This window comes from Rana temporaria, chromosome 8 (assembly GCF_905171775.1).
Source record: "Rana temporaria chromosome 8, aRanTem1.1, whole genome shotgun sequence".
NCBI lineage: Eukaryota > Metazoa > Chordata > Amphibia > Anura > Ranidae > Rana > Rana temporaria.
In genome coordinates, this window is record NC_053496.1 from 48,996,797 (window position 1) to 49,068,885 (window position 72,089).

At 43.6% G+C, this 72,089-nt stretch overlaps 2 protein-coding genes across 2 annotated transcripts; both read left to right on the plus strand.

The window, feature by feature from the left end:
• Positions 1–6,280: 6,280 nt before the first annotated feature.
• Positions 6,281–11,865, plus strand: AICDA (activation induced cytidine deaminase; the record flags this gene model as incomplete). Its single annotated transcript, XM_040322119.1, has 3 exons — positions 6,281–6,710; positions 8,212–8,327; positions 11,265–11,865. Coding segments are annotated over 3 exons (600 nt in total), but the record flags the coding sequence as incomplete, so codon positions are not given.
• A 13,340-nt stretch (positions 11,866–25,205) lies between these two features.
• Positions 25,206–37,822, plus strand: NPM3 (nucleophosmin/nucleoplasmin 3). The gene is made up of 5 exons (XM_040361737.1): positions 25,206–25,370; positions 26,235–26,320; positions 27,844–27,963; positions 32,674–32,767; positions 34,985–37,822. Exons 1-5 carry the CDS (start codon positions 25,292–25,294, stop codon positions 35,101–35,103), a joined length of 498 nt encoding a protein of 165 aa, XP_040217671.1. The 5' UTR covers positions 25,206–25,291; the 3' UTR covers positions 35,104–37,822.
• Positions 37,823–72,089: the final 34,267 nt, after the last annotated feature.

The window sequence follows — 72,089 nt, forward strand, 5'->3', positions numbered from 1 at the left end:
CACAAAAAAGCTTCTGGTGCTTTGCTTTTAATTTGGGCTTCCGTTTTAGATCGGCAGGATCTATGATTTCCTCCATTGGCATCACTGTCGTCAGGTCTGGGAGGCTCTGTGAAGAAAATATTTTTTTTTACTGAATATTATGTACAATGATGGCCTTTCTATTATAAATGGTTATACACACTCAGGTGCTGGGAGAATATGGAAAGCAGAACATTGGACAATGCACTGACTTGGACTCATGTGTGGTTCATATACTTACCGTACTCATGGTAAATGGCGGGCTTACTTCTCCAGCCTCCAGTTCCACCCAGTCTACGCTGTTAAAAAATGGGTGGCTCCGTAGATCTTTAACAAACATCTTTCTCATCTCTGGACATTTGCATAGGAGCTGTAAAAATATACAAACAAATTGGTTATCCATGGTACAAAGGCAAAAACTGTGCAATTCTACTTTTATAACTCTTAATAAAATATGCATATATCATGTGCAAGCAAAAAGGGATTTTAAAGTAATTTATTAGTCAGCTCCGGGGGGCGTTCTGCTAGGGCACACGCTTTCTTCGTTTAAGCTCTTTTACAAGCGAGTGCCCCCGGGCTTCTTCAGCGTCTTCTGCGGGGGGGGGGGAGGGTCCCGGGCTGTTCTTCACCGCCGTCTGGTTCTCTTATGCCGGGGGCGCTTTTTTCTTTAGCACCCCCCCCCACCCCAGCTTCTTCGACGTCTGTTCTCTTCCACCGGGGGCCCCCGGGCTTCTGTTGCCTTCTGTCGACTTCTGCCTTCTTCTGTTCTCTTCTTCGATGTTGAAACGTCACTTCCTCCAGCTGTAATGCCTCCTATGAAGTCCCATCATGCTCCGGGTGGCGACGACATAAGGGGGCTGATATCACCCAGTGAAGACAAGCAGACTAAAGACATGGATTACTGGAACCATGTTCTGTGGTTTGATGAGACCAAGATAAACTTATTTGGTTCAGATAGTGTCAAGCGTGTGTGGCGGCAACCAGGTGAGGAATACAAAGACAAGTGTGTATTGCCTACAGTCAAGCATGGTGGTGGGAGTGTCATGGTCTGGGGCTGCATGAGTGCTGTCGGTACTAGGGAGCTACAGTTCATTGAGGGAACCATGAATGCCAACATATACTGTGACATAATGAAGCAGAGCATAATCATCTCCCTTCGGAGACTGGGATGCAGGACAGTATTCCAACATGATGAAGACCCCAAACACACCTCCAAGACATCTACTGCCTTGCTAAAGAAGCTGAGGGTAAAGATGACTGTCCAAGCATGTCTCCAGACCTAAACCTTATTGAGCATCTGTGAGACATCCTCAAATGAAAGGTGGAGGAGCGCAAGGTCTCTAACATCCACCAGCTCTGTGATGTCGCCATGGAGGAGTGGAAGAGGACTCCAGTAGCAGCCTGTGAAGCTCTGGTGAATTCCATGCCCAAGAGGGTTAAGGCAGTTCTGGAAAATAATGGCGGCCACACAAAATATTGACACTTTGGGGCCAATTTGGACAATTTCACTTAGAGGTGTACTTACTGTACTCACATGGCTGTGTGTTGAGTTATTTTGAGGGGACAGCACATTTACACTGTTATACAAGCTGTACACTCAATACTTTACATTGTAGAGAAGTGTCATTTCTTCAGTGTTGTCACATGAAAAGATAGAATAAAATATTTACAAAAATGTGAGGGGTGCACTCACTTTTGTGAGATACTGTATATCCTTTGTGGCTATTGAGGAATATATTTAAATAAGAGTACTTGTAGATAAACTTTTTTTAGATTATCTTTGTATGTGTGTTGTTTTTCTCAGAATTACAATGATACTGTTTGAGGAACTGAGGGTTAGTAAATAGTCATCAGTATACTGTGTATAGATTTGAATTTGGACAACCGTTGACCGTGACGCCACGCTAAGGAGGGGGGGGGAGGTGACGTCATATGGGGTATTTTAATGATGCTGCAGGCAACGTTTTGACTCAGAATCACAACGAGAAGCCCGCAAAATGGACAGGTAAGGACTTACCTTGTGGGTGTCTTTGGTTCTTAATCAGCCCTCCATCAAAACAGAGCGAATTGTGTAGATTCTATATGAACGCTCCTCCGCAGTCATTTCATGACTGACTCAAACCCAAGATTTACAGATCATTGCACAATGTGGGGGCTGCTGATTTCTGGAGGGAATTTTCTTCATATGTTACATGTTGTAGAATTTTCTTTTCATAGTTGCAGAATGATTTCATCCTCTGATTATAAAAATATAAATAATGATTTATTCCTGTAAGACGTCTGAGGGCGCATTCATATGCCAGGGAATAGACTGAGATCTGCCACCAAAGATTGTTTTTTTATATTTTTTTTATTTTTTAATTAGCTTTTTTCCATTGTGGTTTAAATTTTAAAAGCTTGAAATCTGCTATGCAAATGTTGGTGCTAATTAGAGTCATAGTAATATATAACCGCATCAGAGAGAGGGAAAGTGAGTGACATGTCATGTTATGGAAAGAATCAATGAAAGAAAGAAAGTAGCCTAGATAGATAGATGGATTATTGTATGGTTGTACACCATAATGTATCATTTGGAGTTTATTCAATATGGCATAATGGAGATATGATGATTTATTATGAGAAAAAGAAAGAAAGAAATAGAGGGAGAAAAAAAGAGAGAGAGAGAAATAGAAAGAGAAAAAAAAGGAGAGGGAGAAAGAAGGAAGGATGAGAAAGAAGATAAAGAAATGTATATAGATATATACATTGGGGTTGATTTATCAATGGAAAATCCACTTTGCACTACAAGTGCACTTGTAAGTGCAGTTGCTGTAGATCGCTGTCGATCTGAGGGGAAGCTCTGCAAATTTTATCATCCAATCATGTGCAAGCTAAAATGCTGTTTTTTATTTTCCTTGCATGTCCCCTTCAGATCTACAGCGACTGCACTTAAAAGTGCAATTTCAGTTTAAAGTGGATTTTCCTTTCATAAATAACCCCCATTATGTAGGGGCAAAAATACAATAATCTATAATTTGGAGTTTATTCAATAAGGCATAATGGAGATGAAAAGAAACGAAGAAAGAGAGAATGGTAGAAAGAAAGACGGAAAGAAAAAAAGATAGAAAAAAGAGAGAAAGAAAGATAGAAAAGGGAGAGAAATAAAGATAGAAAGAAAGGAAGAAATAAAGATGGAAAGGGAGAAAGAAAGAACGAAAAAAAGAAAGAAAGAAAGAAAGTAAAAAGAGAGAAAGAAAAAAAAGAAAGAAAGAAAGTAAAAAGAGAGAAAGAAAGGAAGAAATAAAGACAAAAAGGGAGAAAAAAAGAAGGAAAGGGAGGAAGAAAGAAAGAATGGAATAAATAAATAAAAGAGAGAAAGAAAGAAAGATAGAAAAATAGAGAGAAAAGAAGAAAGAAAGACGGAAAGGGAGAAAGAAAGAAAGAAAGAAAGAAAGGGAGAAAGAAAGACGGAAAAGGAAAAAGAAAGACAGAACGGGAGAAAGAAATACAAGCAAGAAAGAAAGATAAAAAGGTAAAAAGAGAAAAAGAAAGAAAAATAGTAAAAAGAGAGAAAGAAAGAAAGAAAGAAAGAAAGAAAGAAAGAAAGAAAGAAAGAAAGAAAAATGAAAGAAAGAAAGAAAGAAAGAAAGAAAGAAAAAGAAAGAAAGGGAGAAAGAAAGGTAGAAAGAAAGGAAGAAATAAAGACGGAAAGGGAGAAAGAAAAAAAAGGAAAGGGAGAATGAAAGAAAGAAGAATAAAGAAATAAAAGGGAGAAAGAAAGATAGATAGAAAAAAAGAGTGAAAGAAAGGCGAAAAGGGAAAAAGAAAGACAGAAAGAAAGGTAGAAAGAAACACAGAAAGGGAAAAAGAAAGAAATAATGGAATAAAGAAATAAAAGGGAGAAAGAAAGAAAGATAAAAAGGTAGAAAGAACGGCAGAAAGAAAGAGAGAAAGAAAGATAGAAAAAAGGCAAGATAGAAAAAAGAGTGAAAGAAAGAAAAAGAAAGAAAGGGAGAAATAAAGACAGAAAGGGAAAAAGAAAGAAAGAAAGACGGAAAGGGAGAAAGAAAGGGAGAAAGAAAGATGGAAAGAAATAAAAGAGAGAAGGAAAGATAAAAAGGTAGAAAGAAAGGGGGAAAAAAAGGAAGATAAAAACAAGAAAAATAGAAAGAAAGAGAGAAATAAAGTGATTTTGTTTCTAAAAATCAATATCAATAAGTTAATATGAAATATTCATATGCAATGCTACATATACCTGCCTGAAATAATTTTTTTAAATGTTTTTTTTACTCCTGAGCATAATGATTACAGAACGTAAATATAACTATTAAAAAATATACATTTAATATAAATATTATTTTATATTAACATATAAAATATGATAACAGTATATTAAATTATTGTATATTATATTAATATATCAACGTAATATAATTAATACATTACACTACTAATATATTTCTTTATAACAATAGACATATAATTATTATAAAACAATATCCATTTAATATAAAATGTAATTTAAATTAATATATATAACTTATTATATTATATATTATTACATAAATATATTATATGATTAGTACAGTACATTACTAATATACAGTGTTTATAATAAATAATAGACATATAATTAATATAAAGTACTGAAGTGTTTGTGGATGTACAGTATAGTATTCTACTACTATTCATGACATTTCGGTTCCCCCCGAGGGAACCCGGTCATGTTCCTGTGGTGTATCAGATGTTATACAGGAAATGCTGTATCATTATTTTTAATTCCTCTCTGTAAAAGGTTTGCTAATAAAGAATCTCCATTTGCAGGTGGTGGGTATGGATTTTTTATGTAATTCTGAAACCAGTTTCTCTGAGCACGTAAAGGCTTTAAAGCAGTGATGGCTAACCTTCTAAATAGAGGGAGTTCTGCCCAAAAAATATATATTAAAAGTCAGCAGCTACAAATACTGCAGCTGCTGACTTTTAATATTAGGACACTTACCTGTCCAGAGCGCCCGCGATGTCCATACACACAGCCGATCTGTCCCTCAGCTCCCGGGTGGAGGCGTCGGCAACTTCAGTAAGGGAATCAGGAAGCCTGGTTCCCTACTGTGCATGTGCGAGTCACGCTGCGTGTCCTGACTGGTCCCTGATGTCTTCTGGGACCTGTGAATCTCCCAGAAGACAGCAGACAGCAAGGGGGACAGAGGAGGGGCCGGACATGGCGTAGATCCCCGTGGAATCTGCGGCAATCTATCGCCAGAAGTGGGAGCAAATATCTGTATTAGACAGGTATCTGCTCCCCCCTCCCCCTTGAAAGGTGCCAAATGTGACACCTGAGGGGGAGAGGAACAGGAAAAGCGGAAGTTCCATTTTTGGTTGGAACTCTGCTTTAAGTGTGGCTCCTGAACTCCGGCCTTTCCTTCAGTCTTGCACAGTTGTACCGGCTCCTACTGGACTGTAACACCCATTTCTCCAGACTGACCCCTGCCCATCAAGGCATTTTGCTATTTGCATAACTCCTCCCAAAAGCCACCTACTGCTTGCATCAGGACTGAGGGCACATGAGACGAGTACTGAGGAAGTGCTATTAAACTTACAAAAAGTCCAATAAATGTCCCAAAAATCAAAGGGTATCCATTTAAGGCCTCCAATAATAGTGGTTCTCAGTGCAGTAGGTAATACATTGTGCATATATAGCCAGATTCAGAGAGAGTTACGCCGGCGTATCAGTAGATACGCCGTCGTAACTCTGAATCTGTGCCGTCCTAAATTTAAGTGTATTCTCAAATTGAGATACACGTTAATCTAGCTAAGATACGACCGCGGGCGCCGTCGTATCTTAGCTGTCTATTTAGGCCAGCCGCTAGGGGCGTGTACGCTGATTTACGCCTAGAATGCGTAAGTCAGCGAGATACTCCTATTCACGAACGTACGCCCGGCCATCGCAGTAAAGATACGCCGTTTACGTAAGGCGTTTTCCGGCCTAAAGATATTCCACCAAAAAGATGGTGCAGCCAATGTTAAGTATGGACGTCGGATCCGCGTCGAATTTTAAAATGTTTACGTCGTTTGCGTAAGTCGTTCATGAATGGGGCTGGGCGTAATTTACGTGCACGTCGAAACCAATAAGTCTTTGCGGCGTAATTTGGTGCATGCGCACTGGGATATGTCCACGGACGGCGCATTCACACTTAGATCCTCAATCCAGACCAGAATCCAGAATTTAATTAAACCCAATTTGTCACTAGAAATTTCTGTAGGTAACTGACTCTTTCACTTGTTTCCCTCCAGCCTCTTCCTCAAGAAAAATAAGTTCCTGTACAATTATAAGAATCTGCGCTGGGCACGAGGCCGCCATGAAACCTATCTGTGCTACTTGGTCAAACGTCGCTACAGCTCCGTGTCCACCGCCATGGATTTTGGCTACCTGCGCAATCGGAGCGGTTGCCATGCAGAGATCCTGTTTCTGCGCTACCTGCCGATCTGGTTGGGGCAGGACCCGAACAGGCTGTTCAGAGTCACCTGGTTCAGTTCGTGGAGTCCCTGCTGTGACTGCGCTCGGCGCATTGCCAACTTCCTACTTAACCATCCCAACCTGAGCCTGCGCATCTTCTCAGCAAGACTTTACTTCTGCGAAGAACAAAATGCGGAACCAGAAGCGCTACGGAAGCTGCAGCAGGCTGGGGTGCGACTGGCAGTCATGAGCTATAAAGGTAATGGCCCGAAAAAAGTACAATTGGAGTTTGTTAGTTTCACTTCCTTTTTTGGGCGTTTTATATATTTTTTTAATCACTTGTTTAAAATCTTTAGTTTACTAATGACAATATAACATTTATGACATTATAATATTTATGACACTTACTTACAATTTTCAAATCATGTTGGGTTTTCTGGCAGTGGCAGTTGGGCTTCACCAAAGCTCCTGATCATGGATATGGGAACCCTAGTGGTCCCATTTTTTCTCGGATCTCCCCACCATGGCTGGAAGGCCATGGTGCAGAGATTTTTTACAGGGTTGCAGACAAGAGAGTGGGCTTGGCAGGCGGCAGGCAAGAGAGAAGTCAGGTCAAGGTGGAGGTCAACACAGGCAACAGGCAAGAGAGTAGTCAGGTTCAGGCAGCGGTCTTGGCAGGTAGCAAGCAAGAGAGTCGTTGGGTCAATCCGGGTCAGCAACAGTCAGGCAACTGGCAGGCAAGTATTGTCCTTTACCTCTCAGTTAACAATGCAGTTAGCCACTTCAAAGACTGAAGCCTAAATACCCTTCTGGAAGTCCTAGAGGTAGTGGAGGTCTGCACAATCCTGGAAAACCCACATCCTGTGAGTACTGGAGAGTCTAGGAATCCTGAAAGACCTGGCAGGGATTCTGTGAGTACTCGAAATCCAGGAATCCTGGAAGACCTGGCAAAGTTTCTGTGAGTACTAGAAATCACAGGAATCCTGGAAGACCTGGCAGGGATTCTGTGAGTACTTGATATCCCAGGAATCCTGGAAGACCTGGCAGGGATTCTGTGAGTACTTGATATCCCAGGAATCCTGGAAGACCTGGCAGGGATTCTGTGAGTACTAGAAATTCTAGGAATTCTGAAAGACCTGTCAGGGTTTCTATGAGTACTAGAAATCCTAGGAAACCTGGAAGACCTGGCAGGGATTCTGTGAGTACTAGAACTCCTAGGAATCCTGGAAGACCTGGCAGGCATCCTGTGAGTACAGTGGAACCTCGGATTGCGAGTAACGCATTTAACGTGAGTTTCGCAATACGAGCACTGTATTATTAAAATTCCTGACTCGGTTTGCGGGTGTTGTCTTGCAAAACTAGCAGGATTCAAGCTACAGTGGTGTGCAGTACCGTGTTTGGCCTGAGGTGGGTGGGGGGCGCTGTTCGGAAATGCCCAGAAAAGAGTGCTTTGGATTACGAGCATACTCCTGGAACAGACTATACTCGTAATCCGAGGTTCCACTGTACTAGGAATCATAGGAATCCTGGAAGACCTGGCAGAGTTTCAGTGAATACTGGAGGTCCTGGGAATCCTGTAAATCCTGTAAGATCCATTCTCCTTGTGTTAGAGGTCACCTTCTTAAGCCGCGTGTTGCCCAACCACTTATTACAGAAAAGCATGATTATTCTTTAGTGTCATGCATTAGGCAAATCCCATAATTAATCAGATTATACTTGCACAAAGGTAATAACAATATAAATGTATATTTCTTTCACAGATTATTTCTATTGTTGGAACACTTTCGTAGAGAACCGAGAGCGGAGATTCGAGGCTTGGGATGGACTACATGAGAACTCTGTCCGATTGGCAAGAAAATTGAGGCGTATTCTAGAGGTGTGTGTAAGCAGATTAAAAAAACAGTGCTTGAAAATAAAGATATTGGGCCAGATTCAGAGAGAACTTACGCCAACGTATCTGTTGATACGCCGCATAAGTTCTAGGATGCGCCGTCGTTTCTCTGCACCGTATTCTTGAAACCAGATACGCCTGAATTCTGGCTCCATCCGACCGACGTAAGTCACCTACGCCGTCGTATCTTGGGTGCATATTTACGCTGGCCGCTAGGGGCGCTTCCATTGATTTACGCGTCAAATATGTAAATTAACTAGATACGTCGATTCACGAACGTACTTGCGCCCGTCGCAGTAATCTACGCCATTTACGTAAGGCGTACGTCCGGCGTAAGTTTACCCCTCATAAAGCAAGGGTAAGTCATGTTAAGGTATGGACGTCGGAACAGCCGTCGTATTCTACGTCATTTACGTAAGTCGTACGTGAATGGGGCTGGGCGTAGGTTACGTTCACGTCTAAAGCATTGAGCCGACGTATCTTAGGGAGTATTTGCGACGTGATTCTGAGCATGCGCGCGCATGTGCCGTTCGATCGGCCATGCATTTACATGGGGTCACGCTTCATTATAATACAACACGCCCACTGCCTTGCTACTTTGAATTACGCCGGCCCATTTACGTTACGCCGGCGTACATATGGGAGCAAGTGCTTTGTGAATACAGTACTTGCCTCTCTACGTTACGTTGGCGTAGCGCATATTCGATGCGCTACGCCCGCTCAAAGATACGACAATGTATCTGAATCGCGGCCATTGTGTTTGATCATGAGTCATTTTGGAACTGAACACAAGGTTTGAACTGCCAAAATATAGATTGATGCTAGATGGATAGATAGATGGATAGAAAGATAGACAGACAGACAGACAGATAGATAGATAGATAGATAGATAGATAGATAGATAGATAGATAGATAGATAGATAGATAGATAGATAGATAGATAGACATTATTTGTTTGAGTTTTGGATTCCATAGTCTTGTATTGGAATCCAAAACTCAAACAAATAATGGCTACTAAGGGCGATTTTGGGATTGAACACAAGGGTTGAATTGCCAAGTGATAGATGGATAGATAGATAGATAGATAGATAGATAGATAGATAGATAGATAGATAGATAACCAACCAATTATATCTCTTGCTTTCTTCCAGTGGGGTCACCATTAGGTTGATCGCTTTCTTGCCTTGATGTTCGAGTTTTGCATGCCAACACAAGTCTATGGCTACCAAGAATCATTTTGGAATTGAACATACGGGTTTAACTGCCACATGATAGCTAGATAGATAGACAACCAGCCATTATTTCTCTTGCTTTCTTTCAGTGGGGTCACCACTGTTAGGTTGATCCCTTTCTTGTTTTGATGGCCTTTTGTTCGAGTTTTGAATTCCAATACAAGTCTATAGCCTCGTACACACGGCCGAGGAACTCGACGTGCCAAACACATCGAGTTCCTCGGCCAGTTCAGCCCTGAAGCCGCCGAGGAGCTCGGCGGGACGAGAGCTCCCATAGAACAACGAGGAAATAGAGAACATGTTCTCTATTTCCTCGCCGAGCTCCTCGTCGGCTTCCTCGGCCGAAAGTGTACACACGGCCGGGTTTCTCGGCAGAATTCAGCCAGAAACTCGGTCGGAAGCTGAATTCTGCCGAGGAAACTGGTCGTGTGTACGGGGCCTCTGGCAATTCAAAACCCTCTTGAAGTAGGTCAAATGCAGGTCAGAAAAAGGTCAACTGTAAGGCCTCGTACACAAGACCAAGTTTCTCGGCAAAAACCAGCAAGAAACTTGCTGGGAGATATTTTTTTGCCGAGGAAACTGGTCGTGTGTACATTTTCGTCAAGGAAACTATCGAGAAACTCGACGAGCCAAAAAGAGAGCAAGTTCTCTATTTCCTCGACGGGAATGGAGAAACTTGCCGAGTTCCTCGACAGCCTAACAAGGAACTTGACGAGGAAAACGATGTGTTTCGCCCGTCGAGTTCCTCGGTCGTGTGTACGAGGCTTAAGGCCCTGTACACACGGGTAAGAATCTCTTGGCAAGAAACTCTTAGGCCCCGTACACACGACCGAGTTTCTCGGCAGAATTCAGCCAGAAACTCGGTCGGAGCTGAATTCTGCCGAGAAACCCGGCCGTGTGTACACTTTCGGCCGAGGAAGCCGACGAGGACCTCGGCGAGGAAATAGAGAACATGTTCTCTATTTCCTCGTTGTTCAATGGGAAATTTCGGCTCGCCGAGATCCTCGGCGGCTTCACAAGGAACTCGACGGGCAAAACGATGTGTTTTGCCCATCGAGTTCCTCGGACGTGTGTACGGGGCCTTACCCAAGTGTACAGACTCTCGTTTCAAAAGAACCGCGGTTCTCTTGAAAGGAAAGAACGCAGTGACGTCATCGCGTATGACGAGCATGCGTTCGCCACATTCGATGCCATCGCCACCATCTTGCTTCACCCTACTTATGCCGTGGAAGCTACCGCGCATGCGTCAAAGTCATTTCGAGCATGCGTGGGTTTCCACGGCGACAGGTAAGTATACACACTCTCGGGTTTCTCGTTGGGAAACAGGCCGACAAGAATCTCGACGAGAAAAAAGAGAGCAGGTTCTTTTTTTTTTTCGAGATTCTGGCCAGATTTCCTGACGAGAAACCTGAATGCCTCGTACACACGAACGGTAATCTCGGCAAGAAGCAGTTTTCTTGCTGGTTTTTGCCGAGAAAACCAGTCGTGTGTACGAGGCTTCAGTCAAATTCACCTGCCAACTAGTTCAAAAAATAATCTCAGAGGCATCTCAAAATAATGCCATGGTGATGCCATCCACACAAGCCCAAAGCTGGTCCACATTGGCCCTTATAGTAAATAAGACTTTTCTGGTGAATAATTTTCTTGTCTTGCTCACATTGTGCCTAATTTTGTCTCTGCTACTCACAGCCTCCCTATGATATGGAAGATCTGCATGAAGCCTTTGGCCTTCTGGGACTGTAGGAAGCATTGCAGTGGTCAATGAGGTTTCCTCAAACCTGATACCCTACCCTACACACTGCAAGGTGCCCACCTAAAACTAACTTGGAGGAAGGTAACAGACGTGACTCAGGCTCTGCTCACATGACCGGACCACCATGGTGTCTTCTTCTCTCATACATACTTGATGTCCTTCAACACAGGAACAGTGTTGGGAACAATCTCAGTTTAATGTACAGTATAGTTCCCTGTGTGGGGCCAACCTGCACTTCATCTCTTTCACGTCTCCTTTTTTAACAAGAATGGGGAAGTGTAGACACAGGATTCAATGCAAAGTCCAACCAAAATAGCTATTTTGGTATTGCATGGCAGCTGACAAGCTGGACCACATACTAGTTTCTTATAATGCTATATAAAGTAAGAATGTTTAATGCTCAAATCATTTGTGCATATGGCGGGTGAGCATTCTTGATTTTCTATTCATCTTTTAAGAAAGATGGAGGTTACCATTGCTAACCTCTGAAACCCCCTAGTCCCCTGGCCGCCATACTGATCCAGCACCTTTAATACCTTTTGATTTTCAGCAATCGTGCCACTCAGGAGTTCAGTTCTTTTCAGTGATCACCAATGTAAAGATCATTCTTCCCACTGACTACCAATGTAAAGATCATTCTTCCCACTGACTACCAATGTAAAGGGAATTTTACTAGTGATCACCAGTGTAAGGAACATTTTTCCAAATGACCACCAATGTAAGACCATCACTCCCAATGATGCCAAGGTAGGGGAAATTCTTCCCACTGACCACCAATGTATGGGTGGATTTTACCAGTTACCACCAGCGTAAGAGCATTCTTCCTACTGACCTCAAAAGTAAGGGCATTCTTCCCATTGACCTCAAAAGTAAGGGCATTCTTCCCATTGACCTCAAAAGTAAGGGCATTCTTCCCATTGACCTCAAAAGTAAGGGCATTCTTCCCATTGACCTTCAAAGTAAGGGCATTCTTCCCATTGACCACCAATGTAAGGGCATTCTTTACACTGATCACCAATGTAAAGATCATTCTTCCCACTGACCACCAATGTATGGGGGGATTTTACCAGTTACCACCAGCATAAGAGCATTCTTCCTACTGACCTCAAAAGTAAGGGCATTCTTCCCATTGACTTACAATGTAAGGGCATTCTTTACACTGATCACCAATGTAAGGATCATTCTTCCCACTGACTACCAATGTAAATGCCCACCAGTGTAAGGAACATTTTTCCAAATGATCACCAATGTATGGGGGGGATTTTACCAGCTACCACCAGATGTTTTTATGTTTTTTCACCTTAATGCATAGAATGCATTAAGGTGAAAACACTTTTAACTTTAATGCAAAAACGAAAAAACAAAAAAAGGTGTTACTAAACCAGTCACTATATCTGGTCTCCCACAGTACACAGAACATGGAAATTCAATTATTTTAGTAAATATAAACTGCTAAATACCCTTTCTCATCAACAGTATATAGCAGTCTTGTGACTTCTATCAATGTCTGGCTAAAGCTTGTAGGAGGAGTTTTCATTCTCCTCTTACTGTCCTATGAGGCTGCAGAACTCCTGACCCTCTGTCTGGACAGTGCTGATTGGCCGAGTGCTGATCACATGTCTCCCCCCCTGAAAAGAAAAAAACTCTCTAGCATTAGCATAAAACTGAGCATGTGCAGAGTGCCTCCTAGGACTCTGTACTATCAGGAGATGGATTGGGGACAGTGGAAGAGGGGGAGGATTAGAAAAGACAGCCTTTTTACATAATGCGCAGGATTGACCCCTTGGGTTCCACAGTAAGAATAACTAACATGCTTGCATATACGGACTGATTTTACTGTTGTGGGTTTAGTAACACTTTTTACCGCTGAAGGTGCAATTTATGATTTTTTTTCCAATGGTTGACTACATCCTTAAAGCTGGATTTACATCTGCATGTTTAACACTCATTGGGATTGATTTACTAAAGTCAGACTGTGGCACTTTGCAAGTGCAATTGCACTCATTTTCCCCAGAGCTTAGTGATTGTGGTTGATTTCCATTGTCCAATCTCGTGCAAGCAAAACAATTTATTTATTTATTTTATTTCACCTGACTGGCCATTCTATACAAAGTGAAACTTCACCACTTTACATTTACTAAGGAAAATTAGTGTAACTGCAGTTGTAGAGTGCCCAGTCTATTTGCCTTTAGTAATCAACTCCCAATATGTCTCAAATGACATCATAGCACACCAATGTAAATAGCGTTTGTTGCCATGCCATATTGCGACACAACAGTGCCAACCCACCCTAAAGACTGCCACCAAGGGGTTGGTTTACTAAAAGTGAAGAGTGCAAAATCTGGTGCAGCTCTGCATAGAGAGACCAATCAGCTTCCAGGTTTTATTGCCAAATCTTAACTATACAATGTGAAGTTAGAAGCTGATTGACTACCATGCGCAGCTGCAGAAAATGTCGCACTCTCCAGTTTTAGTAAATCTCCCCCAATGTGTTCACGCTAATATTCTTTCCTATCATCCTCACCTCCCTTCTGCATCTGTATATATTTTTCACATTGTTTGGTCTCAATTTGCAGAAAATGATCCATTGTACATATAACCCATACAAATAAATATTTGAACCCTGGTATGTCTCTATTATCTTTTACTTGTTTCACAACTTTTTTTTTAAATGTTATGTTGGCTACAAAAGGGCAAGAAGAATATATAGAGGCAGAAAAAAACCCATTACACATGCGTTTTTAATTCGTTTCAATACAGGGCACTTTTACCCCCTTCCTGCCCAGGCCAATTTTCAGCTTTCATGCAACACTGTACCCAAATGAAATTTTTATCCTTTTTGTTTTTCAAACAAAGATAGCTTTCTTTTGGTGGTATTTTAATCACCTCTGTAAATAAAAAATAAATAAATAGTTTTCTTAGTTTCTGTCAGAAAATGTTGTAAATAAGTAACTTTTCTTGTGCTGATGATGATAGGCTGCACTGATCGGCACTGTTGAGACAGCACTGATGGGCACTAATGAGACTGCACTGATGAGGGGGCACTAGATTGCTCCACTGATGGGCACTGATATGTAGCACTGATGAGCACTGATAGGCAGCACTGATTTGCAAAAATTGTCATCACTGATGGGCACAAATTGTCATCACTGATGGGCAGATTGACACCACTGATGGGCAGATTGTCATCACTGATGGGCAGATTGACACCACTGATGGGCAGATTGTCATCACTGATGGGCACAAATTGTCATCACTGATGGGCAAAGATTGGCACCACTTCTGGGCACTGAGAGGCATCACTGCTTGGCACTGTTGGGTCTGCACTGATGACCAGTGCCCTGATTATCTGTACAGATCTCCCCTGTGAGAAAACGACCCTGATCAGCTCTCCTCTCCTCACACTCTGTCAGTGTGAGGAGAGGAAAACCAATAACCGCCATCTCCCTGTTTACATGTGATCAGCTGTGATTGGACACAGCTGATCACATGGGTAAAGAGCTGCGTCATCAGCTCTTTACTGAAATCAGGATTGTGCTGTGTCCCAGGGACACAGCGTGCCCGCGATTGCTGCGCTGTGCGCCACCGCAGGCATGCAAGCGCGGTGAGACTGGGGCAAAGTCATATGATATTGTCCCAGAACAAGAGAGTACCCCGACTGCTATCATTTGTCTATATCAGGGCTCAAGTCCTGTGGGAACGCGTGGGAACGGAGTTCCTGCACTTTTTTCACAGCAGGAACGCAGTTCCCTTTGCAGGACTAAAGCAGCCGAGCCACCTGAGCCAATTCTTTACTGAGCGGCGATGCCCAGCTTGACTCACTGTCAGGGGCAGGCGAACCTTATTAATCCTTTGTTACTGGCCGCTTCCTGTATATGGATTCATTGGATAGTGTGCGGGTATTCCGTCACTTCCTCGATGCTGCAATGTGTCCTGGAAGCTTTTGTCATTGTTCCCAGGAGACATTGCGGAGGTCTCGCGGGATTTAGAAAGAACTTGCTTAAAAAAAACATGCGCTTTAGTAATTATGCATATGAGCGTATAATTTTTTTTTTTGGTGGTGGAGTGCATCTTGGGTGGGAGTTCCCACACTTTTTTCCCCAGGACTTGACCCCTGGTCTATATGACGGGCGGGAGGTAGTTAAGAGGAGTTTCCAGACAGAAAAAAATGCTAAACGCTCAAATTTTTTTATCTAGGAGCGTTCAGCGTTTTCAAGTGTACATTAAAAAATCTGCAGAGGGGAAAGTTTTGGGAAAATATGTAAACAAGAAGTTCTGTTCTGACATGAGGGACTAGAATTAATTTCTTCCCCTAGTAAAAGCAGCACACACTGTAAACACAAACACTGGTTAGGCACAAAGTTAACCCTTTGATCGCCCCTGATGTTAACTCCTTCCCAGCCACTGTCATTAATACAGTGACAGTGCATATTTTTTAGCACTGTTCATTCTTTTAGTCTTACTAGTTTTCGCAAAGTGTCAAAAGTGTCAGTTAGTGTCTGATTGTTCGCTGCAATATCCCACTATAAGTCGCTGATAGCCGCCATTACTAGTATAAAAAAATAAATAAACACAAATTCCAGTATATATCCCATAGTTTGTAGACGCTATAACTATCACATAAACCAATCAATATACGCTTATTGGGATTTTTTTTACCAAAAATATGTAGCAGAATACATATTGGCCTAAATTGATGAAGAAATTCGATTTTTGTAATTTTTTTATTGGGTACGTTTTATAGTAATATTGGGCCAAATCCACAAAGAAATTGCGGATCTTAGTTTTAGGCAGAAAAGTTACACTGGCGCAATTTTAGTATTTTAGGTAGCGATCCACAGAGCACTTACCTCTAAAATTGCGCCAGTGTAGCTGATCTCCTTGCATCTTAAGTGATCCCTAATTAAAATGGGCGATTCCCATTTAAATTAGGGCGCGCTCCCGCGCCGGACGGACTGCGCATGCGTGTGACGTCATTTTTCCCGACGTGCATCGCGCATACGTAGTTTACGTCGGGCTTTGTGGATAGCGACGGGTTCGTAAAGTTGCGACGGGAAAAAAAAAGTTACGCGACGGAAGAAAAAAATCTAATTTTTAAAAAAAACGCGGCGATCGAAAAAAAGGTATGGTTTTGCATGGTCTACTAAAGTTAGTCCATATAAAACCAACCTTAGTTTTGCGCAAGCAAATTCGTAACTTACGCAAATCACACAATGCCTAAAGCTTTGTGGATCTCCGTAATTACTAATTTGCATACGCAAGGAGGGATTTCGACTCGAAATGCCCCCAGCGGCGGATGCGGTACTGCATCCGAAGATTCAACAGCGTAACTAAATTACGGATGTCGGATCTTCTGCCTAACTTGGGAAAAATCCTTTTGAGGATCGCTCCCAAAGTTAGGCACAGAGATACGCAGGCGGAACAGCAGTTCCGCCTGCGTATCTCTTTTGTGGATTTGGCCCATTGTTTTTTTTTTTTTTTTTTTTTTTATTGAAATTTTTTGTTTATAGCGCAAAAAAAAATGCTGCTTTTTCTGCCTGAGGTTCCTTCATTTTTTATGCTCATATTGTGCATGTGCAAGGTTTATTGGATTATATAATAAAAAAGAATGGTTATGGTAAAAGAGGCAGGCATTGCTTGCATGTTTCATGGTATTACTGAAAGCTGAAGAATATTCCCTTTACACAAGGGTGACCAGACATCCCTGGTTTCAGGGGACAGTCCCCAGATTGAGGACACTGTCCCCAGACCAAGTCTGTCCCCAGTTTTGTCCCCAGATTGGATTTGAACAGGGGCTGGGGCAATTTCAAAAACAGTCAGTGCAGAATTAAAAATTTTTTAATTCTGAATTACACCCCCCCACTCTGCCGCTCCTACTAGCTTAGGGGGGGGGGGGTATTTTTTTTCCATTACCTGTGCACCTTTCTGATCATGTGCTGGTCGGAGCGGAGGGAATATTTCTTAAGTTTCGGGTGCATGCCCATTCAGCTCCGCTTGCATGTTCTTCTGCCTTGGCTCAAGTCCGGCCTGCTGCCTGCCTATCTCCTTGCCTTCCCTGGCGGAGTGTTCTTCCTCCGCACCCCACCCAGCAGTAGCCGGGGGGCCTGGAGAGTAAGACTTGGCAGGCTGTGAGGCAGGCTGTGAGGCGGGCGGCTGCGGCGATGGGCAGAGAGTCGCTGATTGCCGCCATTACTAGTAAAAAAAAAATATGTTCCCCGGATTTTATTTTAAAAATCTGGTCACCTTACTGTACACGTGATTGTGAACTTCAATCTAGGCCAATATGATGAGGATGCACAAGGGGTCAACTAACCTCGAACCATGAGAAGCAGAGAAGAGACAACAGAGCCAAAAGAACATGGAAAGATGAACAAGACTAGAAATGGATGTGTGTATGATGCAGTGGGACATTTTCCACATCACAATCCCACATGAAGCCGTGGCAGGTCATGGGGCACGTGCCTATTCGGGTCAACGGTATGTTGCCTACGTGCCCATATAGATAACCCAGGGGCTTCACAAGGCTATGTATTTATTCTGAGTATCATAAAGGAAAGTTCTTCCATTCTCATAAAGAGGCAGAGTTTAACATTATGGGGAATGGTGGTAGACCTCGAATGTCAAGGGCAGGGTTTCTTACCTCCAGTGGTTGCTAGAGGTTCCTTGAGACATTTCAGCCTCTCTAGTAAGTTCCCACTGACACCATTGATCTTTTTAGCTGTCTGTAGTTCTTCCCAATGACCACAAGTGTAAGGAGTGTGACTAACGGATGTGCAGAGTACTGAGGCTCTCGTTTCCTGTAAAGCTAGCAACCAACCCACATTCATTAAACCCAAGGATTGACCAGACGACACATATTCATTTTTTGGAGTTGAATGGCCATAGCAGCCTTTTTTTTACAACAAATGAAATACAAAAATCTTAACATACAACGTAATGCATATACATTTTTACATAACCATTAAACCAAATAGAACTCAGCTTAAACCTGCCCGGTCTAAGGTTTTTGAAGGGCAATTTTCTCAACCAACTAGTTTTATCTGTCACCCCATAAAGGCCCCCCACCTCATATTACGCCAGCTCAGGGACAATTACCAGCTACTTCCTTCCAGATACAACCAACTACAAAACCATTGTTACCATTGTATTATTGGTAAGGTAAGGGACCTCCAGATGGGCCCAACCCCCCTAATCCTCCATTATTTTTTCCAGCACCGCCTTCAAAGACCCCACAGACCTCCCGCTGCTGCTACAACGAGTAAGAAAAGAAATATAAAAAAACCCTGACGTAAGCAGTCATGGTAAACCATACCTCCTGAAGACCCGCCCCACCAGGTAGAAACCATCCTGCCTGGTACTGACATAAAAAACTAAAAAGGTGACCCCCCGAAAAACAACAAACAAAAAAGGGGAGGATGGGTGGTAGAAACCTTCCTTTCTCTGTGACAAGCTCCGACTGAGCACCGAAATACGCCCTTCTACACCCCTATGACAACCCCCCAAATCTCGGGACCCACCAATCCTGGTAAGTGGCCTAATACCTCCCCCTAATGCCCTGTACACACGATAGGAATTTCCTATGGGCTAAAATCTGATGGAATTTTCTGTCAGAATTCCGTTCAAGCTGTCTTCCATCTGTCTTGCATACACACTGTCAGACTAAATTCCGACCGTCCAAAACGCGGTAATGTGAAACACTATGATGAGTTCAATGCTCCCGAGCATGCGTCAAAGCATGCGCATGAGCATGCATGTTTTTTTCTCCGTCGGAGTTCCACACAGACGATCGGAATTTCCCATAGGATTTTTTTCCATCAGAAAAAAATAAAACATGTTCTATTTCCAAACTTTGACGGAAAAAATCCTATGGGGCCCACACACGATAGGAATTTCTGATGAAAAAATTCCATCAGACTTTTTTCATCAGAAATTCCTATCGTGTGTACAAGGCATAACCCCAGCTTTTACACTGGTAAAAAATAAAAGCCGAGCTTGCACCAAGTTAAAAGATACCCAACATGTCAAACCTTAAATGTGCGTGCACCCGGGAAATGGCAGCAAACTTCAGTACCCTATATTTTCCCTACGCAATACAAAGGAGGTCTGTTGCTAGAATTATTGCTCTCATCCTGGCATGCATGGCGATATGTAACATGTGTATCACAATCAAAGTTTTTAGGTGTAGGTGCCCCGCCATGTGCATTTACATTTGTAAATGCGTATGTGGGGAGCTAAAAAAAATGTTTGGGGGGGGAGGCTGCCTTTTTTTGGTTTGGGTGTAACTTTTATGTTATGTTCTATGTTATGATTTTTTTGGTGACAGGTTCTCTTTAATAATAATATAGGGCCAGATCCACAGACAGAGTATGCCGGCGTATCTACTGATACGCCGGCGTACTTTCAAATTACCCGCGTCGTATCTTTAGTTTGAATCCTCAAACCAAGATACAACGGCGCCGCTGTAATTTCGCGCAAAGCACGTCGGGAAAATTGCGAACGGAGCATGCGCAGAACGTTCGGCGCGGGAGCGCGCCTAATTTAAATGGTACACGCCCCATTTGAATTGGGCGGGCTTGCGCCGGACGTGTTTACGATACACCGCCGCAAGTTTACAGGTAAGTGCTTTGTGGATCAGGCACTAACACTGAAAACTTGCGTCGGTGTAACGTAAACGGGTTACGTTGCGCCGCCGCAATGGTACCTGAATCTGGCCCCCTAGTGCATGAGGAAAGAGCAAAGTAGAGTTTTGGAGATCAGACCGTATGGTCCCAGAGGGATTGTCAAGCAACTGGGGAGTGTTGGGGATGGCAGAACCAGTGACCTGCCATTATATATACAAAATCTGTTCCTATAGAATTTTAACTCCATTAATTGTTAAGGCATTCCCATGCATCTAACATGCGTGGTTTGGGGTGGTGCGATTTTGGTAAAAGGGTCAAGGACTTTTCCACAATTCTCGTGCGTAGGGCAGCCCATTGAAAAGAAAGCATTGCCCTCCACATGACTTGTGGGAAAATGAAAAAACGCACACACCGGGGGGCCAATTCACATCTGTGCATCCATTTAACTCTATAGAACGTGCGTTTTGATGAAAGTGCAATAAAGCTGCAACATGCAAGGCTTTTACTTTTTTTTAATGCACACCTAAGGGCTTGTTCACACTAGCAGTTGGGAGCCATAAAAGCCTGAAGCTGAGCTGCATTTTTGCTGTCCTCACCCCCATTTCAGTACGAGGTTGGTGATGTAGCAGGGGGTAGATGGCTTTGTAGGTTGTTGTTCATATTTTAAATGTTATATGTTAGGAGAGTAAATCCAGTGCAGGGATTGGCACAGAGGGGCAGCAACAGCAGATCAGTTAGTAATGTAAAGGTCAATATTCATGATATTAGAAGTTTTGTCTTAGTCAGTGCCGGGACAAGGTCATCTAGAGCCCAGGGCGAACATGCCAAATTGCGCCCCCCTTCCCCAAGACGTATGAGCATTATGTGTCAGCAAAAAGCCCCCCCCCAAAAAAATCATACACTAAACAGCATACTTGTCCTCCCGTACAAATCCGCCCCCCAATAAATCTTTGCCCCCCCCAATCCCATCCAGCTTAAATTCTCTCTCCCCTGCATTCCCCCCCCCCGCATAAATCCCCCCCCCCAAAAAAAATTCCCCTCCTAGCACAAATCCTTTACCCTGCAAATTTCCCCTTCAAGCACAAATCCTCTCCCCTCCACTCCAAATCCCCCCCTTTAGCCCAATCCCCACCCCAATTTTCTCCTCCTAGCACAAATACCCTCCAATCATCTCTACTAGTATAAATCCCCCACCCCAAAAAAACATCCCCTCTTAGCACAAATCAACCCCCCCACCCCACCTCCATATTACCTTTTCTAGCACAAATCCCCCCTCTTAACACAAAACCTCTTCCCCAAATCACCACTCCTAGCACACCTCCCGAACAATTCTTACCCCCTAACGTTCCCCCCTCCCGCGCAAATTTCCCCTTCCAACAGAAATTCCCTCCACCCAATCTCCCCCAACCTTAAATGATACTGCAGTGTCCAGGGCAGCCATCCCTTACACCCCTTGTCCCGACCCTGGTCTTAGTCCTTTTAGCACCAGATGTTTTTTTTTTTTCATATTAACATTCATGATATTCCCTCTTAGCTGCCTGTCAACCATCCTTTCAAAAGTGATGCACTGTGGATTGCTTTTCAGAGAGGTGACAAGGGCCACTGCAAATGTGAGAGAGCCCCCAAGTAAAGTCCTTCTAAATTTACATGTCCAGCTTCACTTCAACATCTTCATCAATAACAAAAAGCATACCGATGAAACAATAGAACGGAGCAGTATGGTGACCTGTCCTGGTTTGAGACGGTAGTGTTTAGAACAGGTGGCAGAACAAAGTCATCTGTCACATGTAAAAACTTGTTTTAAATCTGTGAGAATCCACCTGTGCCCCACACACTCATTATCATCATTATCACCCGTCCTGGTATGAGGCATCAGTGATAACCATCTGTAGAGGACGTCGGTTCTGAGTCATTCCTGGGAGTTGAGGCCAGTCTGTTTACTTCCCTTTGTTGTTCTATATAAATCTCTTCTTCAGATTTGATAAATTGTTTACAGACTCATTTCCTATTCAGAGACATCTGTCACCAAAGGTAGGTTTAAACTTGTGGCAGACCTCTTTCATGCCCACTGAAAAGAGACTGTGGGTTGATGGTCCACAGTTGGAAGAAACAAAGCTCAGAGGTATCTTCCGGGAAAAAGAAAGAAGAGGAGAGTTAGGAAAGCTCTCTAAGATTGGTTTAGGCTCTGAGGTCCAAGCTCTATAAGGTCCAAGCTCTCTGAGGTCTAAGGTCTAAGCTCTCTACGGTCCAAGCTTTTTAAGGTCCAAGCTCTCTAAGGTCCAAGCTCTCTAAGGTCCAAGCTCTATGAGGTCTAAGGTCTAAGCTCTATAAGGTCCAAGCTCTTTAATGTCCAACTCTATAAGGTCCAAGCTCTATGAGGTCTAAGGTCTAAACTCTCTAAGGTCCAAGCTCTATGAGGTCTAAAGTCTAAGCTCTATAAGGTACAAACTCATGGGGGGCAAGCTCTATAAGGTCAAAGCTCTCTAAGGTCCAATCTCTATAAGGTCCAAGCTTTCTAAGGTCCAAGCTCTATGAGGTCTAAGGTCTAAACTCTCTAAGGGCTAAGCTCTAAACTGTAAGCTCTAAGCTCTTTAAGGTCTAAGCTCTAAGCTCTCTAAGGTCCAAGCTCTATGAGGTCTAAGGTCTAAGATCTATAAGGTCCAAGCTTTCTAAGGTCCAAGCTCTATGAGGTCTAAGGCCCCGTACACACAAGGAGACATGTCCGATGAAAACAGTCCGCGGACCGTTTTCATCGGACATGTCTCCTGGGAGCTTTTGGTCTGATGTGTGTACACCACCGTGAAAATGACTTCTTGTGAGGAAACCACCACCTAATGGAAAGCCGCTTACCACAACCAAGAAGTTCAAAAGCCTATAAGAAACTCCATCCACTACCTGAGGCACCGGACCAGCAGGGACTCCAAAGGACAGACATCCAGGGTATGGTCACTTCCTCATAAATAAATAAGGTCCTTGGTTCATGGGTATAAAAGAAAACGGACCATAGTGTGATTCCGTAAAAAATGTAATAAAAGCGAAGACGAAAACGTACTTACAACAATGTAGCGTTTTAAAAGCATGTATAAAAATGCCAGCCGGCACTATAGGAGCCCTTCCTCCATACGTTCAGCGCGGTGACGTCAGTGTGCGCCGTCCCAGACGCATTTCGTCATCAAACGTCTGTTGAAGAAGTAATTTTCACGGTGGTGCTGTTTTTCATCCTGTTTGCGGGGTCTGCCTAGATCCCCTACATACAACTTGGGACTTTTTAATATCTATACCCCTTATGGTATTATCCTTGGTGCCCAGAGACTTTGTTCTTCTTTTTTTAAGCACTGGCACCCTGTTGCTGGTTTGTTGCATTGGCGCAGTTTTATTTTTGCATACCTCCCAACTGTCCCTGATTTCGAGGGACTGTCCCTGATTTGGAGCAATGTCCCTCTGTCCCTCATTCCTCCTCATTTGTCCCTCATTTTGGTCTGATCTATATAGTTGTATATAAAATGCACTTTTTATCTATCAAAAAGTGTTTCCCAGTGCTAAACCTTTCATCTGATTTCTAAATGGCTGCATTTGTAAATACCAAAAGCCAATATAAAGAAATAGTAGTAGTGGAAAACAAAGCACTTGTGGGTTTAACAAATCTTATTTTTTTGTACAATTCTCCTTTAAAGCGGGAGTTCACCCATTTCTAAAAAAAATATTTTTCTTCCCATAGATTCCTGCTCGTTCGGTCTAGGGGAATCGGCTATTTGTATTAAAATATGAGCCGTACTTACCCGTTTTCGAGCTGCATCTTCTTCCGTCGCTTCCGGGTATGGGTCTTCGGGAGCGGGCGTTCCTTCTTGATTGACATTCTTCCGAGAGGCTTCCGACGGTCGCATCCATCGCGTCACTCGTAGCCGAAAGAAGCCGAACGTCGGTGCGGCTCTATACTGCGCCTGCGCACCGACGTTCGGCTTCTTTCGGAAAATCGTGACGCGATGGATGCGATCGTCGGAAGCCTCTCGGAAGACTGTCAATCAAGAAGGAACGCCCATTCCCGAAGCCCATACCAGGAAGCGACGGAAGAAGATGCAGCTCGAAAACGGGTAAGTACTGCACATATTTTAATACAAATAGCCGATTCCCCTAGAGAAAACGAGCAGGAATCTAAGGGGGAAAAGTGCCCTCTAAGGGTGAACCCCCGCTTTAAGGGGGCGTGGCAAGGGGTGTGCCCTATGCCTGCATACTTTTGCTGATAGGTGTCCCTCATTCCCATCTCCGAAAGTTGGGAGGTATGGTTTTGTATTATGTTATTTGTGTTTATCACATTTAATTGCTGCCTTTGATCTTTATTGATGTTATTTTCATTTGTTTAGCGCAGTCTTTTTTCTTTATTTAAAGGAGTTCTCCAAGCTTAAACTTTTAACCCCCGCTGTGCCCGGGCTGTAAAACTATACAAAATAAACTTTCACTTACCTGCCTACGATCCCCCGTTGTTCCGATATCGCCGTCCCGTTCTCCGGTCCCGGTCTGTTCCACTTTCTGCGGGTCGGTGACTCACAGTGCGCTCAGCCTATCAGCGGCCGCAGCAATGTCCCGTCGCAGCCGCTGATAGGCTGAGCGCACTGTGAGTCACCGACCCGCAGGAAGTGGAAGAGACCGGGACCGGAGAACGGGACGGCGATATCGGAACAACGGGGGATCGTAGGCAGGTAAGTGAAAGTTTATTTTGTATAGTTTTACAGCCCGGGCACAGCGGGGGTTAAAAGTTTTAGCTTGGAGAACTCCTTTAACGTAGATTAGTGTAGTTAGTATATAACGTAGATTAGTGTAGTATATAATGTAGATTAGTGTAGTATATAATGTAGATTAGTGTAGTATATAACGTAGGTTAGTGTAGTATATAACGTAGATTAGTGTAGTATATAACGTAGATTAGTGTAGTATATAACGTAGATTAGTGTAGTATATAACGTAGGTTAGTGTAGTATATAACGTAAATTAATGTAGTATATAACGTAGATTAGTGTAGTATATAACGTAGATTGGTGTAGTATATTATGTAGGTTGGTGTAGTATATAACGTAGATTAGTGTAGTATATAACGTAGATTAGTGTAGTATATATCGTAGATTAGTGTAGTATATGGTATACATAGTATATTAGTGTGGTATAGATTATAGTCTCCCCAGGTATATGAGATGGTTGGTGGGAGAGCGGCGCATGCAGTTCTCTATGTGGACATTAGGTGGCGGTGTGGTAGCGCTGTAATCTCCTCCTCTTCCTGCCCGGGCCCGGTAGTCGCTGTGTACCCACGTGTGTGTGTTGTGTGCCCGGTGTTCGCTCTACTGATCAGGATGAGTTTCGCGCACCATCATGAGTCGGAGGATGGCCGGTGTTGTACCGAGAATAGGCCGATGCAGAGTTATATGTTCGGTGAGATGTCCGGAGATTGACCGCAGACTGTGTAATGGGAGGGGGGAATACAAGACCCAGCATGTCCTAATTATGATCATGTGGGGGAGGAGGAGGGGGTGATAGTCTTCTATAGGACTACGAGGGTCAGCATTCCATATTGATGGTCACATGTGGGGGGGGGGCGGTCAGCATTCCATATTGATAGTCACATGTGGGGGGTTTATATGGGACTACAAAGCTCAGCATTCCATATTGATTGTCACATGTGGATGGGCGGTCAGCATTCCATATAGATGGTCACATGTGGGGGGGGGGGGGGGGGTCTTTTATAGGACTACAAGGGTCAGCATTCCATATTGATGGTCACATGGGGGGTGTCTTTTATAGGACTACAAGGGTCAGCATTCCATATTGATGGTCACATGGGGGGGTGTCTTTTATAGGACTACAAGGCTCAGCATTCCATATTGATGGTCACATGGGGGGGGGGGGGGGTGTCTTTTATAGGACTACAAGGGTCAGCATTCCATATTGATGGTCACATGGGGGGTGTCTTTTATAGGACTACAAGGGTCAGCATTCCATATTGATGGTCACATGGGGGGGTGTCTTTTATAGGACTACAAGGCTCAGCATTCCATATTGATGGTCACATGTGGGGGGTTTCCTCCGGGACTACAAGGCTCAGCATTCCATATTGATGGTCACATTGGGGGGGTTTCTATGGGACTACAAGGGTCAGCATTCCATATTGATGATCACATGGGGAAGTGTCTCCTATAGGACTACATGGCTCAGCATGTCTTATTGATGGTCACATGGTGGGGGGAGGGGCGATCAGTTATTGGTGGATCGGTCTCCATAATATTTTGTATCTTCCAGGCTGTGAATTGTCATCGAAGATCTCCCATTACACCTTCCGGGGCGAGGAGGACGATGACTGCGAGCACAACCTCTCCCTCTGCTCTGTAAGTTCCGCACCCCCCAACACCCCACATCTGGTGACCTCCCACCCATTCCTATTATCATGTATTTGATGGAGACATTCATCCCGTCGTAGAATGGACCAGGCCAGGTTTTGCGATTCGGCACTGCATCGCTTTAACAGACAATTGCGCGGTCGTGCGACGTGGCTCCCAAACAAAATTGACGTCCTTTTTTACCCACAAATAGAGCTTTCTTTTGGTGGTATTTGATCACCTCTGCGGTTTTTATTTTTTGCGCTATAAACAAAAATAGAGCGACAATTTTGAAAAAAATGCAATATTTTTTGCTATAATAAATATCCCCCAAAAATATATATAAATTTTTTTTTTTTCCTGAGTTTAGGCCGATACGTATTCTTCTACCTATTTTTGGTAAAAAAAATCGCAATAAGTGTTTATCGATTGGTTTGCGCAAAATGTGTAGCGTTTACAAAATAGGGGATAGTTTTATGGCATTTTTATTCATTATTTTTTTTTTTACTACTAATGGCGGCGATCAGTGTTTTTTTTTCGTGACTGCGACATTATGGCGGACTCTTTTTTTGGGACCATTGTCCTTTTCACAGCAAAAAATGCATTTAAATTGCATTGTTTATTGTGAAAATGACAGTTGCAGGTTGGGAGTTAACCACAGGGGGCGCTGTAGGAGTTAGGGTTCACCTAGTGTGTGTTTACAACTGTAGGGGGGTGTGGCTGTAGGACTGACGTCATCGATCGAGTCTCCCTATAAAAGGGATCACTCGATCGATGCAGCCGTCACAGTGAAGCACGGGGAAGCAGTGTTTACATACGGCTCTCCCCGTTCTTCAGCTCCGGGGAGTGATCGCGACGGGGCGGCTATAAACGAATAGCCGCGCCGTCGTCCCGGATCGCGCCCCGAGGTAAGCTACCCGCCGCACGCAGCGGGGGGGTCCCGATCGGACCCGCTAGAAGGCAGGGACGTATATATACGCCCATCTGCCTGTACGTGCCATTCTGTGGACATAAATAGGCGTGTCTAGGGCGTTAAGTGGTTAAGATTTTTCTGCAGCTCCCAGGTGGCTGGCGAGTGACCCTTCCCTTTCTCCTTTTCTTTCCCCTTCCCTTTCTTTTTCTTTACTCTCCCTATCTTTCCTTCTCTTTCTTTCCCTATACTTTTTCCCTTTTGCCCCTTTTCCCATTTCTGAACAATACATGAAAACCCGTCCCAGGCATCCCTTTAGATGTGCATGCTCAAGTAACTAATAGGCAGTCAGTGGTCTGCAGGGAATAGCATGCAAGTCTAAAGGGATGCTGGAAAAGACCATGAAAGACATGTGCTGTGGTGTTTTCTGGAGCCTGCTGGCCACTCCCACTCAAGACCAGCAAACACACACGGTGAGGGCATCACTGGGTCTCAAGACATATTTAATGAAAATAATTTGATTGGAAAACTGTAATTGCACGTTGATTGGGACAAAGGAAGGTGTTCTATACGCTTGATATGCATGGAAGTGATGGTGGCTTGGTGTTTTTTTCCCTCTCAGATCAGCCTCGGGGAGGGAGTCCGGGACGAATACAATGTTGTAGAAGTGACAGCCCGCAATCATGCCAATGAGGACACCACCGTGCCCATCGCCACGCTGAAGCTCTCCTGCCAGACTATGGTAAGTGTTATATTAAATGGGTAGGAGGGTGGCCTTGAAGCGCCGGGCTCTAAGGTTCAGAAGAACCAACCAGGCAGACCTACAGGCTGATAAATACACAAGTGTTTTTTTTTTTTTTTTTTTCGATGTCCCATGGGGCATCGCAAGACTGACAGCTACAAAGGTGGCTCCCAGAGGCATGTTGGGACTTGTAGTCTGGCAACAGCTAGAGGGCCGTAATGAACCTACCCCGCTGTAACCTTTATTGATGGAGAGTAAAGCTGCTCTCACACTGATGCGTTTTTGCTACTTTGCTAAAAAAGCAATACAAATATTTCCCTTTAAGTCCTGTGGGACGCTGCACTGCAGGTGCGGTGCGTTTCAAGAAGTCCTGAATGCTGCATCTTTGGTGTGCTTTTTAAAACTGCACCAAATACGCAGCTCCCCATTGAAATGATGTGACGTCGGCGGGACCAGGGAGACCACAACGCGTTTCAGAGCATGCGCGAAGCCGCCATGGAGCATGGGATGGGATGGGATTTTTTATTTTGTTGCTAAACAAATGAAAAAAGACAGAACATTTTTAAAAAGATGTTTCTCTTTTTGTCCATGGACGGACACAGCCGTCACAAGTCTTGACATATGGGTTATGTTCCTGTTCATAGGAGAGGACTAGGCAGGACATGTTAGATATTTAAATACATGTTACTTTAACAGAGTTAAACAGCCCCGCCCAGGGGGTGGTCCCTCTGGACATAACCCTCCTCCCTGCAGCATGCGGCCTCAGTTTTTATTTTTTTGCCTAGCAAAGGAGAAGAAACGTGGCTCCCTTTGGGCCCAGCGCCTTAAAAATGTTTTCATTTTATTTTATTTATTTGAGATTCTTCAATCAACTGCTGACTGGGTGACAAGCTGGATATATAGATCCTTGTAGTCTCCTCAGTCCAGCCAGCGAGCGTGAGCTAAGGGCTGGGTCTGCCACGACATACCCCATGACTCCTGGGGTGGCCGGTGAGCTTGTTGCTCCAGGGTCCACACATGACTGGGCTGTTGTGTTGTCTCACTCACTGGACCGGGCTGACAGCTACTCCAATGCGGTTGTATGCCTGTCAGGAATGCGCCAGCAGGTCCTCACATGGACGGGTAAGAACAGTCATTCCTGCCTCGGCGGGTCAGAACGGCTGGGCATTCCTGGGGTTAGGGGGTTCTCCTATCCTCCCTTTCCCTGCTCTCTGTCACATTTCCCTCTGCTGCTACCGGGGGGGGGGGCTCCATTTCCCACCGGGGCACTGTGGGGTGTCTGGGCCCATTTTTATCTGTGGGGGTGTGCTTTGCCTCAGGGAAGCCCCATTCAGCCTTCTCATCCACATCGCAGCGTTTCGCCGCCATTTTGGCAGCGCCGGCGCCATTTTATTGCAGTTTGCTCTTTAAATTTAAATTTCCCATTGGCGCCCATTTTATCGTGGTCGCGTTATGGCACAGCTTGTTATTGCAGTTGGTTATTTTATTGTGGCCATGCCCTGTTATCTCAGAGGCGTCTAGCGGCCATTTTGTGTGGTGTTTTGGCCTCTAGTGCTGGCTTCTGAACGGCGCGCAGCACAATTCTCCTCACAGTTCTGTTCCTCAGTTTTTTCCTCGCAGCTTTTGCCTCACAACACACGCTGTGTACAGAGGGCGGGCAGCAGCGCTGAACAGTCTCCTGCTGGGTTGGTGGGTCCCCTGGGTAACCCCCTGGTCAGCACAGCAAGGAGGGTGGACTTTCAGGTCTTGAATAGGTCCCTGAGAGCTGTCTGTGTAATGGTCAGTCAGTATCTGGTTCCCATGGACACTTTGTCTGCAATATTGGAAACATTTGTTGCCAGGGTGGAAGCTGCATGCGGGTACAAAGCGCCCCCTCTCCCCGCCATCTCCTGGGGAATGCTCAGACCCGGGGCCGGCTGTGGCGCAGGACCCCGGTTCTGGGTTGTCAGAGGACGTGGACCAGGACCTTCCTTGTGAGGAAGACTCCTTGCTTGGGTCAGTACAGGACACTTGTTAGTGTGCTTATCAGTGCTGTAAGGGACTCCCTTAAGCTGGATAGTGCAGCTGAGGCATCCACTGAGGTTTCAGTCTTTTTTTTGGGTCCCACAAGTCGGACCGCTCTGTTAAGGTTTTTCCTTATGTGTCCTTTTTTTGACAAGTTCATTGATAAGGAATGGGAAAAGCCGCAGTCCTTTGTGGTTCCTCAGCGCCTGGCAGTCTGTTAACCTTTTGAGGACAGCCTTTTGAAAAAATGGGCTTCTCCTCCGGTAGTTGACCCCCCCCCCACTCTACCTATAAAAGGGACCCCCTGCTTTCAAGGACCATACTGATAGGAGGTCCGAGGCGCTGACCCTCTCCATGTTTGCCATGTTGGGGTCTGCATTGTGACCTATTGTGGCTGCAACCTTGGTGTCTCAGACACTCACTGGATGGGCAAATGTTTTGCACCGGACTGTGGAGGAGCACCAGCTCCCTCCTGAATTCATTAGACCGGCCTACCAGTTGGTCCAGGGCCTTGTATATGTCTGTGATGCTACACTGGATGCAGCCCCCTTGATATCCAGAGCCTCTGTTTCGTCGGTGGTATTGCGCCGCCTGATTTGGCCAAAATGCTGGTCTGACCAAGCACCCAAAAAAGCCCTGGCAAATTTACCCTTAAAAAGTGGGAGACTTTTTGGTACCTCGCTGGATGACATTATTCAGGATCTCACTGGAGGTAAGAGCACTCTCCTCCCTCAGTCCACCAAGAGTAAGGAGCCGTGCCGTAAAGGCGGGTCCTTTGCCCACGCAGAAGCTGTATTTTCGTCAGTCAGGGCCCATGGGTAGACCCTCCCAGGCCGAGAAAAGGCTCAGGTGGAGGACAGAAACGTCCCTGGGTGCGTAAGCCGAACAAACCAGCATCCAAACCCACCCCCGTCCGACTCATGGGTGGGGGGACGGCTTTGCAGGTTCACAGCTCGGTGGACCTCCCAGCTCTCTGACCAGTGGGTCTGTGAAGTGGTCTCTTCGGGGTACAAGATAGTTTCTTTCCTCTCCACCGAACAGATTCTTTCCCTCAAATCTCCCTCTCCTTCCGGCTCGTCAGTCTGCCCTATTGGGGGCAGTGCAGGACTTGCTGGGTTAAGGGGTTATTTTACCCGTTCCACAAGGTTTCTGGTATTTTATTCGAATCTGTTTGTGGTCCCGAAGGACGAGGTTTGTCCAATCTTGGACCTCAAAGCCCTAAATGCCTTTGTGAGGGTAAGGAAGTTCCGCATGGAATCCATCCGCTCGGTGGTGGCTGCGCTCCATTCGGGGGACTTTCTGGCATCCTTGGATATCGAGGACGCATACTTGCATGTCCCAATTTGCGCAGGTCATCAGAGGTTTCTGCTCTTTGCGATAGGCACCAATTATAGTAAATATCTCCTAAACCGTGGAGGTTTAGAAGATATTTAAAGCGCCTACAGGTAAGCCTTAATCTAGGCTTACCTGTAGGTTAAAGTGGCTGTAAAGGTTTTTTTTCAACCACTTTAATAGTTATCACATAGAGCATAAGTGTGTGCTTCAGTGCCGAACACGGTACACAGCCATGCCAGCTTTAGGTGAAGTGCCTGCCCACCTCAAATTATAACCTATAATATATGCCCAATGCACTATTATATGATTTTCTCTGCGGATCCATCTTCCAGCTGTTGGAGCCCACTTCACGCGCTGGGTCCCCTTAGGGCAGGGATAGGCAATTAGCGGACCTCCAGCTTTTGCAGAACTTTCAAGTCCCATGAGGCATACCAAGACTGACAGCCACAAGCATGACACCCAGTCAGAGGCATGATGCGACTTGTAGTTTTTCAACAGCTGGAGGTCCACTTGCATATCCCTGCCTTAGGGGATCGATCTAGCTGCCTGCAAAGGTCAGTCCAGAGCCAACATATGGCAATAACTGGTGGCCCCTGCTGGGCATGTTCTGTAATGCAGATGATGACTGGCTACCTCCTGCTCCCTCTCCTAGTCTTTCTGCTTACGCCCGGCATCCTGCCACCCAGTCCACACATTATGTGCTCCGCAGCTCTTCCCCAATGCTGCGCGAGAGCCATGAAGCCGGTAACACGTGGATTGGATGGCAGGATGCCTTGTGTAGGCGGAAGTAGATGTGCAGGGAACCATTTGTGCTTTTTGTGGTCATTATGTTTTTAAACATTTTCTGTATGTATGGCTCAGCATTTGCACAGTCGCCTCGAAAAATCCCTATACATTGTCCAATAGGTTTATTTCCTATGATCGTCAGGCCCACCTAGTGGCCATATTGCAGTTTTTTCCTGAAATGCCTAAATCATGAAAATATTGCATTATTGGCACTGATGATTATAAGAAATTTAAATATTGGACAATTTACAAGGATTTTTTGTGAAATGTGCTGAGCTATTTACTCAGTGAATTTATTTATTTTTTAATAATTACTGTTCTAGCGCGATCTAGGCGAGCATCTATGAAGTTTGGATTTAAGTTGTGTATTTTTATTTTCTCCCCTTCATCCTGGTGTTTTGTATTTGAGGTAGGAGGCTTGCTAATTGACCTTGTGATTTTATGCAGATTCACCTTTAATTTTAATTGTCACTAATATATGTGTTTTCTATAGACAGGTAATATGGTAATTTAATTGACAGTTACATGGGGTGTGTGCGGATTGCCAAAGGTTTTATTTATTTATTTTTTGATTGGCCCTTTCAGGTAAACTTGAACAACTTTGTGATCGAGCCGCCGGTGACATTTCGCCTGAAGTCTGGCTCAGGACCGGTCCTTCTTTCTGGGGAAGTGATTGTTGGTAAGGCAGTTACAAGTGAAAGTGTCTCTCAACTAATATAATGTTCACTTTCATTGTTTTAAACTGTTGCACTAGAATGACAGCTGGCTTCTGATTGGCTACTGTCTGTATCTTCAGACACCACAGCATATCAGGAACTTAACTTTCTCCCTGCTGATTGGAGGGGGCTCTGGCGTTGACTTCCAAGTGGTGTGCCTGGTCTGCTGCGAAGAGGCTGCTGCTTACTCATAGAAAGCAGCCTTTACTGTAGTGCTGGGGGACATGCTGACTTCTCTCAAAAAAGGTTACTAGTTACTTAGTTCATCTTTACCATAAACTTGCCCATGTAGTTCCCAGTACACTGCTCTGGTTTTGGACAAGGATCTGCTCTACCACTGCAAAAATGAAAAGCCAGCAACTACACATACTGAAGCTGCTGGCTTTTAATAATCCGACACTTGCCTGTCCTGGAGTCCAGCGATGTCGGCAGCGCAGCTGTTGTTTCCCTCAGCTGTCGGGTACTACTGCCGCCATTGCAGGTAAGGGAACCCGGAAGTGTAGCCTTACAGCTTCACCCTGAGATCCCTACTGTACATTCCCAAGGCTCCATTCCTCTCTCCTACTGGCCTGGCGAAGGGGAGGGAGCCAAACGGTGACATCAACAGCTGTGACTCTCGGAAGACGGGTATCCACCCCTTTAGACAGGTATCTGCACTCCCTCCTGAAAGGTGTCAAATGTGACACCGGAGGGGGGGAGGGTTTGCGATGAGCCGAAGTTCCACTCTAGGGTGGAGCTCCGCTTTAACTTTTTAAACAGATAAAAGTTTAATAAAAAGTTGCACTTACAATTTTTTTTTTTTTGTAAAATAGCACAGTAGTGTGAGCATGAATGCCTACAGTACGGTCTGTGCTCTAAAATGCCCCACTGCTAGCTCCTTGTCCAGGATATGTTGGGTGAAATACTGAGGTCAGAGTTGCGGGAGGTCCCTCTGTTTATGTCTCGGAAGTGGCGAGGCCTTTTGGAGGCTTGTGGGAAATATAAATGCCCCACCGCTTTTAGAACAGTGGTTCTCAAACTGGTAGCCAGTAAACTTTTGGGGGCCGAGGGCTCTCAGGCCGCCTGATAACACTGGGAGGTTAGGAGGCAGTATGGAAGTTGGGAGGCTCTGTGGGAGGTTGAGGGTTATGGTGAGCCACTATTGGAGGTTAGTAAGCAGTATGGGAGCTGGGCAGCTCTGTGGGAGGTTAGGGGCACAGCGGCCCACTGTAGGAGGTTGAGGGGCATGGTGGACCACTGGGAGGTACTGTGGTTGCTGGGAGGCTCTGTGAAAGGTTGAGGGGCACATTGGGCCATTATAAGAGTTTGGGAGAAGCTTTAAGAGCTAAGAGGCTCTGTAGGAGGTTGAAGAGCATGGTGGGCCTCTATGGGAGGTTGGTAGACACCATGTTAACTGGGAGGCTCAGTGGAAGGTTGAGGGACACTGTGGGGCACTATGGTTGCCAGGAGGCTCTGTGGGAGTTTGAGTGACACAGTAGGTCACTATGGGAGGTAGGGAGATTTTGTTGGAGGTTGAGGGGCACAGTAAGCTACTATGGGAGCCAAGAGTCTCCTGGGAGGATGAAGGGCCACTATTGGAGGTTGGTAGGCACTATGGTAGCTGGGTTGAGGGGTACAGTGGACCACTGTGGGAGGTTGAGGGTCACTATGGGTGCTAGGAGGCTCTGTGGGAAGTTGAGGGGCACAGTGGGCCACTAGGGAGCTGGGAGGTTGAAGGGCAAGGTGGACCACTGTGGGAGGTTGAGGGGCATGTTGAGTTCGCTATGGGGAGGCACTATGGTTAATGGGAGGTTGAGGGGCACGGCGGGACACTGTGGGAGGTCGAGGGGCACTGTGGGAGGTTGAGGGGGCATGTTGGGTTCGCTATGGGGAGGCACTATGGTTGAGGGGCACTGTGGGAGGTTGAGGGGCACGGCGGGGCACTGTGGGAGGTTGAGGGGCATGTTGGGTTTGCTATGGGGAGGCACTATGGTTGAGGGGCACGGCGGGAGGTTGAGGGGCACTGTGGGAGGTTGAGGGGCACGGCGACGCACTGCTAGTTGGGTGGGCCTTTGATGAGAGAGACTGCAACCCAGCAGTGAGCCATAGCCCTGTGCTTGAGAATCACTGATTTAGAAAATGTATTTTTTTTAGATGTCCTTTTAACTAGTTAACTTTTGTTTGTTTCACTCTCCTTGCAGTACCGCTGGACTTGGATTCCAGAGATGAGGATGAAGATGATGACTCGGATGAGGATGATGAGGAAGAGGAGGAGGATTTAACTCCCATAAAACCAGCCGACAAGAAACTGAGAAAGTGATTTCCCGCAGTCTGTGTATTCTGACCTACATTGAGGTTCATTTACCAAAGGAGTAGAGCATGTTCACTTCCAAAGGGAACTTTCACTTTGCTAAATGAAGTGAAGCTCTGCTGACTTCAATCATATGCCAGCAAAATCCTATTTTTAACTTTCCTTGCACATGATTGATATTCACTTTGCAAAGTGAACTTGGATCTACTTCTTTAGTAAATCAACCCTACTGACGTGGAGATTTTGTGTAATATATGTAAATCCAAGAATTGTATGTGGATCGAAGGTGTAAAGAGTCTTAATTTTTCAGTTATGGATGGACATTGGTGGGCTGAGCTCTCCACCATATTCTTGTATCTCTGGGCATTATGCAGCCAAATCTCAAGTTCCTGACTCCTTACCTTGGAATCCAGCCGTGAGGGCAATTAAAGACCATTAGTGGAGGTGATAAGAGGGGTTTCAGTGCCCTATGCCAAGACCTCTATAAAGCTGGTGATTTGGTTAAAGGGGAGTTCCAGCCTTCCAGGCGAGGAGTGGATTAAGCGGAAGCTCCACTTTTGGGTGGAACTCCGCTTTAAGCCATTCTATGTCCTTCCATAACTAAATTACCAGTTGGTAATGGCTTGTAACACTATTCCTATATCTATAGATGGATCTATAGGTATCAGAGTGCCTTTTTTTGCATTGCCAAATATATTTTTGTACTTGAAATTTGAATCGTTTTTTTTTTTTGTACTGTTTACATATGTAGAATGTTTTACGTCAATTTGTAATGGTGCGGTAGTGTGTTGGTTAGTTAGGCTTTTCGCACTGATGAGTTGTGACTTTTTTGCTGTGGTTTGTTCTCCAAATATACCGGAATGGCTCCCCAAAGCTTTTGCTGTGATGGCCAATAACCTTAATAGAAGGTTCTGGACATTCTAGAAGTTGATGCTCAGTTGGATTCTGATTGGCTGCGGTGGACATAAATTCACATTCCTTTGCTTTTATATATTGGCCTCATGGTTGACGAAAATGGTGACCATGCCCAATCGGGACTAAGTGACGCATTCTCATGATAGGGTCCCTAGATTTTCTGAATTCCCTGTTGTCTATTTTCCCTACAAGAGCGTGAAGTGTAAGCTTCATGTCACATGGTATCGGAGCGTACACAGGGGAATGGCTTGTGCGTGTGAAAGCTTGGAATCTAATGGAAGTGAGATATTGGTGCTTTTGTGTTCTTTCAAAGGGTCTGTGCTGTGTAGAAGTTGACCTTGTTCTGGTCCTGGGCTGCTATCGCTCTGATGGTGTCAAGAGGACTTGTAGTAGATATCAAAGTTTTAGGGTGGTGTCTAGGGGTGCCCAGTATCAAAGTTTGTGACAATTGATGCCCCGTACACACGATCTGAATTTCCGATGGAAATAGTCGGACAGACTTTTTCCATCGGAAATTCCGACCGTGTGTATGCCCCATCAGAGTAATTTCAATCGGAGTTTACAACACATGTTCTCTTTTACTCCAATGGGGTATAAGAGTTTTTAATCCAAATTTTTATTTGACAAAGGCTATCGAGAGAAGCCAATGTGTTTCTAGGGAATTGTCTAAATATCAATTGTAAATTGATATTTAGACACTTAGAACTGTCTTCATGCTTGTTGCTTTTAAATCTTTAATATTTTACCTAATCTGGGAAGCAGGCAGGCGCCATCGAGGATGTGGGCATCTGAAGGGCGCTCGTGTGTATTTCCGGGATTTGGTGCAGCTGGCTACCCAGCATGCACCTCCCCATCTCGCTCCTGTGCAGTAACAACACTGTTCTTTCATTACAGGTTGCAATAGCAGTGTTGGTGGAAATTTCTGCCCCGTTATGGTAACCTGTCAACGAAAGGGCAACCCTGAGGGCGCCCAACTCCTCCCGATAGCGTTGTTTACGGTCTCCAAATACGGAAAGATTTAAGCTCCGTTAACATGCTCCGGCCGCGGCTCACAGCATTGGGTTCCTGTGCGTTCCTGTTCACCAATTTCAGGTGAGAATCGGGTCCAAGTTTTTGCCTGAATTCACACCTGAATCGGACCAGAAGATGCACAGGACCGACCCTTCTTCAATGTGGACCGCGGCCGCCCCGAAGCTGTGTGGACTGACTCCATTGAGAGCCGGTCACCCTCTCCTGTAATGCGAATTGGATGTGGAGAAACACGATTCAAATTCACATATTTGTGAACCCGGCCTTGGGCTTCCGGAAGACTCCTGGGATAGATGATGCCCAATATCACAGGAGTCAGTTGGAATTGCCCAACGAGGTCATCGCCTGGGCGGCTGGCACATCAAGTACCACCTCGATATATAGTGAAAAGGTATTTAGAAACTCGCACACACACTAAAAAAAAAAAAAAAAAAGTGATGGTTTTATTAAAATCCTAACAGCTGAATATTACAATGGAAATGAAACTTTTTCTAACAATGTGAAATGGATCGTGTACCAATTGTCAATGTTCTGACGCTATTTTAGATAAATGTGTTGTTTTTTTTTTTACTTTCAATGTAATTGCTGCTTGAGAATTTCTTCTGGTTTGAATTATTTTTGTAAAGAATATTTTTAATTGGAGGTATTTGGTGGGATAAACTCCAGCAGCAATTGTGATGGTAATGTCATTTTTCAGAATGGTACAAATATATTTTTCATCTACAACGATTTGATGTAATATTGCCTGCTCTGTGGAATAAAGAGCTTCTAATTGTTTTCCAAATGTGTGCCGGTCTACCTTATTCCTTAAGTAAAGGTCTCTGCTATGTTATAGGGCACATCTGGTAATATTAATGTGACAAATATTCTATTCAATTACTTGTGTGATCAAAAGTTTGCATACCCTGGCGTGAAATAGTTGGCATTGATATTGAAAATCTAATTGATCATACCAAAAACTGTCCTCTATTTAAGGATAGTGATTATGTGAATACGTTTATTATCACAAAGTTATTTGGCTCCTATTTAAATCATAATAACAGAAATCCCCCAAAAGGGTGGATGATGAAAAGTTTCCATCCCCTGGAATGTTTGGCCTTGGTACAGACACACAGGTTACAATGGCAATTAAAGGTTAATTTCCCACATCTGTGGCTTTTATTAATTGCAATACGCGCCAGTTCACACCACATGCGGTCCAGTGCATTTTTCTTTCTGCATCAAAAATGCATGGAAAGTAGGTTTTAAGCTTCGTACACATGATCAGATTTTCCGACGTGAATTGTGTGATGACCGACTGTTGGCCTAAAATCCGACCGTTGGTACACTCCATCAGACAATTGTTGTCCAACTTTCCACCAACAAATGTTGGATGGCAGGCTAATACATTTTCCAAAGACAACGGTCTGTTGCCAGATTTTCCTATTGTGTGAACACGCATGCTCCGAATCGATGCTCACCAAACACGACATTGGCAAAAGGTGCACAAATGGTGGAGCGCGAGAGCTGAAATTTCACGCAGTACATCACTACGTTCGTGTTAGTTGGCCGACAATTGTGTGTCGTTTGTATGCAAGACAAGTTCATGGCCAGCTCCCTTCGGACAAAAGTCTGACAATGTCTGCGGAAAATCCGATTGTGTATGAGGGCCGGTTCACACCATAGAAACGCAGTCTTGACGCGGTCCAGATGGGTTTTCTGCACGTGCATTTTTGGTGCTGTACATCTCCCCCCCCCCCCCCTTTTTTTTTTTTTTTTTTCTTAACCACTTCAGCCCCCGAAGATTTGGCTGCTCAATGACCAGGCTATTTTTTGAGATGCGGCACTGCATCATTTCAACTGACACTTGCGCGGTTGTGCAACGTTGTACCCAAACAAATTTTTAATTTTTTTTTTTTTTTTGGTGGTATTTGATCACCTCTGCAAGTTTTTTTTTATTTTTTTTTGTACTATAAGCAAAAAAGCTGCCATTTTGGAAAAAAACCACACTTTTGTACTTTTTGCTATAATATAATATTCCGACATAAAAAAAAAGGAAATTTTTCCTCAATTTAGGCCAATATATATTCTTATACATATTTTTGGTAATAAAAATTGCAATAAACGTATATTGATTGGTTTGTGCAAAAGTTATAGCGTCTACAAAATAGGGGATAGATTTATGGCATTCTTGTATAATTTTTTTTTTTTTTTTTTTTACTTTTACTTGTAATGGCGGCGATCTGCACCAAAGCGGATCACACTGGGAGCTAGAGCATTAGCTTTACCAGGGTGCACAATCGAAAAGCCAGTGGGTGTTCACCAGAGGCCCCTATTGGTGGGGATGGATTTAGCTGCAGTCTGGCTCCAGAATGGCACAACCATCAAACAAAACATGGCGACAAGTAAACAAAGTCTGCATCCCTTTAGTTCTCAATACTGTGAATTGCCACCTTTAGCATTAATGACATCGTTCAGTCTTTTGTAATAGTTGTCTGGGGCCCCTGAATTCTTGCAGGTGGCATGGCTGCCCATTCGTCTTGAAACAATGCCCCCAGGTCATGCAAAGTCTTTGGTCATCTTGCATGAACCACACATTGGAAATCTTCCCAGTGCAACTTGGTTATATTAAGGTCAAGAGACTGTGATGGCCACTCCAAAACCATCACCTTTTTCTGCTGTAACCACCGGAATATCACCTTGGCCTTGTGCTTGGGGTCATTGTCATGCTGGAAAGTCCAGTTTCCCTGCAGAAGAATGCAAATTGTCTGCCGGTATTTTCTGCTAACTGGCTGCATTCATCTTATCGATTTTCACAAGATTCCCCATGCCTTTAGAGCCCCCCACCCCCCCCCAAAAAAAAAAAACTTTAGTGAGCCACCGCCATGCTCCACAAAATGATAAATGGTTTTCAAAATTAACAAATAAATGTGAAAAGTGTGGCGTGAATTTGTATTCATTCAATACTTTATAGAACCACCTTTTACTGCAATGACAACTGCAAGTCTTTTTGGGGATGTCTTTACCAGCTTTTCACATCGAGAGAGTGTATTTTTTTGCCCATTCTTCTTTGCAAAATAGCTCAAGCTCTGTCAGATTGGATGGAGAGCGTCTGTGAACAGCAATTTTCAAGTCTTCCACAGATTCTTAATTGGATTTAGGTCTGGACTTTGACTGGACCATTCTAACACATGAATATGCTTTGATCCAAACCATTCCATTGTAGCTCTGGTTGTAGGTTTAGGGTCGTTGTCCTGCTGGAAGGTGAACCTCATCTCAAGTCTTTTGCAGACTCTAACAAGTTTTCTTCTAAGATTGCCTTGTATTTGTCTCCATCCATCTTCCCATCAACTCTGACAAACTTTCCTGTACCTGCTGAATAAAGGCATCCCCACAACATGATGCTGCCACCACCATGTTTCACAGTGGGGATGGTGTGTTCAAGGTGATGTGCAATGTTAGTTTTCTTCCACACATAACGTTTTGCTTTTAGGCCAAAAGGTACATTTTTGTCTCATCCGACCAGAGCACCTTCCACATGTTTGCTGTATCCCCCACATGGTTTATTGCAACTTTCAAATGGGACTTCTTATGGCTTTCTTCTTGCCACTTCTCCATAAAGGTCAGATTTGTGGAGTGCACGACTAATAGTTGTCCTGTGGACAGATTCTTCCACCTGAGCTGTGGATCTCTGCAGCTCCTCCAGCGTTACCATGGGCCTCTTGGCTGCTTCTAAGATTAATGCTCTCCTTGGACTGGCCTGTCAGTTTAGGTGGACGGCTATGTCTTGGTAGGTTTGCAGTTGTGGGATGGGAATAGCCGCTCCAGGTGGGAACCCAGATGAATATCCTCCGTTGCAGATAACTCAGATGCAGGCAATGCACTTAGAAAAGCAGGAACAAAGATTGTCTCTGGACAGCCGCACTCTAAACAAATTGTAGCCTTTTATTAAAAGGGCAACACTACAAGTCACAGCAAAATGAAATCTGACTGACGCATTTCGCACTGAAACTAGTGCTTAGTCATAGCTATGTCCAGAGACGATCTTTGTTCCAGGTTTGCAGTTGTGCCATACTCTTTCCATTTTCGGATGATGGATTGAACAGTGCTCTGTGAGATGTTCAAAGCTTGGGATATTTTTTTATAACCTAACCCTGCTTTAAACTTTATCCCTGACCTGTGTGGTGTGTTCCTTGGCCTTCATGATACTGTATGTTCACTAAGGTTATCGAACAAACCTCTGAGGGCTTTACAGAACAGCTGTATGCTGAGATTAAATTACATACAGCTGGACTCTACTAATTAGGTGACTTCTGAAGGCAATTGGTTCCACTAGATTTTAGTTAGGGGTATCGGAGTAAAGGGGGCTGAATAAAAATGGCCACCACACTTTTCAGATATTTGTTTGTAAAAAAGTTTGAAAATAATTTATCATTTTCCTTCCACTTCACAATTATGTGCCACTTTGTGTTGGTCTATCACATAAAATCCAAATAAATTTACGTTTTTAGTTATAACATGACAAAATTTGGAAACTGTCAAGGGGTATGAATACTATATATATATATATATATATATATATATACACACACACACACACAGTCATGCTCGAAATTGTTGGCACCCCAGGAATTTTTCCTGAAAGTCAAGTATTTCTCACAGAAAAGTATTGCAGTAACACGTTTTGCTATACACATGTTAATTACGTTTGTGTGTATTGGAACACAACAAAAAAAAGGGAGGAAAAAAAGCTAATTGGACATAATGTCACACAAAACTCCAAAAATAGTCTTGTCAAAATTATTTGCACCCTTAACCTAATATTTGGTTGCACATCCTTTGGAAAAAATAACTGAAATCAGTGGCTTCCCATAACCATTAATAAGCTTCTTACACCTCTCACCCGGAATTTTGGACCACTCTTCCTTTGCAAACTGCTCCAGGTCTCTCTTATTGAAAGGGCGCCTTTTCCCAACAGTAATTTTAAGATCTCTCCACAGGTGTTCATGGGATTGAGATCTGGACTTGTTGCTGCCCACTTTAGAACTCTCCAGCGATTTGTTGCCATCCATTTCTGGATGCTTTTTGACCTATGTTTGGGGTCATTGTCCTGCTGGAAGACCCAAGATCTTGGACGCAAACCCAGCTTTCTGACACTGGGCTCTACAGTGCGACCCAAAATCCTTTGGCAATCCTCAGATTTCATGATGCCTTGCACACATTCAAGGCACCCAGTGCCAGAGGCATCAAAACAACCCCAAAACATCATTGAACCTCCACCATATTTCACTGTAGGAACTGTTCTTTTCTTTGTAGGCCTCATTCCGTTTTCGGTAAACAGTAAAATGATGTGCTTTACCAAAAAGCTCTATCCTGGTCTCATCTGTCCACAAGACGTTTTCCCAGAAGGATTTCGGCTTACTCAAGTACTTTTTGGCAAACTGCAGTCTTACTTTTTTATGTCTCTGTGTCAGCAGTGGGGTCTCCTGCCATAGCGTTTCAGCGGATACATCCTCTGGCGGATTTGGATCTGATGGCTGTACTCACCATCAGATCAAAATCCGCGCGGAATACATTCGCGGTGACGTGTCGTGCCGCGACGATGACGCGGCGACGTGCGCGACGCTGGAAGGTAACTACTTCCAAGCATGCGTCGAATCATTACGACGCATGCAAGGGATGGGAGCGGACGGATTGATCCGGTGAGTCTGTACAGACGACCGGATCAATCCGCTGGACACGATTCAAGCGGATAGATTTCTTAGCATGCTAAGAAATTTCTATCCGCTTGAAACCGATTGGCCGTACAGACGACCAGATTTGTCCGCTGGAACTGATCCGCGGATCAATCCCAGCGGATAGATCCGGTCGTCTGTACGATGCCTCAAATGTCGACGGATAGTTGGCGCTGACACTGATGCTCCCTGAGCCTGCAGGACAGCTTGAATTTCTTTGGAACTTGATTGGAGCTGCTTATCCACCATTCGGACTATCCTGCGTTGCAATCTTTCATCAATTGTTCTCTTCCGTCCATGCCCAGAGAGATTAGCTACAGTGCCATGGGTTGCAAACTTCTTGATAATGTTGCGCAAATCTAGATCTCTGGAGATGTACTTGTAACCTTGAGATTGTTGATATTTTTCCACAATTTTGGTTCTCTAGTCCTCAGACAGTTCTCTTTTCCTCTTTCTGTTTTCCATGCTTAGTGTGGCACACACAGACACCCAATGCAAAGACTAAGTTAACTTCTCTTCTTTTTATCTGCTTTCAGGTGTGATTTTTATATTGCCCACACGTGTTTCTTGCCCCAGGTGAGTTTAACCACTTCCATACCGGGCACTTACGCCCCTTCCTGCCCAAGCCAATTTTCAGCTTTCAGCACTGTCGCACTTTGAATGACAATTGCGCGGTCATGCTACACTGTACCCAAACAATTTTTTTATCATTTTGTTCCCACAAATAGAGCTTTCTTTTGGTGGTATTTGATCACCTCTGCGGTTTTTATTTTTTGCGCTATAAACAAAAGAAGAGTGACAATTTAAAAAAAAAACACTATTTTTTACTTTTTTATTTAATAAATATCACAATTTTTTTAAAAAAAACGTTTTTTTCCCCTCAGTTTAGGCCGATACGTATTCTACATATTTTTGGTAAAAAAATCGCAATGATCATATATTGATTGGTTTGCGCAAAAGTTATAGCGTTTACAAAATAGCTGATAGATTTATGGCATTTTTATTTTATTAATTGTTTTACTAGTATTGGCGGCGATTTGCGATTTTTTTACTGTCACCGTGACATTGCGGCGAACACATCGGACACTTTTGACACGTTTTTGGCGCCATTCACATTTATACAGCGATTAATGCGATAAATTACTGTATAAATGTGACTGGCATTCAAGGGGTTAACACTAGGGGGTGAGGGAGGGGTTAATATGTATACCTGTATTGTGTTCTAACTGTGGGGGAAGGGGGGTGACTGGGGGAGGTGACCGATCTATGTCCCTATGTACAGGGGACACAGATCGGTCTCCTCTCTCCCCTGACAGGACGTGGAGCTCTGTGTTTACACACAGAGCTCCACGTCCCTGCTCTGTCGTTACCGATCGCGGGTACCTGGCGTACATCGCGACCGCCAGGCACGCGCATCGGCATCTCGGGGACGCGCCGGGCGCGCGCGCCGCCACCGGCGCGCTCCCCAGTGGCCGCAGGAATACAGGACGTCAATTGACGTCCTGTTGAATATTCAGAGTCACCGTGGAGCCGTCATTTGACGATGGCCCGGTACTCTAGTGGTTAAAGGAGCATCTCATGCTTGAAACAATTTTATTTATCCAAGAATTTTGACCAGTCCATTTTTTCGAGTTTTGTGTGACATTATGTCCAGTTTGCTTTTTTTCCTCCCTTTTTTTTTTGTTTTGTTCCAATACACACAAAAGGGAATTAACATGTGTATAGCAAAACATGTGTTACTGCAATACTTTTCTGTGAGAAATACTTGATTTTCTGGACAAATTTCTGGGGTGCCAACAATTTCGAGCTTGACTGTGTGTGTATGTATATGTATATATATATATTCTTTTTAATCGTTAATTACCATCGATTTTTGCCTCAACGTCTGGCTTTCAAACAGGTTTTATTATTTTTCTGGTGTTTTTGAAGCTGTATTTGGCTCTGTTGAATCCAGCAAATAATTTAAATTTGCAAACTGAGAATAAATCATCAGAGGTATAATAAGACATAAATTTGCAATTATATATCGCAAATCCCCGTTGTGGTTTCCCTTTGCAATTTATGCATCCTAGATTCAAATCTCTGGAGCACACGTTTCTAATAAATAATACAGATTAGATTGTGTAGGTTACAGATTTTTGGACTATTGTTTGTTGTTGACCATCGGCTTCATTTGCTTGGACCATCATCTTATCATAGCCCCATGTACATTATCTTATGTAATATGTGTATCTTGCAATTGCTTGTATTTTTTTAATTTTTTGGTAATCGTTACAGCAACCATTTTTAAAAAATTACTGACAATTAGCTTGATTTCCCAGAACCATCATCTACATGTACATCCTCTTATGTAATATGTCCATCTTAGATGTAACCTTCACCACAATGGTCCTGCCAAAGTTCTAGATCTCTGCCTCATCTGAGATGGGCACAACAAACTTCTCAGTGACTGATTTTGTCCTCCTCGGTTTTTACGAACATCCAAGATTGCAATTGCTTTTCTTTTTAGTATTTTTGGTAATCTATATAACAACCATTTTTGGAAATTTGCTAACCATCAGCTTGATTTGCTTTGACCACCATCTTCATAGCCCCATGTACATTCTCTTATGTAATATGTCCATCTTAGATGTGTCCTTCACCACAATGGTCCTGCCTAAGTTGCTAGATGTCTTACTCACTGGCAATCACATCATTTCTTATGATGGATGCATTTCGCAAGTATTTTTCTTTGTAGTTCTTATTGTTACAGAATACTTTATCTTGGCAGCTATGGCTTACGATCGCTACATGGCAATTTGTCATCCTTTACGTTACTTGTATTTTATGAGTCGCAAGGTGTGTATTTTCATGGTGTGGATCTCCTGGATTGTAGGTGTACTTGAGGGGGTCCTCTATGTTATCCTGATGTCATCTTTTAGATTTTGTAGATCAAATCAAATTAATCACTTATTCTGTGATCTGAAGCCGATTATTAAGCTCTCTTGCACCAACACCCTCACAATAGAGACTACAATACTTGGGCTTGGTGCATTTATTGGTTTTGTACCCTCTGCTATGACTCTAGGGTCCTATATGCGTATCATCTTAACAATCTTGAAAATTCGGACTAAAAATGGGAGGCAAAAAACCTTCTCCACCTGCTCTTCCCACCTGACAGTCATAACTCTGTTTTATGGGATGGTGCTTGGAATGTACATGAGACCAAAATCAAGTTATGCCATTGACCAAGATAAAATTCTTGCAGTTTTCTATGCTGGAGTCATTCCAATGATCAATCCACTGATCTACAGCTTAAAGAATGAAGAGGTCAAGGTTGCTCTTTCTAGAATAAGAGACAGATATATGTGTAACTGAAATGTATTTATATTGCAATTGAATGTCTGATGGAGGAAATAAGTACAGTATATCATTGAAACAGGTTGTTAAGTTGTAGGCATTCATAATTATCTCAATGAGTCGGCAGTATGTTCAGAAGAGGAGTATGGCGGCTGACAGTGGGCAGAATTGTGGGGAAGCATGTGGATGGTATGACTGGGGCAGTATGTGCGGAAGGGGCACGTGGAGTGTATGATGGTGGGCAGTATCTGTTACCAGAGATGTGTGGAGTGTATGATGGGGGGCAGTTTGTGTGTGGAGTGTATGATGGTGGCCAGTATGTGCGGGAGAGCTATTCAAGCATCCAGAGAGGCAGCATCTCCTTCTGAAGAACAGTCAATGACAGGTAAGTCTTGCTATCCTAGTAATGGGGATAAATGGGGGGAAGAGTACGGAGCAATGTATTACTAGGGGTTAGGGGGTTTGCCCAGATTTATTTTGTTGAAATTTGTTACTATTTGCCCCCCCCCCCCCAAAAGGGATATATATGCATATTTTTCTCTCTCTCGCCTCCCTTATTTCTCTGTTGCCATGCAGTCCCCCTTGCACCTTTCAGTAACTTCCATCAGCATGAGTCTACCGCCACATAATCAAGACCACTCCAATATTTGGTAAATAAGTAAGAAGACGTGGGAGAAAAGAGTGCATTGAGCCCTGACGAGCATGCCTTCTTATCTGTTGCAACCCCAGCCGCTCACACCCGCTCAAGGAGGTTCTGAGGCCCTCTGGATCATCAGGATTTTTTTCAGGGCAGAAAGTGTCTCCTCCAGTCCTGGCAGACGCCAGTACAAAGGGCGCAAATGTACGCTTAAGAGAACGCACACAGCTTCTCCTCTAAGGGCTCAGCGCCTGAAAGGCAAATGTTGGTCATGTGGAGACGACCCTATGCCTGGAGAGCTACTTTGCAGCAACTGCTTCAGGCAGCTTGCCAGAGACCAGGAGTATGAGAGTCAGCAGGTGTCAACCTTGCTCAAGAAAGTAGTCCCCAACTCCCTGGCAGAATTTTTCCAGCCAACTCGGGCAACCAGGGACAGAAGTGGACGAACAGTGTGGGCACTACACCAGGTCTAAACCAAGCCATTCAACCCTCTCTAACTGGAGGGGTATCAGGCACTTCAGGGGTGACTCCAGCCCAGCAGATTAGGCAGGCTGGTTCCCCAGACCCAGTATTACAGCCAATCTTTCAGGCAGAGAGATGATATTGCCTCCTCCTCGGCGGAGGATCCTGAAGGTTGAGGCTTTGTTTTTACGCTAATATCACCATTCGTTATGGCAGTAAAGCTGCACTGGAATGGGAGGATCCGGAACCGCCTCCAAAGAAGGTGAAAACCTGTTATCACACACCATACAATCTGATTTTAAATTGTGTGACAAACGCTGTACAATATGCATTAGGTGCCGTTATCCTTTCAGGGCACCCCAAGTGCCATGCGATTCTGCTGTGATAGTCACGTGGGAGAACTCTCCTTTTAAAACATTGTGCAAAGCTGGTCGCCCTTAGATAGGAGCAGGGGCTTCTTTTTGCACTCGTAGGGCAACCAAGTGAATGGGCCGCCCACATGTGAGTTGCAACAATGTGTACAAATCGCATAGAGGAAACACTGGTCCCCTCTAAGTGACAATATCAAATGCCTCTGAGAAGTGACCTAAGCACAGATTGCTTTTCTGTGCAATGGCAGATCCTGCTGCAAGTGTGAACAAGCCTTTCCATAAGAGGAACCTAAAGAAACAGGTAGCTACCTTTACTCTTATGACAGAAATAAGAGGCCTGTTTCAGGTGGAATGGAAAAAAAGGAGAGAGAAAATACTCCTCAACCAATAGGTTGCAGAAGTTGTATCCACTAACGGAGGAGGATGCGACTCATTTATCTATTCCGCCAATGGTGGATGCGGCTGTCACCAAACTGGCCAAGAATGTGACACTTCCTAAGGAAGACTCTTCCTCCTTTCATGATATCCTTGATTGACGCATTGACATGGACTTTAAAAAGTTTTACTTCACGGCAGGTGGTGCTTGTAAACCCACCATTGCTTTAACACTTGTAGCAAGTGCGATGCAAGTGTGGGCGCAGAACCTGGAGTATGCGATTAAAACCAGCTGCCAAAGACAAAAGTCATCAAGGCTCTTGATGAGATAAAACTCTTAATGGGCTTTACAGGTGATGCAGTTATAGACATCATTCGATGGTCATCCAAAGCCATGCTCAACTGAGTCACAGCCAAAATAGCACTATGGCTAAAATCCTGGACGGCTGGCCCATCCTCAAAGCAGAATTGCTGTAAACTTCCTTTTGATGGGAAGGTGCTGTTTTGCCAAAAAAATGGAAACTATCAGTTCCAGGGTTACAGGAGGAAAATCAGGTCTTCTGCCCCAATTTTGAAGAGCCAGAGGGGGCAACCATCCAGCGGAGCGCCAAACAGGTACTGGGATTTCGGAGGCTTTCGCCCATCCAAGGACACAGTCAACCTTCGTAAGATCGCAGAGAGCTAAGACCCTTGCGGCTCCCCAAGATGCCCAGAAGCCCTTTTAACACCAGGTCTGTCCACGAGGCAGTTAGAGCCAGGTGGCTCCAAGTGACCCAGTTCCCGGCAAGACCACTGCTGAAAAATTGTGGTTTCAGTCCAAAGTGGCACAAGGCCATGTAAGAAAAGAAATGGCTGCACATCCAGTAATTCCGATTGCCTTTTATTGTTCAAAGTGATAACACCAAAGACACCAATACGAGGTCACATAGACGCGTCTCTCCATACCATAAATCCAGATCACTCAACCAGGTTACAGGAGGATTTCATTGGACTTGCAATATACATAACATCATGTCCCGATCCTTCAGTCATACCAGCAGTTCCTCAGTTTCGAGTTGAGGAGCAGGCATTACCAAAACCAGCTGGAGCCTACGCAGAATATGCTCTACCTAGAGGCCCAATTTAATACTCAGGCGGCCTCAGTTTCTTTGCCACCTCAAACTCCCTAAAGTCAGGGAGATGTTCCAACAGGCGTTGGCTGCACCAGTGATGTCAGCATCCCAGTGCATGAGTCCTCTCGGGACAATGGCTTCATGTATTCCGATGATCCTCTGGGCTCACTGGAAACTCTGTTTTCCAACAAGGCTTTCTGATGCAATGGAAGAGCCCAGCCAATCGGGATCCCCATCCGGAGGCACCAGAGTATCTGGTGATAAAAAAAAGAAGCTGCCAAATGGCTTAGTCTATTAGGGCTGCAGCCATGGATCATTGTTGCCACAGATGCCAACACAGCAGGGTGGGGCACCACCTGCGAGCATCTCAAGATCCAGGGCAGCTGGGAATTTCCCACTCAGGGCCTAGTTTCCGATATTCTGGAACTCCTACCAGCATTCATAACATTGAACACTTTACTGCCACACATACAGGGTCTGTCAGTCCTACTCCGTCTGGAACACACAGCCAATCCCTCTTGAGAGAGGTGGAACCAATCATGACTTTGGCCCAGGAATATCTCCCAGATTTGAGGGCCATATATCTTCCAGGCTCAGAATTTGGAAGCGGATTGTCTATCCGGACAATTCAAGGATCCCAACGAATGGTCCCTTCACCCCGAAGTGTTCCTAAGGATCATCCACGAGTGGGGGTTCCCGCAACTGGATCTAATTTACCTCATCAGCCTACTACAAGGGCAACTGGTTCCTCTCACGCTACCCTCATCCATTAGTGGAGGGGACAGATGCCTTTACCAATCTTTGGGTTGGGCAACTGGCCTCCAATTTATTTAATTCCGAAATTCCTGAGGAGATTTTTGACAGTCATCACAGGTTTTCCTTACTGGGCTCACAGACCATGGGTCTCTCTGGCAATGGGTATCAGCATGTGCACACCGATCACTGCCGATGACTCTTCATCTCCTCTTGTCTGAGGGAGATACACTACATCTGCAACCATCACGACTAACCTTAGCGGCCTGGACATTGTAAGGCAGAGGTTACAAGAGTTAGGATGTTTTCTAGAGGGGATTAGAACTTTACAGAGTTCTATGAAAGGGTCAATCAATGCCATCTACTCCAGAATATGGATTAGGTTCACAAGCTTTGCAGTTTCACCCTAATGACCCAAATTTATCTCAAATCCTGTCTTTTCTACAATCTGAATTGGTTTTGGGGCTCAGTTTGCTTAAGGTGCACATTTCTGCTATCTTGGCTTTTACCCAAAATAAATGGGCAGCAAACCTGCTGATGGATCACTTCATGAGAGGTACTTGGTCTACGCCCTCCCAAGAGAAATGTAGTAGTCCTCAATTTCTAGCAAACCCTCACCGTAATCTGACAGAAGACTGTTCTTTAAGGGAGATCTCCTTAAAATCGGCTTTTCTATTAGCCATGATTTCAGGGGAAAGTGTGTCGACTCCAAAAATTTGGGGTGGCAGAACCTTATTCCATGTTCTTCCCAGACAGGGTTGTGCTGAGACCATTGGATCATTTTGTTCCAAAGAGTGGCATCCATATTTCATCTTTCCAGTGAATGGGTGCTTTCAGCCTTCCCAGTGGAATCAGATGCTGATCTGCACAAGTTGGACATTCCAAATGTTCTCAAAGCCTATCTCCAGGCTACTTCTACATTCAGAATCATGAAGATTTAAAGAGTAAGGGGCTTCGGCCAGAACCACCTCGGCCTGAATAGTAAAAATATTCACCAGGCATGTAGAGCCGGGAAGGATCCTCCAGAGGTGGTTAGAGCTCATCACTCAACCAGGGTGATGTCATCTTCTTGGACGGCACAGGCACAGGCAGGGTTGTCTCTGGAGGCAGTCTGCAAAGAGGCTATCTGGTCATCACATTTGTTCCTAAAACACTACAGGGTGGATCCAGCAGCTCTTACTACAGTAGAGTTTGGGAGGAAGTTTATCCAAGCTTCTATGTATTTTTGTTAAATAAAGATTAAGTTTCCAGCATTAAACCCTCCCTCTCAAAAGCTCATCATTTATCATAAGTATGCTGCCATGTCTGACGTCAGGAAAATGGAAAATTGTATCAAATACGTACCGTAATTTTCCTTTCCTGACGCCAAGACATGGCAGCATACGAACCCTCCCTCTGATCGTTTTGCTTTATATGGAGAATGAGGGAGGTTGCTCTCAGTCAGACTTTTATAGAGAGTTAAAAGAGTCCTGTGGGTGGATATAGGGGCGGAGCTATATCATAAGTATGCTGTCATGTCTTGGCATCAGAAAAGGAAAATTACGGTAAGTATTTGATACAATTTTCAATTTTTCCAGTCATGTGTCCAAAAGACATCAACAAAAGGTTTAAACTGGGGTGTGATTACATCATCGATAAACTGTTTTTGCAGGATGCCATGCTCAGGGAATGGGGCCATGATGCAGTACAAACACCAAGAAGAAGTACTGCAGAGGACACCTCAGATTAAAGGTTGACAAACATTTCATTGAAAACAACAGTAATACACTCAGGTTTTGGTAAAAACACCCATAGATGGTTATAAGCACTTAGTGTACAATGCACCAAAACTTCTGGTCTTGGAAATACTATTGGGCGGCCTTCCTGGTGACGGTCCGCTGGTGGTTTTCACAGCCTATGGACAATCCGGCAGTGACTCTGGAGGCAGCACTCTTAGGATCGTATGCTACACTTGGCAATCTAGTTTACCACAGTGTCAAAGCGCATCCGGAATTGCCATAGTTTGCCACGGTTTGGCATAGGGCTAGGGCAGCTTATCGTTCTCTGCATACCATCTCTCCTCACACGCCTTTATGGGGCAACCCTAATCTCCCTCATATGCGCAGTGTACAGGATCCGCAGGTGTGGGCGGCTAGGGGCATAGTGGGACTAAAGCACCTAGTGATGGGGCACTGGTTACATACATTCCCAGAGCTCAAGGCAAAATATAATTTCCCTAACTGGATGTTCTTTAGGTTCCTGCAGGTGAGGCATGCCTTCCAACACCAGTTCTCTAGTGGTGTCACCCGGTGGAACGTTTGTTGTCCTCTAAGGTTCTGATAGGCCCCTTGTCCGCGTTGTACTTCCGACTCTCAGCGTCTTCATTATTAGCTAAGTTAACTAAAGCCTTTACAAAATGGAAGCAGGACATCCCATTCCTCAAGGAGGAGACCTGGAAGGACTGTGTCTCCTCTTATGTATCCAATCCGATTTCTGCTGGAGATCGGTTTGTACAACTAAAATTTTTGCACATGGCTTATTACACAACACGCAGGCTGGCTGCCATTTACCCGGATAGGTCTCCTTCCTGCTCTAGATGTGGAGACCTGGAAGCTTCCTTTTTGCACATGACATGGTCCTGTCCCCGTCTAGGGAGTTTCTGGGACCAGGTCCTGGAGGATATTAACCGAGCAGCAGGGACCTCACTCCCCCTGACTCCAGAACTCATGCTGCTGAATGTGACGGCTGAGCCCACAGTGAGAAAATACACCAAACTGTTTGAAGTCTATTCTACCTTCTATGCCCGCAGGGAAATTCTGCTGCGCTGAAAAAGTGACACGCCACTACCTGGCAGAATACCCTGAATGCTGGGTTGCCCCTATATAAAATAACGTACATCAACAGGAATTGTCCGAGCAAGTTTGATAAGATCTGGTCCTCCTGGATAGACTCTGGGGATCCTTACACCTGGAGGTGGCTCCACCCGATCCAGATGAGAATCCTTAGTTTGCTCCTGCCCTGGGCAGGGCGGACCACGACCTGGGAGTTGTCTGTGCGCCCCCCCCCCCCCCTCCTCCGCTCTACCCTATGGTGATTTCCCATACTCTCCTGCTGCACAGATGCTTGTTTGTAATGTACACCACTAATTCTTGTGCATTTCTGATTATTTTTTTTTGTTTATTATGCAATAAAGTTGTAAACTGACATGTGATCATTAACTTTGAATAAAAGTTCATTTTGTGGAAAAAAAATAAAAAATACAGCTTGGTCATCTCCCCAGCCTCGGTTTGTGATTGGACCATGAAGGAGCAGAAGCAGACTGATAAGCTCATCTCTCTGCTCTCTCCTCGTGTTTGCGTGTTCCTTGTCAGCACATATGAAAGAAGGATGCATGACTGACCCCAAGTACTGCCTTTCACTTTCTTAGTTGGAGTGCTACTGTTCTTTTTTTCTTTGTACAATATAGCAGTTGTCATATGATGTGTTTCTGACAAGGGTTTCTATGCCCAACACAAATTGTGTTTAAACTCTGACCAACTGTTTTTGTCTTAATATTTATGTGGCATGGGAACGTAGGAATTTTGATCTCATACGGTGAAAAAAAAATGCATTGTACCCAAGTATACATCTAGGGGTTCGGGTCATTGTCCAATTCCTGTGAGCCTATTATAGCTGAATAGAAACACTTGCCATTTATACTCCCTTAAAAATGTACTGCAAATGTAAGCAGCACTGTTGTTGCCTTCTGGGCACTTTTACCCCCTCCCTGCCCAGGCCAATGATGTACGCTAATAGACACTAATTAGGTGGCACTGATAGGCACTGGTGGGTGGCACTGATGGGCACTGATAGAAAGCACTTATGGGTGACACTGATGAGGAGGCACTGATGGTCAATGATTGGCAGCACTGGTGGGCACTGTTAGGACTGCGCTGATAATCAGGACACGGTTATCGGCTCTCCTCTCCTCATGCTGTTAGTGCAAGTAAAGGAATGCCGATAACCGGCAGCTATAGTACACACAGTCCCAGTGCGATTAAGTAACTTGTATTGAAATAATGCCAAGATAGTTCACAACCACTCAGTGGGAAGGCAGCCCAGCCGGGTACACTCACAGTTTCCAATAACATGAATAAGTAGATCTCAGCCGAACCGATATTGTCTGTTGAGTGGGGACAGAATATGCCCAATCAGGGAGGTACCTTTCCCCACCACTAGTACTGCCACGAACAGAGGGGGTACTTTTCCATACTCTACCCACTTGCATAAAGCACCAAACCCAGGGGCCAGGGTCTAAAGTAGACTCTACTCCTCTAACTACTAACCACTCTTAATATGGCCACACGAGTCACATGGGTGGCCAGTATTAGATTGTGTGTGTATGTATGTATATATATATATATATATATATATATATATATTGTAAGGGGTTAGCTTGGTAGCAGGGGTGTGTGACCCCCTGGATGGGTTCACTACACACTGAAATTATACAGACAGGCAGTCGAAGACGGTTGAAAACAAAGATTTTGGTTTATTCTTCCATCTTGCTGGAAACAAGTGCAAGCATCCAAACAGCATAGACAAAATCAAACATAAAATAAACCCTGGCCACTTGGGGCGTATATCTTCACCACACAGGAACCTATCTACGGAGTCTGGCACAGCCTAGTGCTGCGCAGACACTGCTGGTCATACAGCAGAAAAACAATAGTCTTTTGATTTTTATCACACAAAAAAATCAAACACCTCCTCACCTCCTCAGAAGACTTTCAGTACACTGCTCTCCTTGCTCACAAAGCCTCAGGATGCAGCAAATCAGTGGTAGTCCTCTGGATTACTTATAGAGGCCTTAATTGCCTCATTCTGAACAGCTGAAGTTTTCCACCGCCCTTAGACCTTTTCTGGCTACTTTTGCAGCCGACGCCTAATAACAATTGGTGTATTGTCTAAACAAGGCAAAAATGTATGTCCCATCTGTGACAACACCCACAGATTTATCTGACTTCCTGTCACAATATATATATATATATATATATATATATATATATATATATATATATATATGAATTTTTGAGCGCTGCACAAAATTGAATTTTTCACATACTATTGGTTTACACTTTTCTTATTCCGCGTACACACAACCGTTTTTCATGACGTGAAAATGCAATTTTTTAAAATGGGCATTAAAAATTATCATGTGTAGGCTCCAGAGCATTTTTCTCGATGTGAAAATGGGGATTAAAAATTTAGAACATGCTCTAAATCTTCACGTCGTTTTTCACGTTGTCGTTTTTTTCACATTGTCGTTTTTTTCACGCCGTGAAAAACGGTCGTGTGTAGGCTTTAACGACATGAAAAAAACGTGCATGCTCAGAAGCAAGTTATGAAACGGGAGCACTCGTTCTGGTAAAACTAGCGTTTGTAATGGAGATGGCACATTCGTCACGCTGTAACAGACTGAAAAGCACGAATCCTCCCACACGAAATCAGCAAAAGCAGCCCAAAGGGTGGCGCCATCTGAATGGAACTTCCCCTTTATAGTGCCGTTGTACGTGTTGTACGTCATCAAATACCACCAAAAAAAAGCTCTATTTGTGGGGGGAAAAAAGGACAAAAATTATATTTTGGTACAGTGTCGCACAACCATGCAATTTTCAGATAAAGTAACGCAGTGCCGTATCGCAAAAAATAGCCTGGTCATGAAGGAGGGTAAATCTTCCGGATCTGAAGTGGTTAAAGAGACCTCAAAGAATTGACTAAAACCAGAAATGTTTTAAACTTATCTCAATCAACTGTCAAAAAATCGACTCCTTCCTTAACCACTTCCCGACCGCCTCATGTAGATATACGTCGGCAGAATGGCACGGACAGGCACATCAACGTACCTGTACGTGCCTGCCTAGACGTGGGTCGGGGGTCCGATCGGGACCCCCCCGCTACATGTGGCGGTCGGATCCCCTCGGGGAGCGATCCGGGACGACGGCGCGGCTATTCGTTTATAGCCGCTCCGTCGCGATCGCTCCCCGGAGCTGAAGAACGGGGAGAGCCGTATGTAAACACGGCTTCCCCGTGCTTCACTGTGGCGGCGTATCGATCGAGTGATCCCTTATATAAGGGAGACTCGATCGATGACGTCAGTCCTACAGCCACACCCCCCTACAGTTGTAAACACACACAAAGTGAACACTAACTCCTACAGCGCCCCCTGTGGTTAACTCCCAAACTGCAACTGTCATTTTCACAATAAACAATGCAATTTAAATGCATTTTTTGCTGTGAAAATGACAGTGGTCCCAAAAATGTGTCAAAATTGTCCGAAGTGTCCGCCATAATGTCGCAGTCACGAAAAAAATCGCTGATCACCGCTATTAGTAGTAAAAAAATAAATAATTAATAAAAATGCAATAAAACTATCCCCTATTTTGTAAACGCTATAAATTTTGCGCAAACCAATCGATAAACGCTTATTGCGATTTTTTTTACCAAAAATAGGTAAACTAATACGTATCGGCATAAACTGAGGAATTTTATATATGTTTTTGGGGGATATTTATTATAGCAAAAAATTAAAAAATATTGCATTTTTTTTAAAATTGTCGCTCTATTTTTGTTTATAGCGCAAAAAATAAAAACCGCAGAGGTGATCAAATTCCACCAAAAGAAAGCTCTATTTGTGGGGAAAAAAGGACGCCAATTTTGTTTGGGAGCCACGTCGCACGACCGCGCAATTGTCTGTTAAAGCGACGCAGTGCCGAATTGTAAAAACCCCTTGGGTCATTTAGCTGCATATTGGTCCGGTCCTTAAGTGGTTAAAAGGTGATTTATTTTTTGTCTATGCCTCCATTGGTGATATTTCCAAAGTATATCTCCCCGAAAGGGACCCAGATATCAATAAATAAACCTGATGTCATTTCTAACCCTTGCATAGTCTACTCAAAATGAGAGTATAATGTTTGGCTGGGGTTGGGTTCTAAATCAAGCACTGGCCTTAAGATAATATAATTATGCAGCATGTATCCCATTGGAACTGATTATCTAATGTCTTAAAACAACTGATTATTATAAGAGAAAATACATTTGTAATTACGGTTATTGCAAATTGTGCCACCCAAGGGTTTGATAATAGGCCTCTGGCAAAAAAAACAAGAAGACATATAAACCTATCCAGTGTCTTAAGCACAGCTGCAGCAGATGGCTTATAGTACATTTTAAATAGGTGTCTTCTAATTTAAATGAATCTCTTATTCCGACTAAAATTATCATAATTATAAGGTGGTGCTAAATGACAATGGGCATTGAATTTCAAAAGGCTTCTGATGAAAGATAATAAAAAAAAAAAAATCGAAATATTATTTATATGGTTTTTCCAGTTGTGTTTGAAAGTGAATTAATTTTTTTCCATTTCTTTAGCTATGTCTACTGCTGTACATTTACCAATCATTGACTATACATAGAGATAATAAGAAAACTTGTTAATTAATTGGCAAAATTTGTTGGGCCATTGTAACAAAGAATAAAAGGTAAGATACACTTTCCCCCAAAAAATTACAATTTAACCACTTCAGCTCTAGAAGGTTTACCCTTCCTTCATGACCTGACCAGGCCATTTTTTTGCGAAACGGTACTGCATTAGTTTAACTGACAATTGCGCTGCTGTACCCAAATAAAATTGATGTCCTTTTTTTTCCCCACAAATAGAGCTTTCTTTTTGTGTTATTTGATCACCTCTGCAGTTTTTATTTTTTTTGCGCTTTAAACAAAAAAAGACCGACAATTTTGAAAAAAAAAAATATATATTTTTTTACTTTCTACTATAAAACATATCCAATACAACATTTAAAAAATCTAATTTCTTCATCGGTTTAGGCCAATATTTATTCTGCTGCATGTTTTCAGTAAAAAAATCCCAATAAGCGTATATTGCCCTTTCCCCCGCCCACAAATAGAGCTTTATTTTCATGGTATTTGATCACCTCTATGCTTTTTTTTTTTTGCGCTATAAACAAAAAAAGCCCAACAATTTTGAAAACAAAAACCAATATTTTTTACATTCTGCTATAGAAACATATCCAATAAAAAAAAATGTAATCAAATTTCTTCATCAGTAGTTCAATGTGTATTTTGCTGTTTTTGGAAAAAAAAAAATCCCAATAAGGGTATATATTGATTGGTTTGCCAAAAGTTATACCATCTACAAACTATGGGATATTTTTATAGATTTTTTTTTTTTTTTATTAGTAATGGCAGCAAGCAGCAACATATAGCGAAACTGCAACATTGCGCCTGACAAATCAGATACCTGACACTTTTTTTTAGGGACCAGTGACACCAATACAGTGATCAGTGCTAAAAAATATGCACCGTCACTGTACTAATGACACTGTCTGGGAAGGGCTTAACATCAGAGGTGATAAAAGGGTTAAATGTGTCCATAGTGGGTGCTTCCTAATGGGTGGGAGAGGTGCTTGTATTGTAAGAAGACAGAGATCCGTGTTACTGCTTAGCAGGAACACAAGATCTCTGTCTTCTCCTGTCACAGAATGGCGATCTGGCTTGTTAGTTTACATAGGCGGACTGTAGAGCTGCACGATTAATCGTGAATTAATCGAAATCTCGATTCACCCCCCCTGACGATCTCCAGGCCGGATGACCCGCGATTTTCGGGTGCGGCCATAGGAAAGTCCCTGGCTTCAGGAAGTGACGTTTTTCGCCGTCATCTTGCAGTGCCCCTTGACTGCTCTGATCAACCATACTCCGGCTGTTACCATCTCTCAGCGGTGAATGATGCTTCAACGCAGCACAGCGCCCCAGCAGGAGAAGGAGCAGATAGATTGACTTGATGATCTTTCTTCATGGATTCTGTACAATGCTTACTTTTACCTCGCAAAATGCGAGTTGCCTGTACTAACCTGATTATTAAATTGTTTTTAAAAAATGTCTACACTTAGAGGCGCCTCTTCCCTTGCTTTTTGTTCACAGTATTGGAACATGGTTTCTGTTCCCCCCATGATGGCAGCCCTGAGAATGTATATGTGACCCCTGCAACAACTCTCCTCCATTTGTCCTTGGACTCTCTTATATACCCCCTGAGCTTGGACTCTTTTATGCCATTTGATTGTACACTTCCCTGTACACTATTTTTATTAATTTTATATATTTTTTTTATTTTTCATATAATATACTACCGAGAATTTTCTGCTGTTATTGGATTCTTGCGCATTTTACTCGTGTGAAAGGATTCTTTCAAGGTGCCTTAAATTCAGTGCATTACATTTCTTAAAATTACTTTAAAATTGAAAAAAAGTGCTTAAATTCCCTAAATTCAGTGCATTAAAAATATAGTAGTTGCTTAAGGCAACTATTAAGGCACCTTAAAAATAAATGGACCTGTATTGAAAAAAGAAAACATGGAGTTTCAAAAACATAAATGTCTCCAATGTTAACAAACCTTTTAAAAGCATTTTTTTTTAACATGTCGTAATACAATGTATATAAACTGTACGACTTTAATCAAAAGTTCAGTGCATTAAAAAGATTTGCTAGTTGCTTGCAGGTTTAGTCATTAAAGCCCAGCCAAAGCGTTTTTTTAAGGCACCTTTAAAAAAAATTAAATAAATGCACCCATATTTGAAAATGAAAACATAGCATTTTGAACTATAATGCCGCGTACACACGATCGGTCAAACCGATGAGAACAGTCTGATGGACCACTTTCATCGGACCAAACCAATCGCGTGTAGGCCCCATCGGTTATTTATCCATAGGTTAAAAAAAAAAGCAATCTTGTTTTAAATTTAACCGATGGATACCTAACCGATAGAAGAAAAAAAACAAGGCCACGATCATTGCACAAATGGTAGAATGGGGAAATAAACACTAAGAGAATGAGAAAAAAAATGGATTTGAATGGAAAATATTATAAGTAAAACAGCACTTCACAAAAATGTATGGATACCACGAAAGTATAGAGTGTTGGACGAAGACAAGCACGGACTAACAAAGAAAGAATGTTTTCAAAGTATGGAATTTAATACACAGACAGAATAAATGGACTTATAATTCACCCTTAATTTCACTCACGGAAACTAATTTTTATAAATATATTTTGAGATGGCATAGAACACCTGAAGTGATTCATAAATTTAATAAAGACAAAACCACATTGTGTTGGAGAGAATGTGGACAGATTGGAACAACTACACATATATGGTGGGACTGTCCAAAGATAAAGGAATACTGGCAGGAAATTCGGGATTATGTGGAAGTAATAACTGGAGAAAAGATATCTAATAACATACAAGCTTGTGTGTTTCATGAATCAAAAGAATCAAACATAAGATATAGGAAAACATTAACCCCACCAATAATAAATGCCGCAAAAGGATTGATACCAAAAAATTGTCTAAGTACAAAAAAAACAGATATAAAACAATGGTTTGAAAGAGTGGAAAACTACAACAAAATGGAATATCTATGTAGTTGTGACGCGAACCAACTCAATAAAACATAATAAAAAATGAAGACAGTGGAAAGACTTTAAATCATCGCAGGAATATTTGCGAAAAATTATAGAGGAATAGAGAGGAAGGAACAAACCATTAGGGAAAAGGGGAGGGAGGGGGGCGGGGGGAGGGTATGGTCTATAATTAAATTTGATACGTAAACTAATAGTAAAAAAAAAAATGAATGAAGTAAAAGATAAATATATAAAATAGCATATGGAAAACCACAAATGATGCGAAACCGAAGAGGAGACAATATTTATGAATGAATGAAATCATGAGCAAGTCTCTTGCTGTGGTTGAGTCTGACGTGGTTTATGAAAAAAAAAAAGAATCGCGTCGAGAAAAACGTCGTTTTTTCTAGAACAAGAAAAACTGTCGTGTGTAGGCGGCATTACTATTGCCTGAACTGCACCAGTAAAGTGCCTTGAATCTACCCATGTGTGGGCATTCTTTCTTTGGGATATAAAGGTCTATGGCCAGGAGTGTTGTAAGGAAGCCCACAGCAATATTTCCTAGAGTAAACCTTTTAGTAATATTTATGTACCGTAAGTCATTTTTATTTTTATGATTTCAGATGGAATTAACTGAGTGGGTAAACAACTATACTACGAAACCTGAATTTACTTTTATTGGGTTTTCCTGCACACAAAATATAAAATTTCTCTTGTTCTCAATATTTTTAGTCATTTACATTGTTACTGTTACTGTAAATTTCCTGATAATATTAATAGTAAAAATTACTCCGACCTTACATACTCCTATGTATATGTTTATCGCTAGCCTTTCAATACTGGAGATCTGCTATGTGACTGTTACAATACCCAACATGTTGTCCATTTTCATAGTCAAATGCAAAAGAATCTCTTTTGCAGGATGCATGACTCAACTATATGTCTTCTTCACACTTGGATTATCCGAATGTGTTCTCCTAACAGTTATGGCGTGTGATAGATACCTTGCCATTTGTAATCCACTGAGATATTCATCTTTGATGACAACAAGAGCATGTCTATATTTGGTGATTATAAGTTTTATATGCGGGTTGTGTGCTGCGGTATTCACAATGGCATTCATGGCTGTGATACCTTATTGTAGATCCCACCAAATCAATCATTTCTTTTGTGATTATCCAGCAATTCTGCCGCTAGCTTGTGCCGACAGCGCCACAAAGGAAAAATTGTTTTTTACCCTACCTTGGTATCTCGTGATGACATGTTTTTTTCTGATCGTGGCTTCCTACATTTGCATTATTTCTACTATAAAGCGTTCAAAGGAGGGTTATCAAAGGAAAGCATTTTCCACCTGCGTGTCTCATCTAACTGTTGTCATTATATTCTATGGATCGGTAATTTTCATTTATTTTAGACCAAAGGGAACATACGACCTAAACAGGGATAAAGTGGTTTCGATGGTTTATTCGATGGTAACCCCCCTAATAAATCCTATGATATACTCTCTGAGAAACAAGGAGTTTCAAAAAGCATTTGTAAACTTATTATTGTGGAAGATATTCTAGTCCAGAGTCTCTCAACCTTTTTTCAGTACAGGCACCCTTTAAAATTACGGACAATCTTGAGGAATCCTTCAAAATTATTGAAGTGCCCCATTCTAAAACGTGGAAACTATTCTAATCGTTTTACATACAGTGCCTTGAAAAAGTATTCCACATTTTGTCATGTTACAATCAAAAAAACATAAATGTATTTTATTGGGATTTCATGTGATAGACCAACACAAAGTGGCACATAATTGTGAAGTGGAAGGAAAATGATAAATGGTTTTAATTTTTTTTTTCCATATAAATATCTGAAAAGGGTTGTGTGCATTTGTGTTCAGCCCCCTTTACTCTGATACCCCTAACTAAAATCTAATGGAACCAATTGCCTTCAGAAGTCACCTAATTAGTAAATAGAGTTCATCTGTGTGTCATTTAATTTCAGTATAAATACAGCTATTATGTGAAGCCCTTAGAGGTTTGTTAGAGAACCTTAGTGAACAAACAGCACCATGAAGGCCAAGGAACACACCAGACAGGTCAGAAATTTGTGGAGAAGTTTAAAGTAGGGTTAGGCTATAAAAAAATATCTCAAACATTGAACATCTCACGGAGCACTGTTCAATCCATCATCCGAAAATGGAAAGAGTATGGCACAAATTCAAACTTACTAAGACGTGGCCGTCCACCTAAACTGACAGGCCGGGCAAGGAGAGCATTATTGAGAGAAGCAGAACTAATAGTTGTGCACTCCATAAATCTGAAGTTAATGAAAGAGTGGCAAGAAGAAAGCCATTGTTGAAAGAAAGCCACAGGAAGCCCCCATTGCAGTTTGCAAGAAGCCATAGCAAACATGTGGAATAAGGTGCTCTGGTCAGATGAGACCAAAATTTAATTTTTTGGCCTAAAAGCAAACCACTATGTGTGGCACTGTGGTAGAAAACTAACCCTGCATGTAACACTGAACACACCATCCCCACTGTAAAACTTGGTGATGGCAGCATCATTTTGTTGGGATGCTTTTCTTCAGCACGGACGGGGAAGCTGGTCAGAGTTGATGGGAGGATGGATGGAGCCAAATACAGGGCAATCTTAGAATAAAACCTGTTAAAGTCTGCAAAAGACTTGAAACTGGGACGGAGGTTCACCTTCCAGCAGGACAATGATCCTAAACATACAGCCAGAGCTACAATGAATTGGTTTAGATCAAAGCATATTCATGTGTTAGAATTGCCCAGTCATAGTCCAGACCTAAATCCAATTGAGAATCTGTGGCAAGACTTGAAAATTGTTGTTTACAGATGCTCTCCATCCTATCTGACAGAGCTTGAGCTATTTTGCAAAGAAGAATGGGCAAAAATGTCACTCCCTAGAGTTGCAGCTGTAATTGTAGCCAAAGGTGGTTCTACAAAGTGTTGATTTAGGAGGGCTGAATACAAATGCATGCCACATTTTTCAGATATTTATTTGTAAAACAAATTGAAAATCTTAAATTATGCACCATTTTGTGTTGTTCTATCATATAGAATCCCAATAAACTACATTTACGTTTTTCGTTGTAACATGACAAAATGTGGACGATTTCAAGGGGTATGAATACTTTTTCAAAGCACTGTAATGCAGCGATATCAATACATGTAGGACACACGTTGTTAGAGGTGATTTATTTTTCCAAAGAAAATACACTTTTGCAAACTGGTACTGACTAGTATTCCAATGCTTCTCTTCCCCCTCAGTTTTTCTCCAATACTTAGCTAATGAGCCCCAAGGCCGATGGAAAGAGGCAAGGGAGGTCCAAACAAGGATGATATTCAGGCAATTGACATCCTCCTTATCAACTAAAGATGTCATTGGTCGTTAGGAGGTTGGAAGCTAGAAGGTTGTATTAATGTAGAAGGAAAGCCTGTGGCTTTGCTTAACACTTTTGGGGCAATTTTTAGGCACCCCTGAAGAATTCTCAAGGCACCCCAGATTGCCTGGTCCCCTTGGTTGAAAAAGTCTGTTCTAGTCCATCCCAGTTTGAAATCTTACCTGATGTTAGACTGGCCTTTAAACCTTCTACACATGAACTGTGCAAAGTCTGGGCTAAAATGGCAGACAAAGTGTCAGGCCTCGTACACACGACCGAACATGTCTGCTGAAACTGGTCCGCGGACATGTTCGGTCGTGTGTAGGGCCGACCGGACAATTTTCCGGCCGACCGGACAGGTTTCCAGTGGACAAATGTTTCTTAGCATACTAAGAAACATGTCCGCTGGAACCATGTCCGCCGGACATGTCCGATGGTCAGTACGACTCATCGGACATGTCTGCTCGGCCGAAATCCCTCACATGGAAGCATTGAACTTCCGCGGACCGTTTTCATCGGACATGTCCGATCGTCTGTACGAGGCCTTAGAGATACTTGTTGCCCAGAATTTAGATTGGAAGGCCATGGACTCCAGGGAAGCCTGGTGAGATAAATAGGTCAGTCTCCCTTTAAGAAGCAGAATGGAAAATTCCTTGGCTGGGCCTGGACTTCAGGCTGTGTAAGAGATTGAGTGGGTCTGCAGCCTGGCCACTCTGATCCATAAGTCCACCTGCTGGAAAACCCAACTCATTATTAAAGGGAAGAGGCCAAGTCATGAGGTCACCAAAATCCCCCCCATCAAAAATCCTCACCAAACTCAAACTCTTAGCATAAATCCCCCCCAAAACACTCCCCCTAGCATAAATTATCCCCCCCCCTTCCAAAATTCCCTCTCCCAGCACAAATCTCTAAAAACTTCCCCTCCTAGCTCAGATACCCCTAACCCCCTCCTATCACAAATCCTCTCCCCCAGCACAACCCCCCCCAATCACCCCACTAGCAAAAATTCCCCTCTCTTGCCCACATTTTTTGCTGCCGGGACAGGAGTGAGGAGATGGGGGAGTATAAGTGAACACTGCACAGTCCGAATATGACAGTCCTGATACAATAGCACTACAGTGTCAGGGGGAGGAACTGGAGGAGGGAGAGAGCACGGTCTGCGTCTCCTCTCTGCTGTCTCCTTCACTCCAGATTTGGTAAGTCACATCCAGTGCTAAGCTGATAGGAGTAGTGAGATGCTGTCACTACTCATATTAAATGCAGTGTTAGTAACATGGCTCAAGGTGCCCCTCCCCTCATGATACTACAGCACCCAGGGAAGCCTTCCCTCCTACCCACCCCTTGTCCCAGTCCTGAGCCCAATGTATATGGATTTTGTTTTGCTCTACTTAAGCAAGTATGTAGGCGGGTGGCGTCACTGCTGCTTTAACACAGACTAACTTTCTCAGTTGTCTTTATGAAGTGAACAAAGCTAAAGGGAAGGGTGAATGCGGGTTCTGCATTTTTCCTAGGCTTTTCTGGGTTCTGCCCTTAACACCGGGGCTGCATATGAAGCTGAGTTTAGAGAGAGAGCAGGGACTGCATGGGAAAGTGGAGAAAAGTATGCCTAGGAAGATGTAACCATCAGCAACCTCTCAAGGACTCTACCATTTATGGACTTCTACCTGAAAAGGTATGCCTGGCAGCCTGGAGCTAGTTAGAGGAGAACTGTGTGCGATTTGGAGTGTATTATCACAATATAATAAATAAAACTGTTAACCGTTCAAAAGCCTGGTCTGAAGTTATTTATAAAGGGGTGCACGTTGGTACATGGTGTATCTAGAAGTACAGGGCCTATGAAGCACACATGGGGTTGAAGAATAAGGAGTGGAAGGTCACCATGAAGGGTTAACTCAACAAAGCAGTTGGAGGATTGAATGTAGCTGCTATGGGTAATCGTGAACTGGTGGGAATGTAATAGCAGCCAGACAGCGAAGACTGGTACCAGGCATGGGTGACGGGTCCTCTGGTAGCAAGGGGGTCAGAGCTCTGGCTCCCTTCCTAGTGGCCGGTTCCCCAAAAAGCCATCATGACCAAAGCCACGGTACAGAGACCTCAAGGACCTAGGCGCATAGTATGGGAGAGCTGAAGGAGTTATTCAAGCGCACACATATGAGGTCTGCACTTAGTGAATGGCGGGTCCCCATTCTGTCACGGGGAGTGAAGTGGCAGAAAAAAGCTGGACCGGTGGAGCGGGACACAGGCTCAGCAGTTTTTCCCTCTGATAGCTGCATTCTGAAGGAGAGGTGTACAGCAATAAGGGATAAGTGTTACACAGAAGGGATCTGTATGTTACTATACCGCTGCACACAGTGTACAGCTCATCTCTAAGCCGGGGTTCTGCCATAATGCAGAATTTCACATGGAAGGCCTGCCTAGTCCCAGGCATTGGTGAGCTTGTGCAAGCGAAAAGGTTACTGTGTGTGCAAGGGCAAGTAGACCCCGCCCACATGTTGCTTAATAGGGCAAGTCCAGCATAGGAGCCTCTTGGAAGAGACTGTGTCTAAGGCAAACCATGGAGGATGCGATTTTCTTTTCTGTAATTCGTGGTTGCAGGCAAGAAAAATGCCTGAGTCCCCTATTTGCACAGTCAGTGTTGATGAGGGATCCTTCTATAGCCCTATTGTGTTCTCCTGAGGGAAGCCTTCCTGGCTGGCAGAACATAATAATTACTGTTAGCGGCTATAACCTCCGACAGTATTCGTATGCAAGGAATACCAAAAGGCTGGTTGTACTGAAGTCGATTTATGGATTGATTATAGTAAAACCAGTCTGTCCAAAGGAGGATCGAATCTTGGTCAGTCCCTGCTGAACCGGCCAAGATTTGATCCATCTATGGCTTAGGTTTAAGTTTAAATGGAGTTCTCATGAGATATCATTGGCCATTTTGGACACTAGGGTGCTATTAATAGCACCAGCTGTGTCACAGGGAAGTTCTTTGTTACAAATGAAAAGGTAGGGACAGATATGTTAGGGTCAGTTGGGTCTTGCCCCTCAGGTGGAGTGGGGTGGAGCCCTGAGATACTGGGGTGGAGCTAATGGATTCCTTAAGGCCCCGTACACACGACCGGATCTGTCTGCTGATATTTGTCCGACGGACAGTTTCAGCGGACAGATCCGGTCGTGTGTAGGCCCGACCGGACAATTGTCCGGCGGATCGGACAGTTTCCAGCGGACAAAAATTTCTTAGCATGCTAAGAAATCTGTCCGCTGGAAACCTGTCCGTCGGACGTGTTCGGTCGTCTGTACAGACTCACCGGACACGTACGACCGACCGCCATCCCTCGCATGCGTCGTACTGATTCGACGCATGCGTGGAAGCTTTGAACTTCAAGGCCGCCCACGCGGGGCGTGGCCGCGCCGTCGCCGCGATGATGACGCGGCGACGGCGCGGCCACGCCCCGCGTATTGTTTACGCGCGGATTTCTGTCTGATGGTGTGTACAACCATCAGACAGAAATCTCCGGGCGGACATGTCCGCTAAAAACGGTCTGGCGGACCGTTTTCAGCGGATTGTCCGTCCGTGTGTACGGGGCCTAAGCCTAAGCCTACAGCCATGCACCCTAGTAGTTGTCCAGGTGTTAGCAGGGTTGCCAAAGTTAGAAAAGTATGCCTGTTCGGAAGCTTAAGGAAACGGGCTTTGCACAATGTCCTGTATTAAAGCCTGAATTAATGTTTTACATTTGTGTTTGCTTTGCTGTAAAAAGTGCCTTATTATTCGGGGAGGATTTTTAGAAGAGTATAATGGTCCTTTTTTCTTGGATAAAGGCCCTTTACAGGAAAACTTATTTTGCCTCTTTCCCTTGAATTCCCCACCACACCTGAAGTGAAGACTTTTTTAGCTGGATTCAGGTACATTGCCGCATCTTTGCGGCGGCGTAGCATATCGTATTTACACTACGCCGCGGTAAGTTAGCTAGACAAGTAGCTGGATTCAGGTACATTGCCGCATTTTTGCAGCGGCGTAGCGTATCGTATTTACACTACGCCGCCGTAAGTTAGCTAGGCAAGTACTGTATTCACAAAGTACTTGCCTGCTAAGTTACGGCGGCGTAGCGTAAATGGGGCCGGCGTAAGCGCGCCTAATTCAAATTAGGCTGAGGGGGGCGTGTTTTATGGTAATGGGGGGGTGACCTGGCGTGATTGACGTTTTTTACGAACGGCGCATGCACCGTCCGTGTACATATGCCAGTGTGCATTGCGGCAAAGTACGCCGCAAGAACGTATTGGTTTCGACGTGGACGTAAATTACGTCCAGCCCAATTCACGGATGACTTACGCAAACGACGTAAAATTTTAAAATTTCGACGCGGGAACGACGGCCATACTTAACATTGGCTACACCACCTAGGGGGCATGTTTATCTTTAGGCGGCGTATCTCTTACGGAAACGGCGTATCTTTACTGCGACGGGCACACGTACGTTCGTGAATAGGCGTATCTAGTTTTTTACATATGTTACGCCAAACTCAATGGAAGCGCCACCTAGCGGCTAGCCTAAATATTGCACCCTAAGATACGACGGCGCAGGCTGTCGTATCTTAGATAGGTTTAAGTGTATCTCAGTTTGAGAATACACTTAAACTTAGGACGGTGCAGATTCCGAGTTAGGTCAGCGTATCTACTAATACGCCGGCCTAACTCTCTATGAATCCACCTATTTCTGTCAATCTGGTACAAGATAATTAAAAGTGGGACTGGTCATCTGTAAAAAAGACTGTGTGGTATAGTGCCTTCTTGCTATAGAGCTACCATCACAGCCTGTACCCTGCCACGTTCTATATAACCAACGATCTTTACATTGTTTTGTTATAATTTTATGAAACCAGTCTCTAAAGATCTTGTACAAAGTGTTAAGGACACGGTTAAGTACCGGCCGTTATCCTTTTTTATTTTAGCTAAGGAAGTAAATTATCAAGAGAAGTTGTTGGGGTATACCCCCTTTTTCTAAGGTCCAAGCAATACTCCTTAGACCTTAAGTACTGCTAAGGCCCCCTGAAGACGTTAACCAACGAAACGTATGTCGGCGGCGGTACATGGTCACATGACAGCCCTACGTCCTCTCTGACCTGTGGAGCTAGCAGGACCCAGCGACCTGTACGTCCACCACGGGAGTGGGAACAAACTCAGCTGCCCAAAGTGAAACTTTTAAAGTTAGAGGCCACTTGGCTCTTTTTTCACAGATTTAAAAAAAATAAACAGTATTACGCTATTGGATTTTTCTCTGGTCTTTTATATATCCTATAAAACAAAGTATCAAAATCAAAGAACTGGGGTTCAGATGATAAAACAGTGCTATATGACTAGATGAGGTCCAGCTCCAAAAATATACCCAGAAGCAAGAAAGGATGGAATGTTTGTGAATGGTGATCAGAGAAAAGATGTTAGAGCACCCTATACCAATCCAATGATTCCACCAAAAAGTGGGTCCCGCTTCCCCACCGGGGTTCAGACTTACCACAAATAAGGTAAATAAAGCTTTAAATCGCTTCTCCTATTGTCAAAACAACATCCTTCTTCCAAAAAGGTTGTGAGGTTTAATCTCAGTAGAGGCACATATAAGAAAACAAAAAGTACTGCAATACTATAATTCTGTTTAAAAGAGTGCCCCCCAAACAGTTAAATGCCCCACTTAGAATTCCCGTACAGGTAAATCACTTGTGAATAAACAGAATAGGGAAAGGGTTCACCGCTATCACCGCTGTCCTCCCAAACTAGGGGCCGCACTCGTGCTGAGCAGCGCTGTGTTGATACGTCCTGGTTGGTCAGCGGTGGAACGCAGTCTCCTTCCTTCCTTGTTGCGCCGTTGTAGCCACGCACTGATGCGTTTCGTCACTTCCGACTTCGACAGAGGGCGTGGCTACTCGGCGCTTTCACTTTCTCTTTATACTCCTTCAACGACGGCTATTGGATGTAACCGTCCCGCCCCACCTTTCCCGATTGGTGCAACTCAGGAAGGAAGTTCATAGGGACGTCAGCCGTGTTGGTTAGGAGAGTTAAAGACTATGTGATACATCAACAATACTACTGCACTTAAAATACATAAAAGACCGCTTCTCTGCTCGTCCCGTGTACCGGAAAAGATCTTGTATTAACCAGATCTAGCGAGCATTTATAAAAATACATTTATACTGTGTTTAGCACTGCACTATGCTGCAGCCAATTAGGGCTGGTGTGGGCGTTATTAGATATCTTTGTGTCCGACATGTGTGTATGTGAGGAGGTTATTACATGTAGCTAGACATGACCACAGGATTAAAGAAAAAAGCTTAAAGGGATAAATACAAACTCGCTTCATTGCCTAAAAAAGTTAAAAGTAGGCTATTTGAATGCAAGGTATAATTTATGTAAGAACCACAGATACGGTCTATGTTGTAGAAACTGCATAGATGTATAGATAAAAGGGTTTTATAAAAACTGGTATACATCCATAAGGCCGCAAAAAAATGGTTATGCCTACACTAACATCCACAGATGCAAAAAATATATACACATAAATATACATAAAATATATATAAATATGTATAAACATATCATATATATAAAAAAATAAATATACATAAAAATATATATATATATAAAAAATTATATATTAAAAAATGTAATTAGATTAAAATCAAGTAAGAGAAACACAGGGATTGGTAAAGGATCACTGTATATCTACATCAGTGCATCCATAGTTGTCCCTAAAATCCCCTTGAGAAAAAAGGGAGTGAGTGCTCCACAGATTATTTCATGTTGTCTCCCAACTAAATATATGGAAAGGTTGGAATTCTCTCAATGGTGCATCCAAAGGGACTTGCACTCCTCATACTAGAGTGTTAATGAGTGAGGAAATGGGAAAAAAAGGAAGATGAAAGACGAAAGAAATGGAAAGCAACAATGTACCAGGGAACTATATAATAGTCATGTGTGTGAGATTCAAATAAAATAGAAAAAAGAAAAATGCAATGCCACGAGGTATAACACCATATGATGGATGAGAACCAGGGCAAAGAGATCAATAGTCACTGATAAAACAGTTTATGTCGAGATCGACATTCAGTCCTTTTGGTAATAATGTATCGGCTGCATATATCCATTCTGTTTCGCGTTTTGATAGTTCCCTCACAATATTGGACCCTCTCCATGTTGGTCTGATATGGTCTATTCCCCAAAATGTGAGACCTGAGGGATTCTGATCATGGTGTAAGTTGAAATGTAATGAAACATTGTGGTCTTTATAGCCAAGTTTAATATTTGCCACATGCTCCGCTATCCTTACTTTCATAGCTCTCTTATGCTACGTTTCCACTGAGCGGATCGGTTCGGTACGGTTCGGTACGGTACGCTATTTTGGGTGTTTCCATTATGAAAGCGTGCCATAAAACCGAACCGTACCGCACCATTCAGGGTCCTGCTTCTCATGTGGGTCCATAGAAAATGGAACGGTACGGTTAGGGCGGAGCTACTGGCGTCACACAGTACTTTCCACTGATTGGTGGTCAGAAAACATCAATGCTGACGTCAAAGCAAAGCGCCAAACAATCACCACGTCGCCTTATTAGTCCATATAAAGGAGAAGGATGCCAGCAAACAACAGCAGGGTCTGGTTATCTGAGGAACTATCTACGTTCTTAGCAATCATCGGCGATGGCGTTATTCAGAGTGAGCTTGATGGATCAGTGAGAAATGAAAAGGTCTATAAAGATATTTCTCAGCGGATGGCAGCCGAGGGATTTGAACGGACGTCGGGCCAGTGTAGGGCAAAGCTTAAAAAGCTTAAAGCACAATATAAAAAAATTAAGGACGCCAACAGCCGTAGTGGAAACTGTCCAACTGCTTGGAGGTGGTACGACGCCATGGACGCCATTTACGGTCATCGGCCAGCAAACCAAGGCAGGGAGGGAGGTCTGGACTCTGCAACTGTAATTCTCGAATCTATGGTAGACCCCTTTGGTAAGTTTTTTTTTTTTTAAAACTTGGCATAGGATATCGCTCTGCTTACCATTTAAAATATAATATCTAACCATATGTTTATTTTCAGAAACAGTTGATGGACTCTCCACTGATGCATCAAACTTATCAGAAGATGGACCTTCAATGTCTTTCAGCAGCAACAGCAGCAGTATTTCCTCAAGCCAACCACAGAGTAGCCAACCACAGAGTAGCCAACCACAGAGTAGCCAACTACAGAGTACTCCCAATGCACCAAGGCACAATGGTAAGACATGATGATAATAAAGTAATTTTTAACTGCATTTTCTTAAACTAAAACAGCAGTGGGGCAGATGTGCAGGAGGTACAGTGTTGGAATAGATAAGAAGGGGGAGATCAGCTGTGGGGGAGATGTGCATGAGGTACAGTGGTGGAAGGGGGGGACCAGCTGTGGGGGAGATGTGCAGGAGGTACAGTGGTTGAATAGATGAGGAGGGGGAGATC

What these genes read in the sequence shown, in the direction of transcription:
- NPM3 (XM_040361737.1), top strand. Translation starts at nt 25,292, where the DNA reads ATGAGTTTCGCGCACCATCATGAGTCGGAGGATGGCCGGTGTTGTACC. An exon ending in ACAACCTCTCCCTCTGCTCT is followed by an intron (nt 26,321 to 27,843) that starts GTAAGTTCCGCA and finishes TTTCCCTCTCAG; the next exon opens with ATCAGCCTCGGGGAGGGAGT. An exon ending in TTCTGGGGAAGTGATTGTTG is followed by an intron (nt 32,768 to 34,984) that starts GTAAGGCAGTTA and finishes CTCTCCTTGCAG; the next exon opens with TACCGCTGGACTTGGATTCC.